The following is a 52707-nucleotide window of genomic DNA, read 5'->3' on the forward strand; positions in this document are numbered from 1 at the left end:
CTATAACCTTTGTATATAAAATCTCATGTTTCTTAATCATAAAGAAACACTATTTTTAACTATACCTCTTGTAGGTAAAACTTATCTTTCTTACTCTTGAAGAAATATTATTTAACTATATTCCCATGAATACTTATATTTTCTTAACCATAAAGAAATTATATTTAGTTGTAACATTTGTTTATATAATTTTGTATTTCTTAATTATAAGAAATTTTATTTAATTGTTATAATTTAATCAAGGTCTAGGCTATACCCCTAACTAGGGTCTAAGCGTTTTGGAATAATTAATATTTTATTTGGGCAAAACCCATACCTTGCTTAGGTAATTATTTTCTAGATTCTCGGGCAGCACTTCGACGTTTGCACGTACGTTGAGAATCTTGATCAACAACTCCTCAGCACACAAATCGAGGCAACGTTAGGGAGTCGCTGGGTCGTGCACGTACTTCGAGGCGGAATGTCGGGTTGTCTCGGGTCGACACGGTTTACGAGGTCGTCACGCGTTTCGAGGTCGGCACGCAAAACGAGGTGTGCCGGTCATCGGGATTGTCGGTACGAACTTCGAGGTGTCGTCGGTATATGGTGCGGATTACGAGGTTATAGTTTTCGGGTCGGTGGCACGGAAACCGAGGTAGAGAGAGAAATTTTCTAGAGAGAGAGTGGGGTGGTGTGAATGGAATGAGCCATGAAGGCTCCTATTTATTGCTGAAAACCGGTCCCATCGCGGTACCCGATGGAACCTTTCTTTTTCGTCATCGCGTATCGCGATGACACGCGTTACTCAAAGAGTGCCACGTGTCGCCACGTGGCGGACACGTGTCAATGTCTTAACCACCCTCTGCCACGTGTTGCCACGTGGTGGACACGTGTCATTTTCTAAGACACGCTATTCCATGTGTTGACACGTGGCCTGCCACGTGTCTCGCCGTATGCCACGTGTCGCCTTCGGGTGACACGTGTTGATGTGTCATCAAGGACCATCGCGTACCGCGATGGCCTCTTTGGCTATGCCCATCGCGTATCGCGATTGGTCAATAAATCAAGATTTTTATTTTTAAACCCCTTTAGTTTTACTAACATGTTATTTTTGGATTGAAAATTTGGGGATGTTACATTTTCTTTCGTTTGAACGAGAAAAATGGAACAAAAACATGCTCAATAGAATTATCATTATGATGTTGAAATTTTTAATACGAGTTTAATATGCAAATTTAAGAACTTGGAAATAGATTCAGTGTGGTCTTAACTAGTTTTTTAGAAAATATGTATGGTTTAAATGTATGAGATTCAATTTTCAAATTTGACATATCTAAGATAGTGGCATTTTCGTAAATGTATCTGAATGATTTTAGTAATGAAGAAATATAGTGTATATCGGGTGATCATACGAACTTTTATCACACTTTAAGAAAGATGATAAATTTTTCGAAATTGGGTGGAATGTTTGACCTTGCTCATGTAAGGGTGGAAACCAGAAAGCACACCACTTTTCCTTTGGTTTGTCGAATATTGAAGCTAGCGTTGCTTTTACCGATTGTAATCTCAACCATTGAAATATGTTATTGTTTCGTTTACATTGTATGAAATACGATAAATTTTTTATTGAACAATACACTAAGATTTATGTCTAGATCCGCCATTGACCGGCCTACTAGGTTTCAATTGGTTTGTGAAACTACAATGCCATAAGATCTTCAATCTGGATTTAATGGGCTTTTAAATTAGAGGCAATTTCATATATACTTTTATAAGTATTGAAAATATAATATATATCCACGTAAAATTAAAAATATCATATATGTCCTTAAAAAGTTATTAATATATCATATATACTCAATTTAAGTGTGTTATTTGGGTTCGTTTTTCGGGTTTTGAGTTTTTCTGGTCGGGTTCTTCGGGTTTCAAAGTTTTAAATCTTGGTCCGAATCTCTCACGGGTTTTTCAGGTTCAGGTAATTCGGGTTCGGGTTTTTTCGGATTGGGTTAATTGGGTTTCGAGTATCCTAGAAAACAAAACAAATTTAAAAATTACAATGCTAAAATTAAAACAACATATTATGCTTGCTCTTAAGCAAATAGTCAAATAATAAACCAATGTAACTTCATAAAATAATCAAAAAGAAGAGTAAAACTAACTCGAACCATAATCGTCTTCAATTGGGCGTGATTTGGTTGTTCGATTACAGTTGCATTAGTAGGAAAACATAAATTAACAATAAGCAATCGACCTATAATAGTAGTAATGACAACAATCAATTATGACCGATTTTGATAATGCTAGTGGCTAAGACTAAGCATATTATACCTAAAAAAGTTTATTCGGGTCGACCCAAAACTTATAAATCAAACCCAAGAACCAACCCGAATTACTTCGGTTCGGGTTAGTCTTTTCTCGGATTCGGGTTTTTCGGGTTGGGTTACTTCGGGTTCAGGGACGTATTTTCTCGGGTTGAGTTTCGGGTTTCGGGTAAAAGTGACAGTCCTATCTCAATTCATTAAAAATATTTTTTAATCACCATATTACCATGGTTCTATTAGATGCGATAAAACGTTTACAATGTATACCAGTCGATGCGATAAACCTTCGAAGAATTTACAATTTTGTAGAAGTGACGAGAGACGATTTGGTTGTCGTAAAAAATGAGAAGCGTCGATCAAAATTCAAAATAAAACGTAGGGTATAAACACATTATGTAATGTAAATGGATAGAATGGTATATTCGTCAAATATCATATATGAAATTTAAAATTTTAGAAAAATAAGTGTAAAGTGTCATTTTTTGAATTGCTATTAATGAAGGGGGGGTTTATATATGATAGTTTAACTATTTTGTAAAGGCATATATGAGATTTTAATTATTTTATAAGGCATAAACGATATTTTAAGTTTTGCTTGTGTATATATTTTATATCTAATGTTTGTAAGGATATATTATAATTAAACGCGTAACAAAATTAAACATCAGAGGCTTATTCGTTCAAAAATTTCATTTTGGACTGAATGAGCTATGAAAAATAAACCATAGGAGTGAAATAATAATTTATACCGGGAGTAAAATATAATTTTATACATTTTCGTTGTTTATTTTTATTAATGAAAAATCTTTAGTTTACTTCCTCATCTGGTTTGTGTTTTATAATCATATATAGATGCTAGTTTTGTTTGATGGGTTTGTGCTTTTCACTATTCTTGTTTCTTTTAAGTTTTATATTTATATATTTATTTATATAGCACCTGCTTTGTTTTCTTGTCTAATGGGTTTGAACTTGTTCATTCATATCTAATTCTAGCTTATGCAATGAGGGGTTTAGTGATGTCAGTTTTTATGCTAATAATAAGTGGAGCATTCTCATATGTGTTTTTGAAGACGACGGAGACGGTGAACATTGCCGCCACTCTGAGCTTGGAGTCCATGAACGGGAAGGTGGCAACCATTGCCATGAAGGCAGCGGTGGACGATATCAATTCTGATTCCAACATTTTGCCCGGAAAAAGACTGTCTTTCCGTTCATGATGCAAAAGGAAGTGTGTACCATAGTCTTATTAGTGGTAAGTTTTAATCATGTACATAATTTTAATTTTGAAATCAAAGATATAACAAGGGGCAAATTTATATCAAGATTCTTTAAGGTTTTAGTTTCTGTTTAATGTGTCGGGTTGGTACATTGTATTGATCGATAACACCTATATCTAAATATGTGTTAATTAAACAAGCCGATCAAACACATAGTAGACAAATTTTATATTGAGTTGTGTATTATAGTAACATCATTCGATATCCAATATAAACTTAACTTTGTTAGATATTCAATATTGATAATTATACTTTTTAGCATTGAAGTTCCTGGAGGATGATATAGTAGCAGTCATCGGTCCCTTTAGTTCGATGGCGGCTCATGTACTTTCAAATCTTGCAAATAAACTTCATATCCCGTTTTTGTCATGCTTAGCATTAGACCCCTCACTCTCACCACTTCAATACCCCTATTTCATCCGGACTGCCCCTAATGACCTTTACCAAATGACCGCCATCGCCGAAATGGTTAGGTATTTTGGTTACCGAGAAGTAATCGCCATATATTCAGATAGTGACCAGTTCAGGAACAGCATGTACACATTAGCTGATCAGCTATGGGACAAACGTTGTAAGCTTTCCAACAAAGCACCATTGCCACCCATCTCATTATCTCCCCAAGATGTTCATAACGCATTAGTCAACGTTTGGTCAAAGGAATCTCGTGTTGTTATTGTACACACTTACCCTGATGCGGGTCTTTCGGTTTTGGAAACCGCTAAGAGGCTTGGCATGATGAAAAATGGATATGTTTGGATTGCGTCCACTTGGTTATCAAATATTTTGGATTCCAGTGGTTTTAATTCTAAAATTGCACGGGTTTCACAAGGGGTTCTCACGTTCCGGCCCCACGTACAAGATTCGGGTAAAAAACGAGACTTTGAAAGAAGGTGGGAGAGTTTGAGTAATGGGTCGATCGGGTTGAACCCGTATGGGTTATACGCGTACGATACAGTTTGGATGATTGCACGCGCGCTTGATAAGTTTTTTAACGAAGGCGGCAACATTTCTTTCTCTAATTACTCTCGTGAAACGGGTTCAAAGGGAACAAGACGTTTGAATTTTGCAGCACTTGGTATTTTTGATGGAGGAAAAAAGTTGCTTACCAACTTATTACAAACAAATATGAGTGGGTTAACCGGCCCGGTCAGGTTCAATCCTGACCGGTCCATGATCCACCCTTCTTTTGATATTATCAACGTGGTTGGGAACCAGGTTCGGGTTTTTGGATACTGGTCGAACCACTCTAGGCTATCGGTCCAGTCTCCAGAGACTCTATATGCAAAACCGTTGAACCGATCTTCTCATTGGCATTTAAGAAGTGTTGTGTGGCCCGGGAACACAACCAAAAGGCCCCCGTGGATGGGAGTTTTCAAGTAACGGGAGACCGTTAAGGATTGGAGTTCCGTTAAGAGCATGTTTTAAGGAAACTGTTACACAAGTTAATGGTTCACATGATATTCATGGGTTTAGTGTAGATGTTTTTGTTGCTTCATTAAAGTTGATTCCGTATCCGGTCCCATATGAGTTTGTCATGCTTGGGGATGGTCACAAGAACCCGAACTACACCGAGCTCGTGAATAAAGTTGCAAACAAAGTAAGTAAAGTTTATAGCATACTGCTAGAATCTTTTTTATGAAGTTTGATCAATTTTACGACTTTCGTCAAGAAAAAATTGTCGCAATTGAACCCTTCAGGTTTCCAGTTTTAGTCAATTTAATCAAGATAGATAACTCCGTCTACTTAGAATGTTAAATACGGGCCATTAATACCTTTTTATGTATTTGGATAAAAGTGATAATTATGACCAAACCTCATGGATGAAAAAGTCTTTTGATAAACTTTTACACCTACACCCACCCTAGGCTTCATCATCCGGCCGCCTAACCGAACTAAAATAAAACATGCGGTTTGGTTTTTTTTTTAAACCGAAGATTCGTTTCAGTTTTGGTTTTGCGTGTAATTAAAATAAAAAAAGCTAAACTTATAGATTTACATTATTTAATTTGAATGTAGTTTATAATAATATAATATACAATTTAACCCTATTATTTTAGCATAAATATATAGTGATCAAACAAATTATAAACTAAAAAAAATATGCCTAAATTCAATAATATTTTACCAAAATGAATGTTTGTCAAAAATTCTAAGGCCAAGGTCAAAACTTAAAAGAAAAAAAAAAGAAAACGAATAGAACCCAACTAAGATTGTCTGTTGTGGTTGCTTCATCGTCGCCGCGAGCCACGTCACCGGCGCACATCGCTATGGTCCGCCGCTGCAACAGGGCTTCCGCAAGCCGAGGCGAGCCTGGTCGCGGCTGGTGAAGGGAGAAGAAGGAGAGAGGAAGGGGGGGGGGGGGGGGGGGGATGGAGAAGATGGGGTGCTTTAAGATGTTTGTTTATATTTATATTATTAAAAATCTAGTATTATATTAAGTGTATATTAATTATACTAATACTAATATATTAAAACTAATGTTATTATAAAAATTATCTTTTAATATATATATATATATTCTTGTTTTAAATTAAAAAAGCATAAAATCCGCTGAAGCCACCATTCGTCTGGACCACAACAGGCTCAGGAGGCTTCAACGAGTGTCCAGTTAGCATCAAGTCAGCACTGCATGACACAATATATTATTGGATGAATTTAGAGCTAAACTTCAGCGACAACACACTGTTTAAAAGCCAAAAACGAAAACTTCTCAAAACTCAAAAATCAAAATTTTGGTTTTAATAAAAAATTCAACCAATAAACCCAGCACATCCTGGTGGACTAGTAGTCAGGGAAGACAACCAGAAATGTAGATGATTAGAAGGTTGAGTGCTGAAGGTTAGAGTACGTGTTGGTTTAAAAGTTAATCAAATGTTTTTTTTTTTTTTTTTTCATCCCTAAGATTTAAGATTTGATAATTGTTCAGTTTCATTTATATAGGTAAAAACAGCATAATGTCCTGAGTTAATGTTAAAGCACAGGCGGGGTAAGTATGAAATTTACAACCGTTGAGAAACCGGGAGTATCCAATTGCAAAATAAAAAAAAAGGAACTTTTGAATTAAAGTCGCAAAAATGACCAAAACTCGGGGAGATTTTAACAATTTACTCTAAAATATTATGGGATATTCGCATTTTATTGTGTTCTTTCTAAATATGATAATTGCATTATATACATGTGTTTGATTTTGCTATTGGTGATATTGCAATCATCACTAAACGTACAAAGGTCGTTGACTTCACACTACCTTATATACGGTCAGGTCTAGTTGTAGTGGTTCCCATAAAGAAACGAGACTCAAGTGTTTGGGATTTCTTGCGACCTTTTACTCCACTAATGTGGGCCGTCACCACGAGTTTCTTCATCGTAACTGGAGGTGTTATTTGGATACTTGAATACGAGCGTAATGAAGAATTTCGGGGCAAACTCAAGCGACAGTTACTCACCATCTTCTCGTGAGTAGTTTCGATCTTGATATCGCTTCACGTGTCTGTGTCTTTTTAAAGCGGGCCAGTAAGTAGTCACGGGTCAAAACATGTTGATATTAAAATAGGTAATTTTAAAAACGAAATAAAAAATAAGTATAAAAGCGACCACTATATTTTTAATGGTGGCTAGGAGAGATGCGTTTTTAAAATGCATGAGTTTTAACTTCTAACCCAAAAGCCAATGTGTGATGCTCAATGAACACATCACATGTGTGGGAAAATGAGTTAGTTCACTTTTCGATTGCACTGTTTTTTTAACGAAAATGATATTCATTCATATACTAACAAAATTGATCCAATTATAATAGAGAGATGTGTAAGCGGGCAACAAGATACGCTGCCACCCCTTTTGAATGACATTTGATAGTTTAAATCTTTCCAGTGGCACACTATGGTATCTAAATCTATAAATAATATTTATAGATTGTATTTTAACTCGTTAAGTTTAAACATAAGTATATGTAACATCCCGAAATTTCTAGATTAATATTTAATATAATATTTTCGTTAGGTGAATTAAATGAGTTAGTGGAATAATAATAATACTAAATAAAGAAAAGAATTATGGAATTGGGTAATTAAAATGGATCAAGATAGTGGGATGGGCTTAGAGTCCATGGGCCTTAGTAGTATAAATACCCACCCTAAAACCCTAAATCCTCATTTTCTTTCACCCAAATCTCTACACACTCAAAAAAACACACACACCTACACCATAAACCTTCGGCCGAGAGAAAGAGAGGTGAGATCCGAGCAAGCACACGCGATTCAAGATAGACACAAGATCTAGAGCCCTTAAGCAAGCTAACCGAGACCGAAGAACGCATCGAGGTAAGCCGTTCGCCTTTAAATTTTATGTTTTTAATAAAGTTTAATCGTGAAACTTAGAACAAGATTAGATCGGGTGTAAATAGAACGAAAAGCTGTAAACTTGATACCAAAACGAAACTAATGAAACCATAATCATGTACGGCTCGATTAAAAGGGGACCTTAAACTAGTATTGAACGTTTTAACTTAAAGGTCCAACCTTTACGCGTTTTTGGGCCGAACCTTGTTTAAAAACGGCCATGGGGATGTTCGCGAGACTGATTAACATCATCATTAAGGGTTACGGGTTGAACATGGGTGTTAATGAAGTTAAAATCAAAACCGCCGCCACCTGTTGATAACTTCACCTAAGGGTAACTTCGCCTGAGGTTAACTTCGCCTAAGGTTAACTTCGCTAAGGTTAACTTCACCTGTTGACAACTTCACCTAAGGTTAAATTCGCCTGAGGTTAACTTCGCCTAAGGTTAACTTCGCTAAGGTTAACTTCACCTGTTGATAACTTCACCTAAGGTTAACTTCGCCTGAGGTTAACTTCACCTAAGGTTAACTTCGCCTGAGGTTAACTTCACCTGAGTTTAACTTAGCACTAAGTTGAAATAATCTAATACGATAGGACGAGTATTGATACGTGTAACCTATATACAGTTAGCAGAGCACAGTTAAAGAGAGGAACCACGATAAACGGAGAAAGGAACCGCATTCAGGTGAGTTTCTAGCCCCATTTCCTTGTTATGTTTTCGGGGCTGTGTGCATACTCGATGTGAAGTGTGAATACACTTACCTTAAGTGGTAAGTGTATGCTATAGATGTTATACGAGGTAGCTATTTTATAATGCTTGTCGGTACGTGAACGATCTTCGGATATTGCACGTATCGCCAAGGATAGTAAATTCCAAGTGGTTGTTAGTGTGTATGAATGCTATGATGTGACTTGCTTATTACGTAAATAATGAACTGATATGAAGTGTGATATATGCAGGTAGAGGTAGAGTGTGTTAGAAGTGGCAAGAGTCTAGTAAGGGTGTTAGTGGCATAACATGAGTGCGTGATAGGGAAAGCCTATACGTGCCTTCGTTATTAAGTGGCATAATTTGAGTGCGTGATAGGGAAAGCTTATACGTGCCTTCGTTATTAAGTGGCATAACGTGATTGCGTGATAGGGAAAGCCTATACGTGCCCCTGTTATTAAGTGGCATAACGTGAACACGTGAGAGGGCAAGCCTCTATGTGTTTCCGTAAACAAGTGGCTAAGTGGTTAGGGGCAGTTAAGTGGTTAAGTGGTAAGGTGGACAGGTTAGACAGTGGATTATGTGTCTTCGGATACATACATATTGTATGAAGTGGTTGTATGGTAAGTTGCTTGATTAACTAGAACTCACTCAACGTAGCTGAATTTTAGTATGCACGCAGGTGAGCGAACTAAAGGGCCGGCATGAGGATAGCACATGGCATGGATTGAACGGCTGGCATCTGAAGATGGAAGAAACGATGTGTTAAATATATGTTATGGTTTTAAAGAAAAGATTAAATGTTTGTAATAAACGGTTAAAGTTTAATATTCCGCGAAAGTTTTAATTAACTCTGATTTGTAGAACCGTGTTTATGAGTAAATCCGACGCTAAAGTAGGGCTACCGGGAACGGGGCCTTACAGTATAAGAGATTAAAATAAAGGTGTGTTGGTTTTATTAAGTCCAACTATTATCTTTGATCGATGGTGTCCAACTAACGAATTGGCTGATAATATTCCCACATTTCATCATATTTGTTCCAAACGGTCCGCGATTAACAGAATTCTAACACCGCTAGTTGCAAGTCGTCGGAAAAACATATTTGGCCGCGAAACTCACATTTTTTTCAAACTCAACATTTTCATCACAAACATCTTTGTAACCTTGGATCGGACCTCCAGGAACCTTTTCTACTAAAACCCCCAAATTTTTAAGTTCGTTGAACCCTAAAACCATCGTCGAAATTGATTGATGGTGCTCAAATGGTGGTGGCTGTGTACATGTTGAGTTTTCCGGCAAAGAAATGTGACTTTTCCAACCAAAAGCGTTTTTCCGGGACCTGCAAGTAACAACGTTACGATTCTGTTAGTCGCGGACCATTGGGAACAAATACGTTAAATAGAAGATGAGACTGTCAACAGTTAGTTCGCTAGTTGAGAACGACAACGAACAAAAGATGATAACTAGGATTAATAAAAACCAATGCACCTAAAATAAATAAATACAAAAAGAAGCTCTAGTACCACCAAAGAATTTTGTATGTATAACCAAAAGAAGTATTTTAACCTTTATGTGTAAAGGCAGTGTATGCATAAACTACAAAGTAATCTATGCAGGAATTCATAACTCAAATGTGCACATCAAACTGCACCATGCATATCAAAAATCATGCGCTCTTGATGTGTGCATTTTAAAACCAACTGTCAAGTGGTGTTGAAGGTGGTTTGCTGTGCTAGCCCATATAAACACATTTTAAGTTAGCATGTTTTATACGAGTGGTTTCTTTTGACCCAATGTATAATTTGAGTATACCAAAATTGATTTGTTGTGTGATTCGATAACCGTCTTTGTGTGATTTGTTTATTGTCTATTTTGAGTACGTACTTATACAATGTGCTAATGTGTTAAGTTTGATTACAAGTCTTGTTCTTGATGTTTCGTAGGTTTACCTCATCAACGTTGGTTAACTCATACGGTAAGCATCGAACCTCTGTTCTATTCGGTTGACTTATCAACGGGAAATAATAGATGATACTGAAATTTGCAGAGGGAAACATCATGAGCACCCTTGGTCGAGTGGTTCTCTTAACATGGTTCTTTCTAGTTCTAATTATTAACTCAAGTTACACTGCTAGCCTCACATCCATTCTAACCATTCAACAACTTTCATCTCCAATCCGGGGAATCGATTCGTTGATCTCTACCAATGAACCAATTGGGTTTCAAGTAGGATCGTTTGTTGAGAATTATTTGATTGAAGAACTCAGCATACCAAAATCAAGACTTGTGCCTCTCGGTTCCCCACAAGAGTATGCTGAAAAACTCAAGGCAGGAATAGTTGCTGCCATTGTTGATGAGAGACCCTATATGGATCTTTTCCTTTCACATAACTGTGGGTTTAAAGTTGTCGGTGAAGAGTTCACCGCAAGCGGTTGGGGATTTGTAAGTATATATATTCACATATTTGACTTTTAATGGAGTTCAATTCTTCATTGTGAATAAGAACCAAAAGCTACATTGCATTATAGTTCATAACTATAATGCGCATCATGTAGCTTTCGAATTTAAATGTACCAAGGCTTACCGTATTTAAAAGTATAGATTATTTGACTGTTTTGTCAGGCATTTCCGAGGGACTCCCCATTGGCCATTGACATGTCAACTGCCATACAAACATTGTCCGGAAATGGTGAGCTTGAAAAGATTCAGGATCACTAGCTCGAGAGGAAAACTTGCGACCCGGGAGAGTCAGAACAAATTCAACTACAAGGCTTGGGGGGTCTCTTTCTCATATTTGGAGTTACTTGTGCTCTAGCCCTCCTTATATACTTTGGCAAGATCTTTCGCAAGTTTAGAAAACACAATTCTGACCTACGAATCGGGCCCCACTTGTTGCGTGAGTTTTTATCCTTTGTAGATGAGAAAGAAGAGGTATCGAAGAACAAGCTAAAGAGAGAGAGGGAGATGTCCATGTCTCAAGTCCAGAGTAGATAAGTTGACTCGGTCAAAGGATGACGATGAGAGTAAATTGTGAATAAGTTTTCTAACCTAAATGTCTATTGTCTAGTGTAACGAAACCATATTTTGTATGTTCATATTCCAGTTCTTGTAATTTGGCTAAATGAATAAATTGTAAAGTATTGGCTTGTGATAGCATTTCCAAGAAACAAGACTTGTGTATCTTTGACGTCCATTACTGATACAATTAAAACTTTGGTCAATATGTCTAGAATCTGGCGGTTGGCTTTGACTTTCATTGACCATATTATAGACATCAGATTTCATCATTCTTGGAACTCCACCTTCTCCAAGATCTTGACGTAAGTTATTTGAGGTTCTATAGTGATGACAATTGAGTGACTAATGGAATAACTTTAGCATGTCGTCAGAACTAATTTCACAGCTTTAGCATATTGTCAGAACTAACCCCTGAATTGTTAAGTAACCAATTTAACTAATTGTTGACCATCACATAACAACTGGTTACTTAACAATTCAGGGGCAGATGCATGGAACTCGGAAATAGGTGCAACAATTCCAGCCCAGAGGCAGATGCATGGAACTCGGGACTAGGTACCGGTACCGAATCGGTACCAAAGTTTTAAGTTTTGGGATCGGTACGGTACCGGTATTTCCCGATTTTTTACCCTCGGTACCGGTACCATCCCGGTATCGTACCGGTACCGAACCGAATATTTCGGTACCGGTATCAAGAATTTCCGATTTTCGGGATTGGGATTTTCGATACCGGTTCCGGTACGGTACCGTGCTCATCCCTACTCGGGACCATTGGTGGCCTGTGTAGGAGTAATCAAAAAAAGGAACGATCACTAACACAGACTGTATCATCTCTTAAGTTCATACGTTTTTTATTTCTTATTCCATTAGTTTTTTTTTTCTTCACATTTTTTGCTAAAAATTGTAGAATACATATCACATTTTAAGTTTAAATTGGTCTATTTGACAATTGACATAATGTATATTTTTGGTTAAAAGTTTAGTTTATTTACGTATCTGGGTGCCTTGAATAATCGTAATATATTACTATCATCCATTAAGAAACTTTGGATGTCAAATGGAAAGTGTCATGAAACATGTAATTAGTAAAGCCTTCATAGATTGAAAATGTCAAGACACTTTATATAAAACAATTGATAAATAGAAGGTACTAACTAAATAACTTGGTTTTAAAGCAACAGGTATGTCGATGGCAGATTGACTATATCATTAATTGGAGGCTGTCTCATTCCCACGCAGTAGCATACACCAATTTTTTTACACATGAAGTTAAGGGAAAGAAGCAGACCCGACAGGTCCATTGAAGTAACAGGGTGATTTGGTTCAAGTCTTGATTTCATAGCTTTTTATATTTATCTCCCTTTTTATCTATTCATCAAGTTGTTTGTAGCACTAATAGTGTGCTATTATATGGATTATGGAGTACTATACATAGAGTATTAATTAACATTTTTATTTTAAGTATGGCACGTTCACGGTTTGGTAGTTAAGGACTATTTTTGTTGTGTTGTCATTACTTTAGTGTAGTCGGTTGGCTTTGCACTCACAAGTTAAATACATTCTTCATTTATCTTAATAATTATGTTTACGACATTAATCTACCCGTCCACTGGATGGGTATAAATTAGTTATTTAGGTTCTTGATTTAACATAATCTTATCTTATCTTATCTTACTCTCTACTAATAAACAAAAAAAATTAAATAATGATGTGTCATAGCTACATTAAATCCTAATTTCTAATCTATATTCTCCTTAATCCATGCTATCTATGGGTCATGAGTTAAAATCATTTTGGTAATTAGGTTATAAAATAGTCAACATTTCATTCTAGTATTCTAATATTTAATCTCATATATACTAGCTACAATGGATCATGGGTCAAAACCATTTTCGCAATCGGGTTGTAAAATATTAACGAAATAAAAAGTGAAATATTGATTGAAAAACAAATAGAAAATATTAAAGAACAATAATTTCATATGCTGTTTTGTTTCTTCGATGTCCAGTTTTTTCTCATGAACATTATATGTTGCATTATTTAGGGTAACTAGCAGACATTGTTTTATTTATGTTGGATTATGATTTGAATACTTGTGATTAAACAACAAATGTTGTATATAAAGAGATTTTATCAAATTTATAAATTTGATATTCCAGGCTTCTTAATGTATGTATTTCATTTTTTTTACCTTTAATTTTGTTTATTTATTTCAAATAACAAACCTTATTTTTATTTATTTAACAAATCTCGTGTAATACACATATTTGATCCCAACATTATACAGTATAACAAATCTCGTGTAATACACATATTCAAAAGCTAGTTATTGTAATATTATAACTCGCGTAAGTGCGCAAGATATGTTAAAAGATTGTGTTTTCGTCCCTTGCATCTTGTATTTTTCAATTTTAAACGTTCTCACTCAATCATGAAAAGTAAAAAAGAAAAAATAATAAAAAATAAATATTGTTCAATCTAATCTTTTACTTATTTCCCCCCTTGACTACCTCATGTTAATTACTTAAGGCCAATCTCAAGAAAATATAGTACATTAAAATATCATGTTACGAAGACTTCAACCCGTAGGAAGATCAACTACTCAACTGATCCCCATATGTACGTGGTTCCACCTCAGTACATCACGGTTCCATTATGAGCATGTGCATGGGATGGTTTGGTTAGTTTTGGGCTCAATCTAAAATTTTGGCTTTTAATAAGTTTCGCTTTTTATTTATTTTTTTGGGTTGAGCTTTTTGATAATGTCATCTGGACATGAAAATTTTGGAAAAAATGTTTTGGTCAATTATAAATTTAAGCCAAATTTAGGCTGAAAAAAGTTTTTATAAATGGATCAAAACACCTTTACCGTAGAAAGAAAAAAAATAAAAAAAATATTTAGTTTAAAAAACCAAAAAAACTGAAGAGGAATATTATAATTTATAAACCAGCTAGCCTTCACTCTTTTCTTATTCGTCGTTTGACCATCACCGACCAATCATAGAGGTACAGTCAAGTGTCAACCCAACGTAATCTTTAGCTTACTTCCTCTTATGGTTTGTGGCTTTTTGATAAAAGATACTAAATTTGTTTGATGGGTTTCGGCTTTTCAATATTCTTGTTACTTTATGATTTATATTTATATAGCATCTATAAGTTTTGTTTTGTTCATATGATCAAATGCCATGAAGGGTTTAGTGATATTAACTCTTGCGCTAATGACATTCTCTGTTGTGTTTTCTACTAAGGCGGATATGGTGAACACCGGAGCCACTCTGGCAACCATTGCCATGAAAGCAGCCGTGGATGATATCAATTCTGATTCTGATCCCAACGTTTGGTCAGGAAAAAGAGTGAGTCTTTCCTGCTTGCGGTGCGCGCATATAATGTGTATATGTATGAACCCTTAGGTGGGTAAAAGTGAAATTGCACTAATTTTGACGTTATTTTACTAATCTCGTGAAAATATGTTGAAAGTGGCGGAATGTTAATTAGGCATCATGTGGTGGCGTTGATAGCCGAAAGACAAGGGTACATGCACCAATCATCCGGTGTCCCGATGATTGAGTATTATGTGCCTTATGTCCAAGGCTTGATGCAAAACTACTATCGAGCCGAGGGTCTCACAAGAAGCGGCCTCTCTATCCCTATGGGGTAGAGGTAAGACTGTCTACATCTTACTCTCCTCAGACCCTACCAGAACGTTGCTATTGTTGGGATATACTGAGTACGATGATGATGATGATGATGATGATTATTCATGGTAACGTTTGATCTTCTAATTTTAGCATTTTAAAATTTGAAATCATAGATTAAGCAACATGAAGGATCTTGATCAGCATACAAACAGAATTCTTGTTTTTATATCAAAATCCTTGTTTTACACAAAAAAGTTTTGGTTTTGTTATTGTGTCAGGTTGTTGGGTTCAATTGATGAGCCCGAACACGACCTATATCTAAACGAGTAAACATGTTGATTTTTGCAGAAATAATGAAAACATCGTCAGATGTACCTACTAGTTTGAGACTCGTTCATTGCGCGGACAATTTATGAAAATACAACATTTAATAAATAAATGATATACAACAAATCTATCAAACATTGTTAATACACAGTATTTGTATAATAGTCTTTACAACAATTTTAAAACAAACTAAAACAATATGCTTTTACTTTATTGAAGGGTTTTCAGTTTTTTACACAAATTAAATAAACTAAAAAGCAAAAAAATACCTTTAAAATTTTTAGCAATGCACTTTCTTAGAAAAGTTATACATAACGAATGTTTTAGTTTGTAGCAGTATACTAATTTTTATTTAAATATGTCATAAGAGAACTTAAATCGTAAAACGTGCATGTTTATCATTGATTTAATTAGACTTTCAAAACCCTGACCGTGCAAATTGCTAACAATAAAAGTTTAAAAAAATTTGTAGAGGACGGTTATCCTAAAAACAAGTAGTTTCCTAGGAAGACTAGGAAAAAATCATAGTCATTGGATCATGTTAATCAATGATTGAGATATAAAATTACCAGAAACCGGCATAGCTTTCTAGATTACTCTTTCACCATTATAACCGACATAGTTTCCTAAAATTGTTCTTTCACCATAAGTTGTAATGCGACATGTCAATATTATATTGGTTCTTATCATTCTTAAGAAACTCCTTATTTTTATTTGAACTATTTTTTTTCTCTCTCTCTATATATATATAGAGAGAGAGAGAGATGATGATGATGATTCATACGAGAAATGAATATGAACCATTAATTGTGTTTAATCAATGATCTATATTAGAAATGATAAATTCGTAATTAAAAACACATATTTATTACATATAATTTAATAAAAAGGTTAGATAAGTCTTTTGCGGTATATGCCTCATTAAACCGGATTTTAATGCGTTAAGTGGTTACTTTTTGTGCCCACTTAATGCTCATTAAAAGATTAATACTATTTTATTTGTTTTCATTAAAATTATAATCTTTTTATAGCTGTGTAAGTTGTTTATTTGTTTTAAAATTTGTTCATAAAGCACATAAATTTTGCAAAATTACATTGTATATTATGGATTTATTTATGTAGGACATACCATGTATTGAAGTAAACCTATTTTTATTTATTTTGCCAACACTTTATTATATAAACCAATTGATTCCTCCACAACATTAGTTTTACCTACACTATATTAGATACTACATTAGTTATAACTACACTACATTTGTTTTCCTACACTACATTAGATATGTCTACATTAGGTTACTTATGACTACACAACCATTTGAAAATGTACATGCACAACATTAGTTTTGCCTACAGTATGTTAGTTTTACCTACACAAAATTAGTTTTGTCTACACTACATTAGATATGCCAACACTATATTAATTATTACTACACAACAGTTAAAATTGTGCATACATTATATATGTCTACCATACATTAGTTATGATTACATAAAACATTGGAAAGTAACAATATACTACATTGCGTAGCTATATCTACATCACATAAGATAAGCCTACATTACAATAGTTGATTAAAATCAAAGACAAAAACACTACACGTTTTTGAGATAAAAAAATTAATAATAACTGGCCATGTTTTAGATTTTATGAATTTTGATCAAATAATTTGTAATAGTTTAAGTTTTGGATAAAATAAAAAATATATATAATAATAATAATAATAATAATAACTTCCCGTTAGTTAGTAACTTACCAATAATTAAGTCATTAATAAGTATTAGCTACAAAACAAAACACTTCATAATTTACAAACATACCCTTGTATTTATATAATCATAAAATAAAAAGAAATCATTTGATTGGCTATAATCTATTCTCGCACTAAGAAACACTTCTAAAATGCTAATTTTGTGTGTATTTTAATAAAGATGCTAATTTTGTTTACTGGGTTTGTGTTTTTCATTGTTGTTACTTTATGTTTTATGTTTATCATCATTTATATATAGCGCATGTTTTGTTTCCCATTTTGTTCATATCCAATGTAATGAGGGATTTAGTGATGTTGATTTTGGTGCTAATAACATTCTCGATTGTGTTTCTAAGACGACGGATACGGTTAGCATTGGAGCCATTCTGAGCTCGGAAAGTAGCAATGGGAAGGTACAAACCATTGCCATGAAGGCAGCCATCAATGATATCAACTCTAACCCCAACATTTTACCGGCTAAAACATTGAGTCTTTCGATTCATGATGCAAACTTCAGTGGCTTCCTCAGTATTATTGGTGGTAATGTTACCCGACCCTTTTAATCTTAAATTAATTTGGAAATTAAAGATTTTAAGAACAAAATTCATGGTTATATCTATTTTCTAATGCTACTTTCTTTTAAGGTTTTTGGTTCCTCAAGTCGTGTCGAATTGGTATAGGTTGAATTGATGAACTCGAACATCAACTATACCTGATTATACGAGGTTGTCGGATGGAAAACATTTTGACAGGATGACCTTATAAAATAACAATAAAAAAACCATTGAATTTTAAACAGATTAACTCTTTTACTTAAGTAGTTAACTTATGCTTAATTAAATGTGTTGAACAATGTTGGAAAATAAAGTCCCATACATACACAAAGAACACTTTACTATTCACCACACATACAATTACCCTAACCATATATGTATAATAAGATCGTTAAGAGCATTCACCAAAGGCTATTCATTCTCATCCCTCAAATTTAACTAAAATCGATCACCATCTTCTAAATTTATCTCCTATTTTCTCTAAACCTTTCACTTCTCACTCCTTATACATATCACTACTATAATAGTACCCGTGTTACACACGAGTGACAATATTTAAAAAGTCATATATATGTATATAATATAAATTAATGTAAATGTCATATTTATGAAAAAAGAATAATTTTAATGAATTATAAGACATGATATTGTTATTTTAATTTAAATACAAAAACATACAAAGACTAACAAAAATAATTTTTATAACTTATACCATGAGTACAAAATAATTTATACCATGAATACAAAATGTCTTGTCGTAATTAAAACTTAATCATTTAATGAAATCAACATCCAACGTGTCTTGTCTCATACACATGATTAACTGAAATAAAAAAAAATCATTATGTAAATTCAAAACACATATACATTAACAATAACATAAAAATTAAATAGTAGATAGTAATAATAATAATAAACACAAACCTTTTGCATATATGGACATGCCAGCAAAGATCATGTCTTCCCGTTGCACATTATATGGATTAATACCTGGTGTCAAAGCTCTTGAAATTATGACACAAAACTAAAAATAAAAATCGTTAAATTATAATTCAAACATATTAACTGAAATTGAGTTGTTGCATGCATACAAAAAAAACTTACTATTTCAATCAATGAAATAAATAGATAAGCCAGATATATGATATTAATCACTCCCTATCTCATTTACTGTTGACCTTATATTTTGTAAGAACTTCATTTAAATAGATATGAGAATAAATTAACAAAATTAAAATAATGTTATAATGGTAAATAATTTTATGTTAATCGATTTAGTTTGAATTTTGACAAATTTAAAAGATTTTATAGTTTACAATCTCAACAAACTTTCCAATTTTTATATTTGACCAATTCTTAATTAGGCATAAATGTCGATATTAATGTTTAAAATTTTTAAAAATTATTATATAATGAAATCGATTGTAAAATAAGTTAATAATTCTAATGAGTTTAAAACATAACTTACTGCAGATTGCGGTGGCTTTAATAAATTATTATTTATGATATAACTTCTATGTAATATAAATTTGATAATTATAACACAATTATTTTGCAAAAATGATTGTAAAGAATTGATCAGATACTTCAGAAATTCAAAAATATAAGAATTATTTCATAAGTTATTTTTTGGTGTTTCCAAATATAAGAAATTAATGAATAATTAATTTTAGTATTATGGTCACGTACTCGGATGTTTGTGTCAGTGAAACCTAAATAAAGATTATACATATTAAAAATTTTCAAATAAAATATAAACCCCAATTTTAATGTTTCAAAAATCAAAATCATTTTCATAATTTTTGTAAGTTTTCTAATCAACCGATTTGATTTTTCGTTTGTAATTATCTCTATTTATTTATTATTTATTTAAATTGAACCCTAACCTTGGATTTAAATATCTAACTAAAAAGTTTATTTATTTTTTAATAAGAAAATGTACATTTATATATTTCGGTTTTTATATAACTCCCTTAATTTATGCTTAAAATTTATAACATATTTATACCTATTTCAAATTCAAAATTTGATAAATTTTCAACAAACTTTTAAAGGTTTTCATACTTTCCATAATTTTAAACTCATTTTAAAATCTTTCCATAATTTTTTGAAGTTTTCAAATTAATCGTGATTTAATTGTAACTTTTGTAATTATCTCTATATTAATTATCTCTATATTTTTATTATTTATTAAAATTGAACCATAACCATGGATTTAATCTATCTAACTAAAAAAGTTTAATTAAATTTTTTTTAATAAGAAAAGGTACATTTATATTTCAGTTTTTATATAATTCTCTTAATTTATGCTTAATATTTATAACATATTAAAATTTCAAATTCATAATTTAACCAACTTTTCAACAAACTTTTAAAGGTTTTAATACTCTCCATAATTTTAAACCCATTTTAAAATCTTTCAATAATTTTTTGAAGTTTTCAAATTAACCAATTTGATTTTATATTTTGTAATTAACCGATTTAATTTTAACTTTTGTATTTATATCTATATTATTTATTAAAAATAGTAGAATCCAAGTTTATTGTTTTGATATTTTTAGTTTTCATAAAACTGAACCCCAAACTTCGAACTAAAAAGTTTAATTAAAAAAATGCTAATAAGAAAATGTACATTTATATATTTTGGTTTTTATATAATTCCCTTAATTTATGCATAATATTTATAACATATTTAAAACGTTTCAAATTCAAATTTGACCAATAATGAAAATCATGAAAATATATTAAATCGAATTTGACCAAGGATCAAAATCCTGGAAATATAATAAATCAAATTTGACCAACAACAATAGAATATTGATTATATAAAAATTAATTAAATTACATGAATAATCGTAAAAATAACATATATTCTTATACAAAAATAAAGTCATTTTTGCAGCAAATACTTCATCCATGACATTAGCTATTGTAATTGAGAGCCATAAGCTGAAATGATAAAATTAAATAAATGTTAAATAATATATTATTTGGCCTAACCGGAATTTTGGTTAGTAACCGGAATAGTCACCAGTAAATCCGATAACAATTAATACCACATAATAATTGAATTACCAATTATGGAAGATTTGAACTATGTGAACAAATCTACAATTGATGTTATTTTGTATAACCGGAATAATTACTAATAGCCGAAAAAATTAATTTTGCAATGACTATAACCGGAATAATTAACAATAACATGAATAATTGAATTGCCAATGGATGTAGCAAGAATAATAAAAATAATAAATCCGATAACAATTGAAAGAGCAAAGAAAATGATAATGAAATAATGAATAATATGAGAATCAACCATTAGAGTATAAATAAAAACTTACGAAAAACTGTATTAATTCAACATCTTCATTTAATCTTGGATATTTATGTAGAACATAAAGAGATTATAAGAAAATCATATAATAATTAAAATCAATACAAACAAAAACGACTAAGACATTGAATTGACAATGAAATAATGAATAATATGAGAATCGACCATTAGAGTATTGATGTGCTTAAAACAGTCAATTAAATATTAACTAAATTAACAAGTAATAAAAACTAGACTTAAGACTCAACTACACAAAACACCGGCAAGTGAACCGATCAATTGTATTAAAGCTAAGTAAGTCCGGAATATCGAACCCACAGGACTCTATAAATTACGTTAATTAACTAATTAGACTCGACTTACGACACGCCTATTTATTATTAATGTTTTAAGGGGGATTTTTAAACTAATATTAAATTAAGATTAAACTAAGAAAGTAAATAAACAAGTAAACGAGAAACAAGCAACTAAACACAAGATTGAAACCAATCAGAGAATGAATCTACCTAGGTAAGAATCCCATGTATCAACAATCATCAAGCAATGGACAAATAACATGATTATGGAAACTGATTTCTAAAAATATTCATCTAACAAAACCTTAAAGACCTTTGACTGAATCAAATGAAATCCCAACGAACAATTATTAGATTATTAAGCAATCAGTTGAATTGATTTCCGCAAAGTTATCAAATAGGGTTAATTAATAGTATCTAAAGCAAGCAATCTTACGAAACACAAAACTCTAGATAACTTGATAAATTAACATGGCATCATGAACAAGGATCAACGCACTAAGCAAGAATATTGTCACAATCTATCCTAGCATGCAATTGACCAAAACACACGAACAACTCCTCACCTCACAGCTATTGGAATTTAGCAAAACATTTAAAACCCTAACCAACTATCAACAAGCTTCTATGATCTAATAGGCCTATTCAACCATAATAATCAAAACACCAAGTAAAGATTAAACACGAACCCTAAGATCTAAAGAACACAATCAATAGAAAACAAGATTCATGTGAAGCTATAATTAACAATCAATCAAGATAATAAACATTCATATGCATCATGAAAGCAAAACCAAGTCTTTTACTATTAAATCAACAAAACATAATCAAGCAATAGTCCAAAGCAAAAATCAAGTCTCAAACATGTTCATCAAACCTAGGTAGACATGAAGTCTAGCCTAGCATAGTTATAATCAAAGAAAAATAACTAAAACCAAGTAAACAAAAGAGAATCATGATATAAATTGAACAAAGATAGTGAAGAAGAACGAAAGAACCCTTCTTAATCGACTCTTGAACAATCGTGTGAAAGCTTGATGATCCTCCTTACTCCTAGCCTCCAAACTTAGCTTAAACCTTTAGAAAATCGGCTGCAATCAGTCTCCCTTTGGCTAGGTGCATAATGATGTTTATATATCGAAATATCGGGCTTGGACTTGCAAAAACGGATGAACAGGGGGGCCTAGGCGCCGCGCCTAGGGATTTTCCCTTCTGCCGTCGCGGGCCGCGGCGCCCCTAGAGGGTGGCTACGGATGTTGTTGTTAATTGTTGTTTATTCGTTGCTTAATCGTCGCTAAATCTTCCTTGAAATCCAAGCTACGAAAAGAACCTTCTAGACCTTCTTTCCCTTGACCACCAAACCACCATCTACATGAAAACAAATCAAAACTCTAAGTGTACTAATCATGTAACCGGTGACGAGCAAAACGAACTTAAACTTCGCATGAAAGGATAGAAAGAATTAAGTTTAACATACAAGACACCAAACGATTAAAAACATGTAAACATATAATAAACTTGACTCAAAAACTTAAATTAATAAAAGATAAACAAAACTTGAACTAAAAACGAACTCAAAACATTAAAGAAACACAACTTTACAAGGGATTCGAGATGTATAAATACATGTATATCAAGTATCAAATAAAAACTTATCGGATAAACCGTAGTAGTTCAACATCTCCATTGAATCTTGGATTTTGATGTAGAACCTAAGTATATTATAAGAAAATCATATAATAATTAAACTTAATACAAACGAACAAAGAAAATGAATTGACAGTGAAATAATGAATTATATGAGAATCGACCATTATAGTATCAACTATAAACTTACCGGAAAAACGTAATGGTTTAACATCTCCATTGAATCTTGGATTTTGTTATAGAACCTAAAGATATTATAAGAAAATCATATAATAATTAAAATCAATACAAACAAAAACGGGAAAAAAAATAATTGTCTACAAAATAATGAATAATTTAATAATCGAGCAATAGAGTATCAAATAAAACCTTACCAGAATATGATTATTCTCTCTTACTAGAATAGGCGATGGCGGAGGTAGTAATCCGCAACAAAAAGAGAGAGAGAGAGATTGATAAAGAGAGTAAAATGATTAATAGGGTTTCCAATCTTAAAGTTTATATAATGTGAACGAGACGATTTGACATTAATAGGAAACGAGACATGTGCCTTAGCAATGACTTGACATTGAGATGGACACCCTAGAATTATGTCAAGTGAAAATTCTTACATGCTTTAATAGTATAGTAAGATTTCAATTAAATAGTATTTTTTATATTCAATTGTTATTATTACTTCTACTTCTTCCACTCATAAACACTAACAAAAAAAATTATACATATTATTATATATATTAAAAAGGGAATTTAGTTCTCCTCACATATTTACTATTTAATTTTTTAATATTTTATTAAACTCAATCACTAGGCTATAATTAAAATGATGGTTTTTATTCATTTTAATATACATTTTCTTTTAATTAATTATAATATATAACAATCTATATTTTAAACAATAAATTTAAGCAAGTGTCGGATTTACATGTTTTATTTGTCAGTTAAACGATTTCAACTTTGATTTTGTATACTTTATGGTCCGTCTTTACAATAAGCAAAACTATTTTCATAATTTATAAATATCCTATTGTCGCATGCTTTTATATCTACGTGTCAAAGTTTAATATCGCACCTTTAAAATATTTTTTTGCTTACCAGTTTATGTTTACGAATTCGTGTTGGCACCGCTGATACTAAGCGAAACTATGTTGGCTCGCAGCTGTAAATTGTCATTTTTTTGTTCTACATATGATAATTTGTTGTATCTTAGCATTGACATGTTTATTTCTTTTGTTTAGTTATGATGTCGTAATCTGATACAAATTGACTTCACGTCGACTCGCAACACGTTCGTCATTTTACGTTTTTTCGTATGTTTTTTTTTCGATATAGGGGTCCCGCCGCAAAGCGCGGGGACCCGTAACCTAGTATATATTAAAGGAAAATTGGTTTTAAATAATCCCAACTATGGCCTATTGGTAAATATCCATCCCAACTTTACACTTGCCTGCTGGCAGTACCAACTACCTGTGCATTTGTTTTTAACAGGCCGCGACTAACGGATGTTAACTCCGTTAGTCTTTGTCTGACGTGGCCATCCCAGTTGGCAAAAACCTGATTACGTGGAACGCGACGTGGCGGCTGACTGTGTATTATTATTATTATTATTATTATTATTATTATTATTATTATTATTCTTTTTCTTGGTCCAGTACCCCACCACCACCCCTCGTTTCCCGGCGAGCCACCACCACCCCTCGTTTCCCGGCGAGCCACCACCACCACCCCTCGTTTCCCGGCAAGCCACCACCACCACCCCTCGTTTCCCGGCTCCAGCAACTATTGCCCTAAAACCATCACAATCGGCCACCACCACCCATACCCAGTTTCCGAGCACCCTAATTCAACCTTCACGGAGCCCTAATCAGATTTCAAAGACCGAAGTTCAACCTTCACGAAGCCTTAGTCGGATTTTGAAGACCCAATTCAATGTACATAAGCCCTAATCTGATTTTGAAGCTCCAAATCATAAACACCCAAATCTCCATGTTTTGGTCACCAAACCCTAACCGGACGATTTTGAAGCTCTAAATCATAAACAACCATAACCGAACGATTTTGAAGCTCTAAATCATAAACAACCCTTGCTGCAGGGTTGGATTTTCCCGACGATTTCATACAAGTTAAGTTTTTGTGGTACAACTCTTATGGTGCGATAAGAGAGGTTGATAGTGGCAGGTGGTGCGATGACGGTGGTCGGTGGCAAATGGTGGTGATAGGTGGGGTGGATGATGGTGGATGAAGATGAAGAGAGATAGAGAGAGAGGGGGGTGGGGGGAGAGAGAGTAAATCTCTCTATATATACATATATTTTAAATACACAGTCAGCCGCCACGTAGACGTCCACGTAATCTGATTTTTGACAGCTGGGATCGACACATCAGACAAAGACTAACGGAGTTAACATCCGTTAGTCGCGTCCCGTTAAAAACAAATGCATAAATAGTTGGTACTGCCAGCATGCAAGTGTAAAGTTGATATTGATATTTACCAATAGGCCATAGTTTGGATTATTTAAAACTAATTTTCCTATATTAAAAACCAAATGTTAGTTATCTCACAATAAACACTATTTATGAAATAAACCAATTAGTTTTTCATACATGTACAAACCTTTTTCAATGGTAGTTAATTAATTTTCAAATTAGACACCTCTCAATAGCAAACATTTTTTCAAGATTAATTCCATTCATTTTCAAATTTAATTTTAATATCCTTTTTATTGTCATAGCTAATTTTTAGCATATATTATTTTCTCTTACAGATTTTAAAATACTATGTTTTCTTAAATTCCTAATTTTTAGGACATTCTTATTTTAATATACGTTTGAGTATGATCATCTATCGTCATCGGATTTCACCCTGGTGGTGTTGGAGTCACAGTGACTTTATCAATTGTCGTCTATTATTGACTATTTAAATCAACCGTCCGGTAACGCAGGGGTCAAAAACCTTGTTTATTTTATAAAATGGTTATAAGGATAAATAGTAACCTCCTAATTGGGGAATATAGTCTGAAAGTTTAGGGGATTAAGATTTGGATGGGGGATCTGATGCATGTTTCTATTCCGTAGAATTTAAATTTAGATATGAGATTCTTTATGGAGAGCCTACTGAATACTCTAACCCAAATCAAACTCTATTTAAATAGTAGGTATATTGACATTTATTAATCCAAACTATTATATATTGGTCGTTGTCGGTCTCAACTATTGAATTGTCTCCTAACGGCCCCAACTTATAACGTGTTTGTTCCCAGTAGTTCGCGACTAACAAAATCCTAACGTCGTTAGTTGCAGGTCGTCGGAAAAACGTTTTTAGCCGGAAAATTCACATTTTTTTGCCGGAAAACACCACCTGAACACCGTCACTACCACCAATTGACTCACCACCAACCAACCACCACCACTTGAGTACCACCAGCCGATTTTGATGACGGTTCTAGGGTTCCGACGACCTCAATAATCAAGGCTTTTACTAGAAAAAAGTTCCTAAAAGTCTGATACACAGAAGTATGGAATGAAAATGTTGAGTTTTCCGGAAAAAAAAATGTGAGTTTTCCGGCCAAAAACGTTTTTCCGGTGAGCTGAAACTAATGACGTTTGAATTATGTTAGTCGCGGACCGTTGAGAACAAATACGTTAAAATTGGGACCGTCATAAACCACTTCGTTAGTTGGGATCGGCAACGACCAAAAAATAATAGTATGGATTAATAAATTCCAATAAATAAACCAACCCATAAGCATAACACATTGAAATAAAATGCCAGTGATTATTTAAACATGGTAACTCGATAATTAAACCAAAACAAACTTTGTCTTCAACATTTTAATTTATCTTGAGGATTAACCCTTAAAAACAAACATACCTAGCGCGTTGCATCAAAATGATGGTATTTACACTTATAGTTTATTATAAGAAAAACCATATTTAAAACTTGTCTAGTCGATTGGTGATGCACGATGATGCTAACATGATTGGTACTGTGTTACGGCACCAGAACAAAACCCAAAAAACAAAATTCATTAACAAGCAAACACAACAAATTAACATAAAAAGCTGCATGTTGTGGTTGCGAACCAACACGAATTTTCTCGATATTGGTTTACGGAACGAAAAGTAAACCAAAATAATAAATTTTCAACACCCGGATACAACAAATTAACATATTTAGTTTGTTACGTTAATGACAATAAGCCCCCAAAAAGTAACCGCATAAAATAGTATTGCCAGTTGTATAACTTATGATAAAGAAGACATTTCTAAAATTAAATGTAGTCATTTGGTGAGAAACCCGCTCGGTATAGCTACGAGTTGACGCAAATTCGGGCGTTGTTGGGTTACAACTCAGTAAGTAAACAAAAAAATAAATTTATCAACAATGAAATACAACAAAGTAACATGTTTAAAACCAAAAACAAAAAACAAAATATGCATGTTACGACGGCGAACCAATGCAGTTTGGTCGGTATCAGGTTATAAAAAAAATTGTCAACACCTAAAAGAAAAGTTTGGGTGTTGAGGTGGCTAACTGAGGCAAATTTGGTCGATGTCGATGTTAACAAAAACAAAAAAAAAAAGCAAACTCGTTGCGGTGACGGACCTATGTGAGTTTGTTCAGTATTTTGTTGCAACACTTGAAAACAAACAAAAAAATAAAATTTGTCAACACCAAAATAGAACATATTAACATATATAAAATTAAATAAAAACATGTGTGTTGCGGTGGTTAACTGAAGTGAATTTGGTCGAAGTTGACGATAATAAAAATAAAAAAAATACGCACGTTGCGGTGGCGAACCGACGCAAATTTTTTCGGTATTGGGTTACACTACCGGTGTGACAACCGGTAATTTCCCAAACCCATAAGCTAAGTAATCAACCTAATAATTAGGTGATTGTAAATGATAAGCGCGTGCATTTGTTATGTGCGCCCTGCGCGAGCGCGCCATGTTAGTCAGCGCGTGCAGTTGTTATGTGCAACCTGCGCGAGCGCACCATGTTAAGAACCAGCGTGAGCATATGTTATATGCGCCATGCGTGAATAATTTGGCTTTATGTTTTCATGTAACTTCAAAGTTATGTTGTCTATGGGTTGACCATCCCGCATGATGCTAAGGCGGGTGCATCCTACATCGTTTATGCGCGTGCGGAAGGGAACTAACCTACCCGCATGGCGGGAACGTTGAGAGCTAGTTTGTCTGAAGCTCCAAGATGGAATTGACTTCAACATGACTGATCACTATGTTGAAATACCAAGACCACCTGGAGAATCTACAAATGAAACTCAAAAGTCCCTAACTGCGAGAAGGTTACGCACCTACCCGCAGCAAAGACATGTCCTATACGCAGAAAGCTATGCGCACCAAGTTATACGCGCAGAACACTTGGTCTATTCTCCAGTTAAGGAGATTACTCCCGCCCGAAAGGAAACAGTAGCGTGTTTCAGAGATTTTCCACTTTTTACTGTACACTGACAAAAGTACCTGAAAAAGCACACTGTAACATGAAAAGTCAACTGTCAGCCACCCTATTTTCACCAACCCCAGATCTGCATGTTCTGTCCAAATCAAATCAAAATCTTTTATCCACCACTCCACTCTTAAGTAAATAATAATAACTTCTATACTTTATCATCATTACATTTAAATATGAAAAGATTTCAATCCCCTAAAGCAAGGGATTGTGTTCCCTTGAGTTTGCCTATAAATTTGTAGCCTAAATTATCACCCAAAACACACTTCAAAGAACTACAAACTTGCACTAATCCTTTCCCAAGCATCCGTTGTTTCCAGCTCCGATCCTGTTACTAGGTAAGCCAAGAATATAACCTTGAGACCTACTATCCAACCCTTATATTCTCCTATTTATTGATCTTAATATATATACTTGTTATTTAATCGTATTCTAGACCTTCGATTCCGAGGCCAACACCAAGAAAACCCGAATCTCGATTAATCCCTTAACAAGAACCACAGGTGAGTCTCACAGCCCCTATTTTCACTGTTTTCACTGTTTTAAACTGCTTTCGGGGCGAGGGACACGTACTTAAATAATGTTTTATCATGGTATACTTACAAGCTATGAAAGCGATTATGTGTTTAAGTTATGTTTCATGATGAGCAATGCAAACGGTTATCTAAGGTTTTCAATGTATGTGCGCTAGAACTCGAGTAAGTGATCACTTTACCATTGGAACTCTAAGGGTAGGGACTGCTGGTTTGATCCGCCCACTCGTAGGGGTCGCACCTCTTTGCATGGACGAGTGCCTGGCATGGGGCAGTACTATGGGGTTGAGCCCGCTCGTAGGGGTCGCGCCTCTTTGCATGGACGAGCGCCTTGTTTTCCGGCACAACGTCTGCGCGTAACCCGCGGGACGGTATCCTTAGCTCGTAGGGGCAATGCCTCTTTGCATGGACGAGCACAGTTTCTCAGAATTGTTCGCGCGTAACCCGCGGGACGGTATCCTTAGCTCGTAGGGGCAATGCCTCTTTGCATAGACGAGCATAGTTTTCCAGAAACGTCTGCGCGTAACTCGCGGGACGGTTTTACATTATTTTAGCTCGTAGTGGCTGCACCACTTACATAGACGAGCACCGTATCCAGAATTTGTTCACGCGTAACCCGCGGAACGATTTTTATCAGAATATTGTCAGAATTATGTGTTAATACGATTTTACCAAGCAGATGTTAATGATGTTGCCAGAAATGTTTCAGAATGATTTTATCAAGTTACTAAAACTTGTGAACTCACTCAGTTTATACTGATTCAAATGTTTTTACGTGTCTTTCAGGAGATAACTAGGTAGCGCAGGGAGTCACACTTAGAGCACCACACGCTGAACATCTAAAACAAGCTTTTTGGAAGATTTTGGTTTTATCCCCTCGATGCGCACGGTTACCCGCCGCGCAAGGGGATATAGCGAGGAAATCTTCAGTTTTATACTTGGATGTTTCTTTTTGTAATCTTTGAACGATGTAATGTGTTTGTACTAAACTCCTCATGCGCAATAAAAATCTTTGAATGTTTTGCAATGGCCCGTGCTTAATTATCAATCCCCACTCGTGCGCGCCCGGCTGTTTCCGCCGCTCAGGGCCGGGTGTGACAGATTGGTATCAGAGCACTGGTTATAGCGAACTAGGAAAAGAAGTTTTTAACCTAGACTATAACCTTTGGGGAATCGCATGAAATATTTTTCAAAGAATATTTTCAAAAGAATATTTTCAAAAGAAAAATCACACACGCACTTAGGAACACGGGTCACAGTGTCTAGAGATAAGAACATTATGTGCTCTGAGTACATGCGCTAAGTTTGTTATATTTTCTTTTTATGAAAAGAATGCCTCCAACCAGAGCCAAGGGAATTACCATGACACCCGAGGAGCTCGCAGAAATAATCGCGCAGGCGATTGCAACGCATGAGGCCAGCAAGGCCGAATCTAGTCAGGGTCGCCAAGAGAACGAGACCCCAGAACCCGAATCAGGAGCCTTGAACAAAGGATGCTCCTATAAAACATTCATGGCCTGTAGGCCTTGGCCGTTCAAAGGCACCGAAGGAGCCATTGGGCTCTACAATTGGATTGACAAGATGGAGACCGTTCTCTCCATCAGCGGATGTAGTGAAAACCAGAAGGTCCTTTACGCGACCTGCATGTTCCAAGAAGCAGCTTCGTCTTGGTGGAAGCTCCAAGTAAAGACGTTGGGGCGAGAAGTTGCTCTTCACAAGACCTGGGAAGAATTAAAAGAAATGATGATGAGAAAGTTCTGCTCACGCGCAGAAATTCAGAGCTTGCAACAAGAATTCTGGAACCACACCATGGTAGGAACGGATATCGATGCCTACACCAATCGTTTCAACGAGCTTTGCCAGCTGGTGCCAGACATGGCAAACACAGAAGAAAAGAAAATCGAGAGGTACATCTTTGGGTTACCTCCTGTCGTTAGAGTCCCGCTCAACGCCGCCGCACCTCCGACCTTTGACGAGGCGGTTGCGCGAGCCATCACCCTTACAAGGGATACGGTTCGTGCGGGTATGTTGACCACCCGCTTGAACGAGCAGCGAACCTCTGACTCCAAGAGGAAATGGAACTCCCACCGAGGGTCAGACTTCAAGCAGCCACCGCCCAAGAAGCAGGAAAGCACAAGGGTTTACGCGATTCAAGCCGCGGAACCATCAAGGAAAGGATACAGCGGGCCTCGCCCATGGTGCAGCAAATGCAAGTATCACCACGAGGGTGAATGCGCAAAAATCGAATGCGCCAAATGTGGCAGACCAGGACACAAGGCGATGAATTGTCGCATCAGAGAAGCTGGATCGAGCGACAGCTGCTACGCATGCGGGAAGCCTGGACACTTCAGTCGGGATTGCCCACAGAAAGGAAACCAAGCTCGCGGGAGAGCTTTTGTGATCGGCGCGGGTGAAGCAAAGGAAGAGCCGAATGTGGTAACCGGTACGTTTTTGCTTAACGGTCATTATGCATCTGTCTTATTTGATACTGGCGCTGACCTAAGTTTTATATCCCATGAGTTTAAAAACTCCCTGGGCTTAGCGACCAGTAGGCTAGACAAACCTTATACTATAGAACTAGCCAATGGTAGGCAGTTATGCGCGAATGAAAGGACTGAGCAATGTGTATTAGTCATGGGAGGTCATGAGTTCAATATAAACTTGTTGCCAATAGATTTGGGAAGTTTCGATATTGTGGTAGGTATGGATTGGTTGGTCGAGAATCTCGCGGAGATTGTTTGTCATGAGAAGCAGGTTCGGATTCCACTGTTGAACGGAGAAACTTTGATGATTCAAGGGGAAAGAAAGGGAGTTGCGACGAAACTGATTTCGTGCCTAAAGGCGCGCAAGTGCCTAAGAAAAGGGTACTACGCCTTCCTGGCGCATGTAATAGAGAAGGGAGATGAGCGAAGAATTGAAGACTTACCTGTAGTGCGCGAATTTTCAGAAGTTTTTCCTAAAGATCTGCCCGGATTGCCGCCACCGCGACAAATCGAGTTTCGAATTGATTTGGTCCCAGGAGCTGCGCCAGTAGCCCGAGCGCCTTATCGATTAGCTCCATCTGAGATGCAAGAGCTATCCAATCAGTTACAGGAACTTTTGGATAAGGGTTTCATACGCCCAAGCTTTTCACCTTGGGGAGCTCCAGTACTGTTTGTTAAGAAGAAGGATGGTTCGTTCCGGATGTGTATTGACTACAGGGAGCTGAATAAGCTGACAGTCAAAAATCGGTACCCCTTACCGAGGATTGACGACTTATTTGACCAGTTGCAGGGATCCAGTTATTATTCGAAGATAGATCTACGGTCAGGATACCACCAACTTAGGGTCCATGAGGAAGACGCGCCAAAGACAGCCTTCCGAACCAGATATGGCCATTATGAGTTCTTAGTGATGCCTTTCGGGCTAACTAATGCGCCGGCTATATTCATGGATCTGATGAACCGTGTGTGCAAACCATACTTGGACAAGTTTGTGATTGTGTTTATAGATGATATTCTAATTTACTCTCGAACCAAGGCCGAGCATGAGCAACACTTGAGGTTGATTTTGGAATTGTTAAGGAAAGAAAGGTTGTATGCAAAGTTTTCTAAATGTGAGTTTTGGCTTAGAGAGGTTCACTTTCTCGGTCACGTTGTAAACGAGAAAGGAATACACGTCGATCCTTCTAAGGTTAAAGCCATCGAAAACTGGGAAGCGCCAAAAACCCCAACTGAGGTGAGGCAATTCCTTGGACTAGCTGGCTACTATCGACGCTTCATTGAGAACTTCTCCAAGATAGCTCTACCTCTGACCGCGCTAACTCAGAAAGACAAGGTGTTTATTTGGGGCGAGAATCAGGAAGCGGCATTTCAAATGTTGAAACAGAAGTTATGTAGTGCGCCAATTTTATCTTTACCAGAGGGGACGGATGACATCGTCGTTTACTGCGACGCTTCACACCAGGGACTCGGATGTGTCCTTATGCAGCGAGACAAAGTTATAGCGTATGCCTCGCGCCAACTCAAGACCAATGAAAAGAACTACACAACGCATGATTTAGAACTTGGAGCGGTTGTCTTCGCGCTAAAGATTTGGCGCCATTACCTCTACGGTACGAAATGTGTAATCTTTACGGATCATAAGAGCCTCCAACATATATTCAATCAGAAGGATTTAAACATGAGGCAACGAAGATGGGTTGAATTGTTGAATGATTATGATTGCGAGATCAAGTATCATCCGGGGAAAGCGAATGTGGTAGCAGACGCGCTAAGCAGAAAGGAGCGAATAAAAACACTACGGGTCAAGGCCCTAAAGCTAACAATTCACGCAGAGCTCTCTACGCGCATCCGAGACGCTCAGCAAGAAGCCTTGAAACCAGAGTTTGTTAAAACTGAATCCCTTGGGGGTATGATTAAGAATTTGGAACTTAAAGGGAACACTCGATATTTTGCCAACCGCATATGGGTCCCTCTCAAGGGAGGACTGCGCGAGCAGGTATTAAACGAAGCTCACAAGACGCGGTATTCCGTACATCCTGGCGCAGACAAGATGTACCAAGATGTTAAAATGTTGTATTGGTGGCCCAATCTTAAAGGCGCCATCGCGACACATGTCAGTAAGTGCCTGACGTGTTCAAAGGTAAAGGCTGAATACCAGAAGCCGTCGGGGTTACTTCAACAGACAGAAATTCCCATGTGGAAGTGGGAACAAATCTCCATGGATTTCATCACCAAACTACCAAGGACACCTGGGGGTTACGACACGATATGGGTTATTGTAGATCGGCTAACTAAGTCAGCGCACTTCCTGCCGATTAAAGAAACTGATAAAATGGAAAAGTTAGCCCGACTATATATTCGAGAAGTAGTTTCAAAACATGGAGTCCCAGTGTCCATCATTTCGGATAGAGATAGTCGGTTCACCTCAAGGTTTTGGAGATCATTACAAGAGGGGTTAGGTACTCGACTGGACATGAGTACGGCTTATCACCCCCAAACGGATGGACAAAGCGAACGAACGATCCAGACATTGGAAGATATGCTGCGCGCATGCGCGATCGATTTTGGAGGAAGTTGGGATACCCACCTTCCGTTGGTTGAATTTTCTTACAATAACAGTTATCACACAAGCCTCAAGGCAGCGCCGTTTGAAGCGTTATATGGGCGCAAGTGTAGATCCCCACTGTGTTGGGCTGAAGTGGGCGACAAGCAAATGACTGGTCCAGAAGTGATCCAAGAAACAACAGACAAGATTTTTCAGATAAGGGATCGCCTTAAGGCAGCACGCGACAGACAGAAAAGTTATGCTGATATGAGAAGGAAACCGTTGGAGTTTCAAGTAGGGGATAAAGTACTTTTGAAAGTCTCTCCATGGAAGGGAGTCCCACGTTTCGGTAAGCGAGGAAAGCTAAATCCGCGCTACATTGGACCATTTGAGATCCTGGAGAGGATCGGTCCAGTTGCTTATAGACTCCGTCTACCCGCCGAACTCAGTGGAGTTCATGATACGTTTCACGTATCCAACCTCAAGAAGTGTTTATCTGACGAAACGTTGATTTTACCGTTGGAAGAAATTCATATTGACAAACAGCTGCACTTCGTAGAAGAACCCATAGCAGTAACCGATTGGAAAGAACAAAAGTTACGCAGAAGCAAAATCAAGTTAGTAAAGGTTCAGTGGAACTCGAGGCGTGGGCCTGAGTTCACTTGGGAAAGAGAAGACCAGATGCGCACAAAATACCCACACCTCTTTCAGAACATGGCTTCTGCCAGCAACGTCTCCTAAATTTCGGGACGAAATTCGTTTAACGAGGGGAGAATGTGACAACCGGTAATTTCCCAAACCCATAAGCTAAGTAATCAACCTAATAATTAGGTGATTGTAAATGATAAGCGCGTGCATTTGTTATGTGCGCCCTGCGCGAGCGCGCCATGTTAGTCAGCGCGTGCAGTTGTTATGTGCAACCTGCGCGAGCGCACCATGTTAAGAACCAGCGTGAGCATATGTTATATGCGCCATGCGTGAATAATTTGGCTTTATGTTTTCATGTAACTTCAAAGTTATGTTGTCTATGGGTTGACCATCCCGCATGATGCTAAGGCGGGTGCATCCTACATCGTTTATGCGCGTGCGGAAGGGAACTAACCTACCCGCATGGCGGGAACGTTGAGAGCTAGTTTGTCTGAAGCTCCAAGATGGAATTGACTTCAACATGACTGATCACTATGTTGAAATACCAAGACCACCTGGAGAATCTACAAATGAAACTCAAAAGTCCCTAACTGCGAGAAGGTTACGCACCTACCCGCAGCAAAGACATGTCCTATACGCAGAAAGCTATGCGCACCAAGTTATACGCGCAGAACACTTGGTCTATTCTCCAGTTAAGGAGATTACTCCCGCCCGAAAGGAAACAGTAGCGTGTTTCAGAGATTTTCCACTTTTTACTGTACACTGACAAAAGTACCTGAAAAAGCACACTGTAACATGAAAAGTCAACTGTCAGCCACCCTATTTTCACCAACCCCAGATCTGCATGTTCTGTCCAAATCAAATCAAAATCTTTTATCCACCACTCCACTCTTAAGTAAATAATAATAACTTCTATACTTTATCATCATTACATTTAAATATGAAAAGATTTCAATCCCCTAAAGCAAGGGATTGTGTTCCCTTGAGTTTGCCTATAAATTTGTAGCCTAAATTATCACCCAAAACACACTTCAAAGAACTACAAACTTGCACTAATCCTTTCCCAAGCATCCGTTGTTTCCAGCTCCGATCCTGTTACTAGGTAAGCCAAGAATATAACCTTGAGACCTACTATCCAACCCTTATATTCTCCTATTTCTTGATCTTAATATATATACTTGTTATTTAATCGTATTCTAGACCTTCGATTCCGAGGCCAACACCAAGAAAACCCGAATCTCGATTAATCCCTTAACAAGAACCACAGGTGAGTCTCACAGCCCCTATTTTCACTGTTTTCACTGTTTTAAACTGCTTTCGGGGCGAGGGACACGTACTTAAATAATGTTTTATCATGGTATACTTACAAGCTATGAAAGCGATTATGTGTTTAAGTTATGTTTCATGATGAGCAATGCAAACGGTTATCTAAGGTTTTCAATGTATGTGCGCTAGAACTCGAGTAAGTGATCACTTTACCATTGGAACTCTAAGGGTAGGGACTGCTGGTTTGATCCGCCCACTCGTAGGGGTCGCACCTCTTTGCATGGACGAGTGCCTGGCATGGGGCAGTACTATGGGGTTGAGCCCGCTCGTAGGGGTCGCGCCTCTTTGCATGGACGAGCGCCTTGTTTTCCGGCACAACGTCTGCGCGTAACCCGCGGGACGGTATCCTTAGCTCGTAGGGGCAATGCCTCTTTGCATGGACGAGCACAGTTTCTCAGAATTGTTCGCGCGTAACCCGCGGGACGGTATCCTTAGCTCGTAGGGGCAATGCCTCTTTGCATAGACGAGCATAGTTTTCCAGAAACGTCTGCGCGTAACTCGCGGGACGGTTTTACATTATTTTAGCTCGTAGTGGCTGCACCACTTACATAGACGAGCACCGTATCCAGAATTTGTTCACGCGTAACCCGCGGAACGATTTTTATCAGAATATTGTCAGAATTATGTGTTAATACGATTTTACCAAGCAGATGTTAATGATGTTGCCAGAAATGTTTCAGAATGATTTTATCAAGTTACTAAAACTTGTGAACTCACTCAGTTTATACTGATTCAAATGTTTTTACGTGTCTTTCAGGAGATAACTAGGTAGCGCAGGGAGTCACACTTAGAGCACCACACGCTGAACATCTAAAACAAGCTTTTTGGAAGATTTTGGTTTTATCCCCTCGATGCGCACGGTTACCCGCCGCGCAAGGGGATATAGCGAGGAAATCTTCAGTTTTATACTTGGATGTTTCTTTTTGTAATCTTTGAACGATGTAATGTGTTTGTACTAAACTCCTCATGCGCAATAAAAATCTTTGAATGTTTTGCAATGGCCCGTGCTTAATTATCAATCCCCACTCGTGCGCGCCCGGCTGTTTCCGCCGCTCAGGGCCGGGTGTGACAACCGGAACTAAACGAAAGAAATAAATTCGTCAACACTCGAATACCACAAATTAAGATATTTATAAAAAAAGATCATTGTGGCGGCCAACCAAGGTGAATACGGTTGGTATCTATGGTAAGAAAAAACACTTAGGAATTACGCTCAATGTGCATTTGCTTGATATCGTTTTATGCCATCATTTCAAAAAAAGAATAAAAATAAAAATTCGTTAACACCATATACAACAAATTAACATAGTTAAAGCAGAAAATAAAAACAAATAATCCGGTCATTATCGACGGTACCATCACCAAATTATAAACATATATTAATAAGGCCCAATGAACTTTAACCAAAAACAAATAAATAACAATTGTGAAGTGGCATAACGAGATTGAGCCGCGTGGACTAATCAAAAGAATTGTTGCACCAAGCCATGTGGCGGATCCAGAAATTTTTAATAGGGTGGGCACGAAACGGATTGGGTCAAAAAGGACAGGGTCAACCAACCATGCCAAAGGCCCTGAGCGACATGAACTTTCGGGAATATGAGAGGTTAAACTAGTCTTTTTACACAGTCATATTCATCATCATCTTCCTCCTCTTCAAAGTTCAGAGGCATCTCAACGACCAAAAATATATATCATTAATTACTATTTATGTTTGTTCTCTCATTGGTTTTGTGATTAGCGGTGATCAAAGAAAGTTGCTGAACTTGGATATTAGAACCAGAGGGTCTAACATATAACTTTTTTACATTTGTTTGTATACACCAGTCACCTTTTTTAACAATCAATGTATCAACTTCTATTTGTAAATTTTTGGTGATTATAATATATACTTTTAACAACATATTTTTACATAAGCATAAAATAACATATTTTTTTACTTATATATTATTCTAAAATGATAAAAAAAACTCAAGTAGAAAATGTTAAATAATATATAATAGTTTAATTTGATCATGCTAAAAATACATTTTTTTGAATTTAAACTAGCAAATAATAAAATATATTAAAAACTAGACAGAGAAATGTTAAATGTTAACTTAATTTATTTGAAAAATAAAAAATAAAACTAAAACTCTAAAAGATCAACAAATGCAATTATAGAGTTCTCAAATGAAATAAAATTAAATATAATAATTGAAATGCCAGCATTCTTTTACCATTTCGTCCCTTCATTCTTTAAATCTAGTATTATACGGTTGTTGCCGGAAAAAGTTTTGGCGAGGCTATTTGTCCTTCCCTCTACACTTTAAATACTCCTTAGTTCCACCGTTGATGTCAAACAGTGGGCGCTAACTAATTGTTGATGGTGGGCACTGACTGGTTGTTGGCTCGTCATATACTAACGCGTACACACAAACAGGACACTATGATCGGCGGACGGTGGGAACCGGCCCATCGTCACTAAGCCTTAAATCCGCCCCTTTAGCCATATATGGTTTTCTAAATCTATTTAGGCCGTCCACTGTGGGTTGTAAAGGGGCGATTTTGTGATGGAACACCGTCGAGGGGCGTCTTGGAGGGGCGATTTGGGTTGGAGCGGTGGGTGGAAGAAGGGGCGACGTGGGGATGGAGGTGGGCTTCCCTACTTTTCACTCTCTTACCAAACATTTGATATGAAAATCTTATAAAATGGAGATATACTAAAAAATATTATCTATTTAAAAAAAAAATATTATTTATGGCTAAGAAATAGTTTTATAGTAAAAAAAAATAAGCGGGTCATGGTTTCATCAAAACCAGATAGCTTTTAAACGATTTATAACATCTCATTTATTTGTGAAACTCTTTCATCATTAAGCCTAAGTATATTATTAACTTTCTTATAATAATTACAATTAAAATTCAAAAAAATATATTTAAATATTAAAACGAAAAATGTAAAACAATCACGTAATACGATGGATAAAAGCTAGTATGTATATATAACAGGGTCGGTAAAGCAGCTTTAAATCACAACGGAAAGTTATGAAGAGAAGCTTCGATGTCTTATTTCTTATGTGGCATTGATGTGAAGGGGCGACAAAGCCGGTCCATATAGAATGGTCTTATAATATAGTTATAATTTTAATTATGGACATATCTAGTCTTTATTTGATAATAAGATTCTTTTTTTTAGCATTGAAGTACATGGAGGATGATACTGTGGCTGTCATCGGTCCATTTAGTTCTACGATAGCACATGTACTTTCAAGTATTGCAAATGAACTCCATGTCCCATTTCTATCGTGCTTTGCGTTAGACCCCTCACTTTCACCTCTTCAATACCCCTATTTCATCCAGACAGCCCCTAATGACCTTTACCAGATGACAGCCATTGCCGAAATGGTTAGTTATTTCGGTTATCGAATAGTAATTGCCATATATTCATACGGTGACCAGTTTAGGAACAGCATGTCCGTATTAAGTGATCAACTATGGAAGAAACGGTGTAAGCTTTCTTACAAAGCACCATTGCCATCCGACTCGGTATCTCCACAATATATTCATGACGTGCTGGTCAACGTTCGGTCAATGGAGACTCGTGTCATTGTTGTGCATGGTTACGATAGAGCCTGTCTTTTAATCTTGGAAGCTGCTAAGAAGCTTGGCATGATGGATAAAGGATATGTCTGGATTGCATCCGCTTGGTTGTCAAATGTTTTGGATTCTACCGGTATTAATTCTAAAACCGCACGGGTTTCACAAGTGGTTCTCACGCTCCGGCCCCACGTACCGGATTCGGGTAAAAAACGAGAGTTTGAAAGAAGGTGGGAGAGTTTGAGTAACGGGTCAATAGGGTTGAACGTGTATGGGTTATATACGTACGATACAGTTTGGATGATTGCACGCGCGCTTGACAAGTTTTTTAACAAAGGCGGCAGCGTTTCTTTCTCAAGTGATGCACGTTTAACGGGTTCAAAGGGAACAAAAGGTTTGAATCTTGGAGCACTTAGTATTTTTGATGGAGGAAAAAAGTTGCTTACCAACTTATTGCAAACAAACATGAGTGGGCTAACCGGGCCGGTGAGGTTTAGTCCTGATCGATCCATGATCCACCCTTCTTTTGATATCATCAACGTGGTTGGGAACCAGGTTCGGGTTCTTGGATACTGGTCAAACCACTCTGGGCTATCGGTTCAATCTCCAGAGACTCTTTATGCCAAACCACCAAACCGAACGTCTTCTAATCAGCATTTAGGAAGCGTGGTATGGCCTGGGAACACAACGGAAAAGCCCCGTGGATGGGAGTTTTCAAATAATGGGAGACCGTTAAGAATTGGAGTTCCGGTAAAAACTAATTTTAAGGAAACTGTGGCACAAGTTAACGGTTCACATGGAATTCATGGTTTTAGCCTAGATGTTTTTCTTGCCGCATTAAAGTTGATACCATATCCGGTTCCTTATGAGTTTGTCATGTTTGGGGACGGACACAAGAACCCGAGCTACACCGAGTTGGTGAATAAAGTTGCACACAATGTAAGTCAAGAATAACATATAATACGATATTTTCATTGTAAGATTATGAAAGATTGAATTGCATTATTATTATTATTATTATTATTGTTGTATAGGTTAATTACCTTACAATTTATAGCCATTACAAAAAACAAATACCTTAAGAAACCTAATGGTGATCATATTTGCATTTAATGCAGGTGTTTGATGCTGCTGTTGGTGATATTTCAATCATCACTAAACGTATAAAGATCGTTGACTTTACACTACCGTATATAGAATCAGGTTTGGTTGTAGTGATCCCCATAAAGAAAGTAGACTTGAGTGCTTGGGCTTTCTTTCGGCCTTTTACTCCACAAATGTGGGCCGTCACCACATGCTTCTTCATCATGATCGGAGTTGTTATGTGGATACTGGAACACAAGCGGAACTAAGAATTTGGGGGGCCACTTAAGCAACAATTTGTCACCATCTTCTGGTCAGTAGTTTACTTTAGATCTTGATATTGCTTTACTGTCTGTTTTGAGTAATCTTACAATAAGCTAATGTGTTAAATGTGATTACAAGTCATATTGGTACAAAAGTAATTATCTTTACTTTTATAAAACTAAGTCTTGTTATTGATGTTTTGCAGATTTACCTCGTCAACTTTGTTTAACTCACACAGTAAGTGTCAAGAGAAAAGTACGAAAACAGGCAATAATTTTTAAAATAGTACTCTAGTCAAATTTTTTAAGCTTGCCATTTCATAGTCATTCTATTTGAAACCAATATTAAGCAAGTCGGTTAAGGCTTAACTAATGTTTTTTGGCACTGAAATCCATGAAAAGTACGTGTCCCACCTTTTGATCACTTAGAGAGTAACACGTGTCCACTCGATCGTAAGCTAATTTAGCCTAGCTAGCTCACACTGTTATATGTAGATTAGTTGGCTAAATATGATCTGATAGCGTATGCTAGTTTAGATATTTAGTTTGCATTTTCAGACTAAATTAGAGTGTTAATGTTTTTAGATAAATTAAGATAATCTAGCAAAACTATTTTCAGGGGAAAAAACGGTGAGCGCCCTCGGTCGACTGGTTCTCTTCGTCTGGCTTTTGGTAGTTCTGATCATAAACTCAAGTTACACCGCTAGCCTCACAACCATTTTAACCGTTGAACAATTTTCATCTCCGATCAAAGGAATCGATTCATTGATCTCGACCAATGCACGAATAGGGTTTCAAGAAGGATCGTACGCTGAGAATTATATGATTGAAGAACTCCGAATACCAAAATCAAGGCTTATGCCTCTCGCTTCTCCACAAGAATATGCTGAGAAACTCGACACAGGGATAATTGCCGCCATTGTTGATGAAGAACCCTACATTGATCTTTTTCTTTCAAATAACTGCAGGTTTCAAGTTGTTGGTGATAGGTTCACCGAAAGCGGTTGGGGATTTGTAAGTACTCGTATATATTTTTGAAACTATATATTATGTTGGGTTTAATATGGGTGTAGCCCCGGCCCGTCTTGGGTTGGGCAGTTGAAGACTAGAAGGGTTGAATGGGTTGGCCACCCACTCAACTTAAGTGGCCCGTTTTATATTATTTCTTGTAACTTATGGAGAAAGAAATAAACCCTAGTTAGCCTCCCTATATAAACAATGTTGTATCTTGTAATTTCTTGAGCACCTCAATTAAAGAAGAGACACTGTTCGTTGCCCGTGGACGTAGGTTACACACCGTGACCGAACCACGTAAATCCCGTGTTCAACTTTACTTTATTGCATTATAATAATATTATTATTAATATTGTTTGAAGTTGATTTGTGTTTGTGATAAGTTCACTGCCGCCACCACTAAAGTATTAATATATTGCAATTATTAATTTGGTTTTGCAATTGTTGCTGTGTGTCCCGTGAGATATTAAGCATACGCCAAAAGTCAAGAATATTGTTGACAGTTGCATGTTGTTGGTTTGTTTGATCAAGATTGAACAAGACGCAAGCAAGTCCAGGTTCTAATTTATATTCGGTTCTAGTTTGGTTGTTTGTTTAATTAATTTGAGTTCAGTATTACTTCTCGTTTGTTTCCGCTGCACGTTTTTTTTCGTTTTATAAATCAATTAGAAATACCGTTAAGTTCTTAAGGCCCGAGCCGTTGTATTGTATTGATTTCTTTAGCCTTATCCGACTCCTTTCGGGTCAGCCGCGTACACGTAATACCTAACATATTACTTAAGAAAATGACTGACCTTAATTAAAAATCAACATTCTGTCTGTCTGTGTTTTGTTAGGCATTTCCAAGGAATTCTCCACTAGCCATTGACATGTCAACTGCCATGTTCAAGTTATCCGAGAACGGTGAGATTCAAAAGATTCGCGACTATTGGCTCGAGAAAAAAACTTGCAACCCACAAAACTCGGACACGGAACAGATTCAACTAGAAAGATTTGGGGGACTTTTTCTAATATTTGGAGTTGCTTGTGCTCTGGCTCTCCTTATATACTTTTGCATGATCATTCACGAGTTCAGAAAACATTATTCAGACCTCCCCCACTCGTTACGTAGGTTTTTATCCTTTATAGATGAGAAAGAAGAGGTATCAAAGAACAAGCTAAAGAGAAGGAGGGAGGTGTCCGGTCAAGAAGATGACTCGGTCAAAGGCTAATGATCGATGAAGAGTAAAATACTAAACCGTGAATAAGTTACCTAACCTAAATGTCTATTGTCTAGTGCAAAGAAAAAGTAGTATCTTGTATGGTGATATTCTAATCGGTGTAATTTGTTTATAAATAACGTACTATTGGTCTTTTGCTATCTCTACTAGCGCTAGCTTATCTTAGCAACAAACTACTCTCTAACAAGCAACCGAACTACGATAAACTAAGAAGCTTCAGCCTTAAGGAATATGAGGTTCTAATGAAAAATAACACATGGACTTTAAGGCCGAGAGTCGAAAATAATTTTTAATTTTATTTATTGTTTTTTATAAGTCAATACCACCACAAGAGATTGCCCACTACATCATGTAAAGTGTTATGACATAAATGAATTAAGAAGTTGGTTCCATATAAATATTTATCGCTGATGTTATATATGCTGTCATCCATAAGTACCCTACGTAATCTTTAGTTTACCTCTTATTCTGGTTTGCATTTTTTAATCAAAGATGCTAATTTTGTTTGATGGGTTTGTACTTTTCACTATTCTTGTTTCTTTAATTATTTTTATACGTACGGAGTATTTCTTTATATATATCACCTGTTTTGTTATATGATGGATTTGAAGTTGTGCACGTCTAATGCTTATGCCATGAAGGGTTTAGTGATGTTAGTTTTTGTGCTAATAATAAGTGGAACATCCCCACCATGTGTTTCCGAAGACGGCGGATAAGGTGAACATTGCAGCCACCGTGAGCATGGATTCCATCTTGCAAACCATTGCCAGCCGTGGATGATATTAATTCGGATCCCAACATTTTGTCTGGAAAAACACTGAGTCTTTCCATTCATGATGCAAAAGCAAGTGTCTTCCTCAGTCTTATTAGTGGTAAGTTTTAATCTTGTAATTTTAGAATTTTGAAATCAAAATAGGGGGCAAAGTTATATCGGGAAAATGACCAAAATGACTCTTTTAAACCACTAAATTCCTTAACTAGCCCCCGTTTTCTCAAATGCTCAAAATAGCAAGCCCTTTGTTTAAAAAAAAATATTTTTTGTCTTGGGAATTATTTTAATTAATTTGCTAGTGAAAAACCAATGAAATAATGTTTATAGTAATTTTGTCATATTTTACTATTATATAAATTTGTAAGTTTTACACAACAAACCAATAAAACTTGTTTATTTAGAAAAATAAGAAATATGTCCCAAGAAATAATGTTCTTATTTAAAAATTTAATTTTGGTGATTCTAACTTTTTTTTAGAGTAGATGTCATCATAAACTTATATTTGGTGATTTTTCCAACATTTTTTGAAATTCAAATTCTATTATGTTGTCTCCCTGGTTTTATTTCATCGGCCAAGCAATAAACAACCAGTTTTTAAAAAGTTGTCGAATCGGATCGTTTATGAGTACACGTGCCTGGATGTGGGTGGCTGCAAAAACGGTCAGGTGACAGTTCTACATGGTTGAAACCGACCGTTTAGAAAATGGCCATTTTGAGAATTTGAAAAAGGAATGGCCAAAACTGATATATAACTTATTAACGTAATTATGTAATAATAAAACCCCAAACATAGTTAAGCTAAACTGATAGGTATAATAAAATACTAGCATATAGCCCGCGTAATACGACAGGAAACACAAACAAGAATCACATGATCATATAAAGTATAAAGTTTTTTTAGAAAGAAATTCGTTGGGTATTTTTTGTAGGAAACTTTTAGAAGCTTCTAGCTTCGATCAAGTTTTTTTTTTAAAACAAGTTCTAACTTAATAAAAAAGTTTATTTGGTTGAAGGAGCTTGAATTTGTAGGTTAGGAAAAAAGCTCCTTACTGGAACACCCCCAACTAGTAGCGTATAAAAAAATATACAAGTTTTTAGTATTTAAAATTACTTAAATAATCTTTCAAGATATATGCATTTAGTATTCTTTTTTTTTTAGTTATGTCAATTTTGGTCATTTTATACATTTTATTAAAAGTTCTAGTTACTATGTCAAACACCTAAATATATCTAAAAAGCTATTTCTTCTGGCTACCAGCTAGATTTGCCAAACGTACCAGTTGTATATTATGATACCTAAATAATCAAGGTTGTAGTATAATTATTTTTGTGGTAATCAATAACGGTTTTTAACCCGTGATTTCCATCGTGCAACACATTTATCAATTCATTATTATGGAAAGTAAAAATTTATTATTAAAGAAATAAAATATTTGAAGATAATATGAGTACTAAAAAATATAAAAATACATTTATTTTTAAAAATTACTCCAATGAATAGAGGGGTATCATGTGAAACTTTCAACTAAATATTGAAGGTGCTATGCATAAATGACTTGCACATTATAATTAACACATCGAATTTGTACAAAATTGACATCGAAATATCGACAAAAATAAGCACGTCGTAGCGGTACGTTCGGAATTTTAAAAAAAATAATATATTAAAAATATGAGACAAAAACATAAAAGAAAATTAAGTTAGAGGAATATATATATATAGGTAAACATAAATAGCTAAAGCACAATTATTGTTTAAATATACCAAAGATGATTTAAGTTAAGGGGGGAAATACGTAAGCATACATTAAAGAATCAAATTTTGATGATAGGGCTATTGGTTGAAACTTGAAGGATAATAGTACCTCTAAAAACAACTTTCTTTATGCATTATGTATTGTATAATAAGAACAAAAGATTTGTAGCTCTTAAGTTTAAAGAAAACTCTCTCAAATGAATTATAACCCGTAAGTATATAAAGACCCTACACGTTAAGGCGAGCGAGCGTAAAACCATTATAAATTAGTTGAAACGTTAATATGAACCCGCACATTAATTGCTCGAGGCTCAGTTTTCAGCCATGGTTGCAACATAAGTTGCCACACCAAATAGTGGGGCATCATATATCACAACCTGGATAGAAAATGTAAACAAAGTAACTGATAAAAACTCTGCCAAAGACAACCGGAAATAACTGGCACCTCCTTTATCTATTTTCCACATCAATACGCTACCATGCCATCATAGCACCACCGACTGCCACGCTACAATATCACCATCACCACCCAACCACCACATTTAACATCTAGGGTTTCAATTTTCAGTGATAAAGATATAGAGAGAGGTTGTGGTGGCGAAAGTGGCAGGAAAAACGAAAGGGAAGGCAGTCGATGTGGTATGTCATGTAGCCGGAGATGACGACAATGAGGTGAAGGAGGAGAAGATGAAATGTGGGGGAGCCAGATAATGGTGGTGGATAAAATCATAATAGCACAAAGTATAAAGAAAGGTATAAACATAATAGCACAAATTACATAAGATTATGCACACAATCATGTGAATCGTAAAAAGCTCTTACACAACTCATTTGCAAATTTTAAATATATAAATATAGATTTTTTAAGTGCAACGTTTGTTAAATAAAGCAGTCATGCAAACCTGTTATATCTCAAGCAACTAGCAAGAGCAATCAAACAACAGAACATGCCAATTACAAAGCTAACACTTTCCACTCTTCTCAAGCTAAATATAAACACATAGTCCTATCTTTCATCCATAAAAATACTTAAAAGTTTATTATCTCCCAAAATGTTCTTCAATTTAATTGGACTATTTGGAAACAATAAATTTGTTTTAAGCCTTCCAAACGCAACAGTAAACTATTTAAATTTTGTATTATAAATATTTCACATTAATTAAAAAGTATTCATCAATAAACTCTAGATCAAGTGGTGGGGGAGGGACCCAATAACTTCATTTTAAAAGAGGGAGGAGGTAGTCTTGGGTTCAAGTATCATACATGAATAAAAAAATTGAGGATTATATGTTGAGCTAAGAGTCTTCTCACATATGATGGGTTACCTCCAGGGGCGTAGCATTACTTGGGCCAGGGGTGGCCCCGGCCCCCTCCGTTTTTTCGCTCGGTAGTGTAAAGTTATCCTTTTTCGGCCGAAAGTTTTTATATATAGTGTAAATATACTCATTTTCGACCGAAATTTTGAGCTCGGCCCCCTCGGTTTTTTGCTCGGTAGTGTAAATTTATCCACTTTTTGCCCAAAAAGTTTGTATACATAATGTAAATTTACCCGTTTCCGATCGAAATTTTTGAGCCCAGCCTCATTTTTTCACTCGGCGGTGTAGATTTATCCTTTTTCAGCTGAAATTTTTTATACATTGTATAAATTCACCCGTTTCCGACCGAAATTTTGAGTCCGTCCCTTCTAGTCTATGAATAATTTTTATACATATTGAGTCCGACCCCCTCGACGTGTATGTTCAAGCTTCGCCACTGGTTACCTCCCGAGGTTTGAATGGAGATGCTAACGTGATCATTAGTTCAACTATGCTTTTATTAGAAATTTCATGGTGGTAGGTTTCAAAATTTGATTGGGTCGGCCAGAATTTTTAGAACATATATTATACTAATATTTTCTTTTCATGGGGTGTGGGCTGCCCCATGCCACCATAGTAGGTCTGCTGTCTGCCTTTGGTTGAAATGATAACACAAACATGACCTATATCTTTTTCTCTTTTGAACAACAAAATTACATTTTTTACATTTGAGTTTGTAAGGATTTAAGCCACAGCCTCACATTTGTAAGGGATATCATATCCCCAATTGATCTTGGGCAACAAGACCTATATCTAAACGTACATGTTTTAAACAAGTCAACCAAATGCAAATTAGTAGATCGATATATATATGTTATTGACTTGTTTACTGTCGTAACATCATTCGATAGTCACTATTATAAACTTAGCATTTTATCATTTGTTGACAATTATATTTTTCAGCATTGAAGTTTATGCAGGATGATATAGTGGCAGTCATCGGTCCCTTTAGTTCTACGGCAGCTCATGTACTTTCAACTCTTGCAAATAAACTCCATGTCCCGTTTCTATCATGCTTAGCATTAGACCCCTCACTCTCACCACTTCAATACCCCTATTTCATCCAGACTGCCCCTAATGACCTTTACCAAATGACCGCCATTGCCGAATTGGTTAGTTATTTCGGTTACCGTGAAGTAAATGCCATATATACAGATGCTGACCAGTTCAGGAACAGCATGTACACATTAAGTGATCAACTATGGGACAAACGGTGTAAGCTTTCCTACAAAGCACCATTACCACCCGTCTCATTATCTCCGCAAGATGTTCATAACGCATTAGTCAACGTTCGGTCAAAGGAATCTCGTGTTGTTATTGTACACACCTACCCTAATGCCGGTCATTTAGTTTTGGAAACCGCCAAGAGGCTTGGCATGATGAAAAAAGGATGTGTTTGGATTGCAACCACTTGGTTATCTAATGTTGTGGATTCTACAGGCATTAATTCTAAATATGCATGGGTTTACAAGGGGTTTTCACACTCCGGCCCCACGTACCGGATTCGGGTCAAAAACTAGATTTTGAAAAAAGGTGGAGGAGATTGAGTAATGGGTCGATTGGATTGAACCCGTATTGGTTATACGCGCACGATACAGTTTGGATGATTGCACGCGCGCGCTTGACAAGTTTTTTAACGAAGGTGGCACCATTTCTTTCTCAAATGATGCACGTATAAACGGTTCAACGGAAACAAAAGGTTTGAATCTTGGAGCACTTTAGGGTTTTTGATGGTGGAAAAAGGTTTCTTACCAACTTATTGCAAACAAATATGAGTGGGCTAACCTGGCCGGTGTGGTTCAACCCTGACCGGTCCATAATCCACCCTTCTTTTGATATCATCAATGTGGTTGGGAACCAGGTTCGGATTCTTGGGTACTGGTCGAACCACTCTGGGCTATCGGTCCAGTCTCCAGAGACATTTTATGCAAAACCGTCGAACCTATCTTCTTCTAATTGGCATTTAAGAAGTGTCGTGTGGCCTGGGAACACAACCAAAATGCCCCGTGGATGGGACTTTTCAAATAACGGGAGAATGTTAAGGATTGGATTCCGGTAAGAGCATGTTTTAAGCATATTGTTACACAAGTTAACGGTTCGCATGAAATTCATGGATTTAGCGTAGATGTTTTTCTTGCTGCATTAAAGTTGATTTCGTATCGGATTCCTTATGAGTTTGTCTATTTTTAATGTTAAATCGGGCCATTATTACCTTTTTACGTATTTGAATAAAAGTGATAATTGTGACCAAACCTCGTGAATGAAAAACTCTTGAGATAAACTTTTACACCTACACCCACCCTAGCCTTCATCATCCAGCCGCCTCATCTCCTACATTTTCGGTCGTCTTCCCCGACCACCACCAAACTCCGGTCACTGGATTTTCGGAGACACCCAAGATAATAAAAGATAGCATAAATCCTTGTTGGTGGCTAGTATGGGTGTGCATAAAACTGAAAATACTGACACGAAATTACTGAAAAGACCAGTCCTATATATATAACCGAACTAAAATAAAACCAACGGTTTGATTTTATGTTTTTTTAAACCGAAGTTTGTATAGGTTTTGGTTTGCGTGTAACTAAAACAAAACAATAAAAATATATGTTTTCATCATTTAATTTGAATGTAGTTTATAATTATATAAGATACAGTTTATCCCTAATATTTTAACATAATAATCTAATAAAGTACCAACCAAAAAAAATTAGGCTTGTTCAATAACTTTTTACCAAAATAATTGATAAATATCCTGTGGTGGACCCCCCGACCATGCCCTCCGTCGTGCCATCGGAACCAGCCTTGCAGGTAGACGGTGATTGTGTGTTGGAATGTATTAAAACCATCCCGAAAGGTACATCTTGTGGGAGAGATGGTTTGCGGACCCAACATATTTTAGACGCTTTCTGTGGCCAGGGGTCTCCGACCGCCTCCGGGCTCTTAAAGGCCATCACTGATGTTGTCAACTTGTGGCTTGGGGGGTTTTGTCCAAAAGTTCTAGCGGAGTTCATTGCTTCGGCACCGTTGACCCCCCTGTTGAAGCCTGACAATGGAATTAGACCCATCGCAGTGGGGGCCATTTGTAGAAGATTGGTGTCGAAAGTCGCTATGAGTAAAATAGGGAAAAAGGTTGCTGCTTATCTAGGGGATTTCCAATTTGGGGTTGGGATCCCTAATGGGGCAGAAGCGGTATTGCATAGTGCTAACAGATTTTTGAGCGTGTTTCATTCTGACGGGTCCCTGGCTATGCTCACTGTTGATTTTTCTAACGCCTTCAACGAGGTGGATCGGACGACCCTTCTCAGGGAAGTTAGTTGCATATGTCCATCCATCTTCCCATGGGTCCAGTTTTTATATGCCCGCCCCCGCCCGTTTATATGTGGGGATACTCATATCGGGGCTTTTACTGGGGTGCAGCAAGGGGACCCCCTTGGCCCTCTTCTTTTTGCGTTGGTCCTTCATCCGCTCATCATTAGGTTGCAGGGGACCTGTCCCTTGCCCTTCCATGCTTGGTATTTAGACGATGGCACTATTATTGGTAAGGCTGAGGAGGTCGCTAGAGCGTTGGACATTATTCGCTCAGAGGGGGCGTCTCTAGGGCTTAGGCTTAATATTCGAAAAACAGAGGTTTTTTGGCCGTCATGTGATGAATCGAAGAAAGTGTCGGGTTTATTCCCTGGAGAGATTAGCAGGCCTGCGATGGGAGTTAAAATCTTGGGGGGAGCGGTTAGTCGGGATGCAGGGTTTATTCGGTCTTTGGCAACTAAAAGAGCTTTGAAGGCGGTTGAACTTATGAAACTCCTGCCGGACCTGAGGGACCCCCAAAGTGAGCTCCTTTTGTTACGCTCGTGCATGGGGGTTGCTAAGTTAGTGTTTGGGCTCCGGACCTGTCAACCTGAACATGTCAAAGAGGCTGTGTCCATCTTTGATACGGGCCTGCGGGGGCAATTGAAGATATTGTTGTGTGTGGAGGACCGCATTTTGGGGACCTCCAGTGGAGGTTGGCTTCCTTCCCTATGCGTTGCGGAGGCTTAGGAATTTTCTCGGCTGAGGATGTCTCCGCATATGCATTTGTGGCTTCCAGGTCTCAGTCGTGGAAATTGCAAGACCACGTCCTGCGAAACGCTGGTGTTACGGGGGTAGATCCTGACTACTCTTTTGCACTTGGTAATATTGGAACAACTCTCCCGAACCTTGATATAGGCGGTTTTACTGATAAGGAGACCGCCCCCAAGAAACCTCAACAAACCTTGGCGAGTGCTCTTTATGGTAAACACGTACATGATTTGGAGGAGCGATTCGATATGACTCCGAGACAAAAGACAGTTTTAGCTTGTCTCAAGGGGGCTCATGCCCAGGATTTTTTGACTGTTGTGCCCATTGAAGGTCTTGGGCAACGGATGTCGGCAGTTGAATACAGAGCCATCCTTAAATACCGGCTTATGATTCCCCTTTTCCCTCCAGATGAATTATGCCCCATTTGTAAAAAAAGCTTGTTTGGATAGATTCGGTGAGCATGCCCTCCACTGTAAGGAATTGCCGGGATTCAAGTATCGTCATGACTGGGTTAGAGATATGTTATGGGATGTGCTTAGACGTGCCGGGATCTCAGCCAAGAAAGAGGCACCTGTTAACTTTTTGACTGATCCGCGTGAGGGAAGATCTACCCTGCGTCCTGCGGATGTTCTTGTGTTTGGCTGGGCAGGGGGTAAGCATGCTTGTGTTGACCTCACTGGGGTGTCCCCGTTGGTGGGGCTGAGAGACAGTGGCTTCGTACCACGACAGGCGGTTTTGAGAGCGGAGTCTAGGAAGGTTGCTAAGCATGAGACATTGTGTTTGGAGAATCAGCACGTGTTCATTCCATTTGCCTTCGACACTTTTGGATCCCTAGCTCCCGAGGCGGTTCGCTTCTTGGAGAGGATGCAGAAGGTGGTACACAGTGACTCGCAGAGCCCGTGGAACCAAGGATTTATATCTAGTAGAATAGGCTTTGCGATTCAAAAGGGATAGCGGCGCAGCTTGTTGCTCGCTTACCCATTATCCAGATGTAGTTCGGTTTGTGTTATATATAAAAGGATCAATATTTACTCAAAAAAAAAGAAAAAAAAAGTAATATAATATATATATATATTTACATATATATATATATCTTACACACACACACACACACATATATATATATGATTAGGTTAGTTACCCGTGTAGCACACATGTTAGAATAAGTATTTTTTTTTTAATAATAACACAATGTGAAATAAAAAAAAAGGTCTCACATATATAAAGATATATTATACGGTAAAAAAAATTACATATTACGTAATTTGGAAATAAAAAGTTAGAAAATTCATAAATCATAAATTATTTCTTTGTTATTTTCTATATCAAAACTTAGGTTTAAATGACTACTTTTTTAACCAACTCGTGGACCAAAACTTATTTTAATCTTCACTGTTTTGACATGAACAAT

The 52707-nt window shown here is 36.5% G+C and overlaps 2 pseudogenes; both read left to right on the forward strand.

The window, feature by feature from the left end:
- Positions 1-3157: 3157 nt before the first annotated feature.
- LOC143634511 (glutamate receptor 3.2-like) lies at positions 3158-11966 on the forward strand (annotated as a pseudogene).
- Positions 11967-14827: 2861 nt separating this feature from the next.
- Positions 14828-43348, forward strand: LOC143635011 (glutamate receptor 3.2-like; annotated as a pseudogene).
- Positions 43349-52707: the final 9359 nt, after the last annotated feature.

The sequence above is a fragment of the Bidens hawaiensis genome, unplaced genomic scaffold (genome assembly GCF_021521415.1).
Source record: "Bidens hawaiensis isolate Kalapana, Puna unplaced genomic scaffold, B.hawaiensis_p1.1 tig00000512_1, whole genome shotgun sequence".
In the NCBI taxonomy this organism is placed as follows: domain Eukaryota; kingdom Viridiplantae; phylum Streptophyta; class Magnoliopsida; order Asterales; family Asteraceae; genus Bidens; species Bidens hawaiensis.